Here is a 72,089-nt window from a genome sequence, read left to right as displayed (position 1 = left end):
TTTAAATTTTTTTTAGTTTGTTGAGTTGTGTTAAACAAAGATCTGTTCTCTGCCTGGAGAACTTTAAACTGATTTTTGAGAAGATTGTTGTCATTCTCAATTGTTTTTAAGCGTTTAACCTTGTCTCGTAAAGACTTTATCATATTTTTATTATCAAACCATACAGTACCAAGGAAAACTACGAATCCCAGAAAGATCCATATCTGTTGGCTGACAGACACTTTTTGTAAAATCTTCCACATGGTATAACTGAAAAGGCTGTTAAAGTCTTGAATGGTAATGTTTTTAGACATTTTTTTTATTTATAAAAGAAAATTATGTACCTGTAATGAAGTTTTTCTGCCAGTGGTGGCTAAAGAAATGCACCTGAGTCCACGTGGTCTAAGCCAGAGCCGGTCTGAAACAATTAACTCAAAACAAAAATTATTGTACTGCCTGTTAAGGGAAGGGGTTGGCGGCTTTTGCTTCAAAACCGCAGGTGCTTCCCTTAAATCAGGCAGTGAGGGTTTGGAAGAAGCAGGGAGCTATTAACTGCTCTGTGGGGTGTCTCTGCGACTGTAGTGGCCTGGAGTGGGGGAAGGGAAAGCGAGCAGGGAGCGCGCTGTAAATCGCCTTCCTGAGCTCAGGCAACTAGCGGGGAAAGGTGGAGCTTGCGCCCCCCCCTGTGCCGGGTCGGGGGCAAAATAGCCCCACGTTGGGCGCCAAAATGTGGCTGGCGCAAATGAATGTAGACAGATTATATAGATATATATAGCTTTAATAAGGAAATAGACTTACAGGACCACAGGTTCCCGCGGAGCACTGGAAAAGTGGAGCAAAAGAAAAGGGGCTGCTGGGCTCACGCCCGGCAGATTTATCCGTAAACATTAGCCCGAGGCGAACACGCCCCCAATGGGTGGGGCTATGTCCCTACAGATATCCAAGCACAAAGAATGAATTTGGATTCCTACACAAAAATCAATTTCAGTTGAGACCATAGACCAAGATCAACAAAAACAACAAAACCTTAGTAGACAGTACAGCAGATGCTTCATAACCGCATACTGGGCAGTAATGAGTGCCTCAGACACAGTACCAATGACAGGCTACAATACAGAACATTGGTAGATTGGACTTGGTCAAATTGTCAGATTGTGCTGGTCATTGTAACACATTCCTGTATTCCCAGCAGCTGGCAGACCGAGCCTCATTGCCAGGCTCTCTCTCTCTCTCTCTCTCTCTCTCTCTCTCTCTCTCTTTTTTTTTTTTTCGTTTTTCAAGACAGGGTTTCTCTGTAGCTTTTGGTGCCTGTCCTGGAACTAGCTCTTGTAGACCAGGCTGGCCTCGAACTCACAGAGATCCGCCTGCCTCTGCCTCCTGAATGCTGGGATTAAAGGCATGCGCCGCCACCGCCCGGCCAGGCTCTATCTCAAAACACCAACCCAAATGAAAATATCCAAACGTGTGCACTTCAGAAGACATCTCACATTAAAGACCTCTTTCAATTCAGGAATAAAATAAAGCAAAAGGTTTGAACAGATATTTCTCTAAAAGCATGCAGAATGGTCAGGAAGCTTTTGATAAGATCCTCAGTAGTCACTATTGAGTGACTGTTAAAACAGTTTTAACAGTGAATGTTAAAACCAGGATGATCACTCCTGGAATTTCTCTGAAAGAGAAGACAGTAACTCTTGGAGAGACTGTCTGCACAATTGACACCCTCATAATTGGTGAAAGAAAAAATACTGTTTCTGGAAAACAGTGTAACAACTTTTCAAAATGTTAAGTAGCGCTGTTAATTGGTCCAACAATTTTAGGTATCAGGACAGAATTGTCCATGAATGTTCATAACAGCATTGTTAATAGCCTCAGAGTGAGAACAACCCAGATTTATGCCAACTGTGAATGAATAACTACCTGTATACTGCAAAACATTTTTTGGTCATAAAAAGAAGCAAAATATTGGTATGTAATGCAACACAAATTCAAGAACTTGCTGTGTGGAAGAAGCCAGGCACAAAAGACCACATGTTCTAGATTTTGCTTACATTAAATATCAGGAGTAGGCAAATTGAGAAGAGTTGCTTTGGTGTGGGTGGGAATGGGCAATGACTGAAGATGTAAACACGTACTTTTTGGGCGATAGGCATGCCTTACAATTAATTTACAGGGGTTATTGTACAGCACTACATGTAAAAACACATCAGCTGCCCAGCATTGAAGTGTATGTTTAAATGTGTAAATTCTGTCTCAATATAAAAAAATGCCTGAAGCAAATGTGAAAGGTGAAGTTATCAATTCTTACAAACTGGATTGTAGGATTTTGTAATAGATAATCTGATTCTATTTGTTTGTTCCAGAGAAGGCTCCACAGAGTAGACCTGCCTGTCCTGGAACTCACCACTTAGCCTGAGTTACCCTCAATATCATGGTCCTCTTGCCTCTTTTGGAATGTTGAGATTATAACCTCAACTACTACACGTGTGTGTGTATGTGTGTGTGTGTATCTCCATTAAAAAAAAATCTGTGCATGATGGTGCACGCCTCTAAACCCAGCACTCGGGAGACAGAGGAAGGTGGATCTCTGGGTTTGAAGCCAGCCTTGTGTACAGAGAAAATTCCAGGACAGCCAGAGCTACACAGAGAAATCCTGTCTCTAAAACAAAACAAGACAAACAAAAAGCCCCTCAGACACCACAAACTCCTGTGCTCCAGTTATGTGTAGCTGGGCATGGTGGCACATGCTTTTATTCCCAACACTTGGGAGGCAGAAGCAGGTGGATCTCTGGAGTTTGAGACCAACCTCATCTACAGAGCAAGTTCCAGGACATCCAGAGAAACCCTGTCTTGAAAGAAAACAAAGAAAACAAAACAAAAACTCCAAACAAAAAACTCTTGGATAGCACAAATTCCTGGCCCCAGTTACTAATTTAAGAATGTTTAGCTGGGCATGGTGGCACACCTTTAATCCCAGTACTTGGGAGGCAGAGGTGTGTGGATCTCTGAGTTCTAGATCAGCCAGGGCTGTGTAAACATACCCTGCCCTGTCTCAAAAAAAGTATAAATTTCAAGTCTTTTAATTAGACTCACCTTTAGATATCTCCAGTGTCCCCGTCTCTAAAGGAAATGACTAGGTTTTACTAGAGCACTCATAGCAAACACAGCAGTTACTTAGTTGGTGCCTGCTTCTTAAACTTGATACAGGGAAACTAGAGAAAAAATGCAGTGAAGAGAGCAAATGAAACCCAAAAGCAAACCAATCCTCTCAAAGAGAAGAGAAAGCCTGCAGCAATTATCTACAGTGAGCATTCACACAACAACAGTGGTTTCCGGAACTGGAAGATGATAGGAGATTGGCTAATAACAAAAGAACAAGATGTTGAAAAGAGACAGGTAATAAAGTTAGGGGCTCAGTCATGAGGTGTGGGGTCCAAATGATGGCTCAGGTGAAGATGGAAAGGAGAAACGGAGTGGGAGAGAGCACATGAAAAAAAATGACAAGGTTTTTGTTTCACGGCAAAGCAGAACATAATAATTACATAATTTGTGTAAGTCATGCCTAGAGCAATGACTGATCAGACTCATCATACACATCTTAATGAAACTGCAGAAAATGACCAGAGGAATATTCTAAAAGTGAGCACAGGATTGGAACAGAATTTATTAAAAGGATTAGCAAACCGGTTGGTTTTGTATTTTGAGAAGTCAATAAAATGCCTTCAGAATTCTGAAAGGAAAGCAAGAACATAGAGCAAAGATATTTTTACATATCCAAACTCTAGCAAACAGTTGTGTTATTTATATATATATCCAATAACTTTAAAGTTCTTGTTTATAGTTAAGAAACTTTTGACATGATCCCTGCCTTACTAGAGCTGAATCTGGAATTCCTTACACAGCATCTATTGCAGCAAAGATGGTAGACATTGACTTAGCAAGACCTTCTAGATGCATTTTGCCACGTACTTTGTGATAGATGGGGTAAGTTTGCAGAGGCAATGACGACATGAATTCTAGTGGGAAATGACTTTTGCTCAGCATTTTTGGTGCCTTTGGTAAGAGAAGAATTTATGAATACCCAGTACAGATTGTTGGGTATTCTTCCCGGATGCAGGTTTCAAACCCCTTCTGGAGATCCTTCATCTCTAATGAGTCTCTCAGGATGTGACTTCATGGAAGACCCCTGCTGAAGCAAGTGTGCACACAAGGAAGGAGCCTGAGGGAGCTGTCATAGTGGAATGGTAATCCCTGGATGCAGAGGATGGAAGTGTCAGCTCCAAGCAAACGTGGCCTCCAGGAAGAGAGAAATTGCTTCAGTAACCAGTTTTCTTTGTGCATTTTGATTTAAATTTCTAAAAATGAATCAGAATGAGTGTGTATAAAACAAACAAAGGAGAAAATATTAAATTTTTATAAACAAGCAGCAATGACGTCATTGTTCAATGCACAAATCAGCTGTGGCTAATTTTATTTGCTGAAGATTCAGTACTTTAACCTGAAAATTTGATAGAGCTAAGGGGGGCAGAAATAATCTATGTGAGTTGGGAAGAGACATCACAAAATAGATCTTACAGCTTTTATTGTATGTGTTCATGATAACTAAAATTGAAAAGTTGAAAAGCACATGAAAAGCAGAAGAAATAGCTAAACTACACAAGAAACTGGCTTCTGGGAACAGGAATGAAGGAGAGGATATGGATGGATGAGGGTTATCTCAGTTGGAGGCTGTAAAATTCACTGTAGTTTAAGGTAAAGAGAGATTGTGTTACAGTGTTGTTGCAGACTCATTCGGGGAGTGTATCTAAAATTTATTATTCAAAGTAATTTCTTCATTGAATGGTGTATCTTTGTAAGGAGGGATCTTTGTAGTTGGTACAACTGTTACCACCCCAGTTCTCATGCCCCAGAAAGGAACTAAGATGAAGTTGGTAATACCATGCCCAGGTTATCTTAGGCCACACTGAAGTCATAATGTGACACTTACATCGCTGAATTTAAAGGCCAGTTCCTTGTCTTCAGGATTTATGTCACGATATAACCTCTACTGATTCTTCCTGCTATGCATATGTCTTTATACCCATACTTCCTGTACACTCTTGACTTGAATGGCTGCAGAGAATAGTGGCGTTTAGGGGCACAAGCATACAGGAAGAGCCAGCCACCTTTCTGCTTTCCCTTTCCCTGGCAGCTTATGAGGAATGGATCACCAAGGTTTATGAACAGAAACAGGCCCTGTGCCTTCAACAAAGAAACACATCTCTAGAATTGATATATTCCTTGCCTTCTGTGACCACTGGAGGTGAACGCTGCCTGCCAAGCAGACTGCCTTCTGGGAGCTCCCATTTCAGTGCTTAGTAAGCAACTGCTAAATAGTAACCATGGATTATGGAGGACAGAACTTCACCCAGACCTTGGACTAGTAGAGAAATATTTCATGCAGCAAAGTCTTAGTTTGGCTTGGAATGCAGGACTTGAGACTTTGGGGAAGGGAGAAGGAAGTGAAGTGAGAGAGAGGAAGAGACCATGGAGTCAGGGATGATGGCCAGGAGTATTTGACATGAGCCAGTGACTCAGACAGAGACACATACACCAATGCATCTGAGTGGGGAAGCCATGAAGACAGGAATTTAAGTGCCATCATTTTTTTTTATTTTACCAAACTGACTTGAAGTGACAATAACAGGATTTGTATTCTGACAAACTTTCAAAGGAACTAAAACATAAAACAGATAAGATAGCCGACAGTGACAGCATGTGGACATTTGAAATGAGATGGAGAAAGACATGCTGATTTGTAAAATCCTACAGAAGAGTCCTCACCTCGATTATCAGGAAAGTCAAGCAACACAGCTCTCTCTACAGGACCTGAGGGCGTTACTATGCCATTGTAGAAGGCACCTCTAGAAATGAGACTTTTTCTCTGAGATCTAGGACATTGTCAGTCAGAGCAGAAGGCTACAGCTTGTGTTCTACAGCAGGAGAAAAGCTAGTTTCTGAGCTGGAGTATGCAAAGTTAGGGGAATTTCTACAAGTCAGATAATGGAAGTTTGAACTGCTCTTTTCCCTCTGCTAGACCTGTTGCCTCCAGGAGAGAAGTTGGGAGACCCTTCATTGCTGAATATGGCCAGCCTAGAGGAAACAAGCAGGCAAGTACTGTTGGAAATGAGCCCACATGCCCCCAAGTTTCCAGGCAGCTTTCCTGCTCTGGAACTAACCAAGGACTGCAAATTGTTTGAGGATGACTTTTTTTTTCCATAATACTTTTTTTTTTAAGAAAAAAAATCTTATTTTACATACCAATCCCAGTCCCCTCTCCCTCCAGTCCTCCTGCTTCACCCACATTCTTCCCACCCCACCCCCATCCACTCCTCAGAGAGAATGAGGCCTCCCATGGGGAGTCAACAAAGTCTGTCACATCACTTGAGGCAGGACCAAGGCCCTCCTCCCTATATCTAGATTGAGCAAGAGCCGGGCGGTGGTGGCGCACGCCTTTAATCCCAGCACTTGGGAGGCAGAGGCAAGCGGATCTCTGTGAGTTCGAGACCAGCCTGGTCTACAAGAGCTAGTTCCAGGACAGGCTCCAAAACCACAGAGAAACCCTGTCTCGAAAAACAAAAAACAACAAAAAAAAAAAATTGATTGAGCAAGGTAGCCTTCCATAGGAAATAGGCACCAAAGAGCCAGATCATGCACAAGGGATAAATACTGGTTCCATTGCTAGTGGCCCCACAAACTACCCATGCCACACAACTGTCACCCACATTCAGAGGAGTCAGCTGTTTCTATGGGTATCCCCATCATGGTTTTGGCCCCTTTGCTCATATCGCTCCTCTCTCTATAACTGGACTCCAGGAGTTTGGCCAGTGCTTAGCTATGAATCTCTTCATCTGCTTCCATCTGCATGCATCTGCTTGTTGAATGTTCTATGATGATAAGGTAGTCATCAATCTGATTGCAGGGGAAGGGCAGTTAAGGTGCCTTCTCCACTACTGCTTAGATTCTTAGCTGGGTCATCCTTGTGGTTTCCTGGGAGTTTTCCTAGTGCCTGGTTTCTCGCTAACCTCACCAAGGTTCTCTTTCAAGGTATCGCTTCCTTTGCTCTCCCTCTCTGTCCTTTTCCCAACTTGATCTTCTAAAACCTAAATGTTCACCTCTCCCCACCTTCTATCCCCTTCCTCTCCCCCATACCGTCAATTTACTAAGGAGATCTTATTTACTTTCCTTTGCCGGTGGGGGGGCATGTATGTCTCCCTTAGAGTTCTCTTTGTTACCTAACTTCTCTGGGGTTGTGAACTGTAGGCTGGTTATCATTTGTTTTATGTCTAATATCCACTTACGAGTGAGTACATACCATGTTTGTCATTCTGTGTCTGGGTTACCTCATTCAGGATGCTTTTTTCTAGTTCCATCCATTTGCCTGCAAGTTTCAAGATGTCATTGGTTTTTGTTTTTTTGGTTTTTTTTTTTTATTGCTGAGTAGTACTCCATTGTACCCATGTACCATATTTTCTTTATCCATTCTTTGGTTGAGGGGCATCTAGGTTGTTTCTACATTCAGGCTATTACAAATAATGCTGCTATGAACATAGTTGAGCAAATATCCTTGTGGTATGGATATGCATCCTTTGTGTGTATGCTCAAGAATGGTATTGCTGGGTCTTGAGGTAGATTAACCCCAGTTTTTTGAGAAACTGCCATACTGATTTCCAAAGTGCCTGTAAAAGTTTGCACTCCCACCAGCAATGGAGGAGTGTTCCCCTTATTCTGCATCCTCTCCAGCATATGATATCATTAGTGTTTTTGATCTTAGCCATTCAGACTGGTGTAAGAGGGTATCTCAAAGTCATTTTGACTTGCATTTCCCTGATGGCTAAGGATGTTGAGCTGTTTCTTAAGTGCCTTTTGGCCATTGGAGATTCCTCTGTTGAAGAATTCTCTTTTTAGATCTATACCCCATTTTAAAAATTGGATTATTTGCTATTTGGATATCTAGTTTCTGGAGTTCTTTGTATACATTTTTTAAATATTTATTTATTTATTTATTATGTATACAATATTCTGTCTGTGTGCATGTCTGCAGTCCAGAAGAGGGCACCAGACCTCTTTACAGATGGTTGTGAGCCACCATGTGGTTGCTGGGAATTGAACTCAGGACCTTTGGAAGAGCAGGTAATGCTCTCAACCACTGAGCCATCTCTCCAGCCCTTCTTTGTATATTTTGGAGAACAGGCTTGAGAATGATTTAGATATGCATGTAAGAGACCAAAACCAAGATACAAGCACCCTCTTCAAAGAGACTATATCAAGGAACAAAACTCTAAAAACCATTGATATTTTAACATTTTTAAGAGATAAATGTGTCTGCAAAGCAAGATCAATATGAAAAGGGGAATCCACAGAAGCAATAAAAACTAAGACAACAGGAATGATCTATCGCAAATCAAAAGTTCAACAAAAGAAAACTATAAGAAGATAAGAAAAAAATCTCAGAAGATGCAGTACAGCAATTAAGGAAAACTAGAGAACTGGGAGAAATAAAAAGATATCCCAGGGCTCAACCCACAGGCATTCCAGCGTCAGTTAACAGACGATGCCCAGAAGAGGAAAGCAGGAGAAGTCATCAGAGAAGAAACTTGAAAACTTCATTAAGATAACCTGGGTTGTCAGACTAGTCAAGTTTAAGGACATTGGGAGAGAATCTCCTCTGGGGCAAAGGAGAGAGCCAGACTAAATGAAACCACTACAGCAGCACAGATAGCTCATCCATAAAGAACATGGAGTCAGCTATACCAGGACCCACAAAACAGTCTTAAAGATTAAGCCCCAGGATAGAAAGAATTATTATCACATAAAAAGAAAAAAGCTTAAGGCAATGCTTCCATGTGTTTACATGGGGCAGAATATATAATATAAGATATTAAATATACACTAATTATTTTAACTTCATTGGAATTAAAGAAATATAAGAAATATGCCAAATAGGCAGAACTGTTAATACATCTAACAAAGGCCGTAAAGTGAACATGTTTAAGTTATATGTAAAATGTTCATATAAATAGGTCTGCTAACACTACTGTTAGCAAAAAATGGACAAAAGAATGAGGTAATAAGATGAGAACCAAAGGTTAACATTAGTGAAAAGTTTTTATCTCCAGGGTGATCCAAGAAATGTAAATTATAACTTCTTACATTTCACCAAGTAGTGAAAGACTTAAAAAATAAATTTGCAACATTGGGGAATGATCATTTCTTACAGAAAAGCTTTGGCACTATGTGCTAAAATTCTTAAAAATAATGCTACAAGGATGTCATTTCATCAACAAGTATGTGCTCTGAGGAACTTCAATATTTTACTGGATGTGCTGTTTCAGGTACTTGGAACTGAGGTTAATATTTGCATGTGATTGGTAATAATTGTGGACTTGTGAACAAATAACTGTCCAATGAGAGAAGAGATGAGTCATTCATTTCTATAGAATGTTTTCAGCTATGGAATAAGTAAACGGTCAAGAAAGATGATGCTGTCTAAGGAAATGGTGACTAATATCTGAGGCATAGTACCAGCAATCCAGTCATCCCATTTAAGAAAGATGACGCTGTCTAAGGAAATGGTGACTAATATCTGAGGCATAGTACCAGCAATCCAGTCATCCCATTTAAGCAATAGATGTGGAACTAGTAAAGAACATGAAAGACAAAGGTTTTCTTCCTATAATCCGTGCTATGACTGTAGCAGAACAGGTTATTAATACTTCATTTCTATCTTCTCTCCTTTAAAACACACACACACCACAGTGTAGGCATCATTGTTTTTTACTTAAGTTTATTCTGTGTGGAGGGTTCCAGGGAAGATGTGCCATAGTGCAGAATGTGTGGAGACTAGGGGGCAATTTGGGCTCTCCCCTTCACCAGGTGGCTCCTGGAGATGGAGCACAGGTCTGTGCAGCAGGTGCCTTGCCCTCTGAGCAATCTGGCTGACTGACGGCATTGTTTTAAAGGATGTGGAGCAATGACTTTTTAATTTCCAGAAATCCTAAAGTTAAGATGTCAATTATGTTTTTAACACGGATGAGATCAAATACTTTCCTTCAGGTGTCAGAACCATCCAGTCTCTTTGGTGAAGACTGTGTAATCAGGACTGCATGGACCAGATAGTCTGCTGTGACAGGTGTTCTCTACTGGTCCTGTGGGCTCTACTTCAGAGAAGCCAGAGGCCAGGCTCACTGTAAAGGGGACCATTTTAGATTTGGTACTGAAGGATTGCTGTAACTATCATTGGCAGATTCTAGGCAATTCTTTCGTGAGCATAGACTAAACTTGCAAAAACAGATTATTGCCTTGGGATATACAGAATTTTAAGACTATATACAGAGACACATTTCCTTACTCTTTCTAGAACCCTTACAAATGTAGTTTAGAAAACTCTACAAGCCTAGCTTAAAGCATATTCAAGTCAAAATTCAGTTAGAAATTGGTACTCGTGTTACTAGCAAGCATTTTTATCATATCTTAGAGAAAAGATCCTCAGTGTGGTATTTAAGTCTCCTTTCAAATTACCTCACCTTTTTCAGACCATGTTTTCAGACTAATGAAATATTTGCCTATAAATTTAAAACTGATTGTGTGTGTGTGTGTGTATATCAAAGAAATTTATAAAATCTTTGAATTGTGTGTGTGTGTGCGTGCATGTGTGTCTTTTGAATGCCTGGGTGTGACACATGTGAGTGCACGCATATGAGTGTGCGCTTGTTTTTATGTGCCTATGTGGAAGGTCAGAAGTTCATCTCAGGTGTCTCTCCATCTTGTTTTTTGAGAGAGAGTCTCTCACTGACCCAGAGTTGGTTGTTTAGATTAGACTAGCGCTCCCCCACCTGCGTGTCTCTGCCCCTCCTCAGCTCTAGGGTTGCAGACAAAGCACCATGGCTGACTTGTGCATGGGTACAGAGGATCAAGACTCTGTTTGCACAGCAAGGACTTTACCCATGAAAGAATCTCTAGTCACATAGATGACTTTTCAGATAAAAACTTTGGAGTAAGATGGGAGATTGTCACATGATGCATGCATGGAGTATGGGTAGTAGATGGGAGATTATCATATGACGCTTGGAGTATGGGTAATAGGTGGGAGATTGTCACATGATGCCTGGAGTATGGGTAGTAGATGAAGATTGTCACATGATGCATGCATGGAGTGTTGGTAGTAGTTAACCGTCAAGGCTGGTTGAACTGACTTGGGGAGTGCTGTCAGCAGGAAAACAAAGTAGGCAGCATCCTGAGCTTCCTTGTGGGGAGGGTAAGAGCACAAGAAGACTTCTTGAGGGTGAAGCTGGCCTCGGTCTCACAGTAGACTCTGGAAAATGAGGTGAAATAGTCAGTGGTGACAGCACAGCCGTGTTACCTTTGTTGTAAATGAAGACGTCCACCAGAATGAGTCTCAGGGGAAGTGACTCACCTGTCCTGTACAGTTGACTCTCAGGGCCTCAGTGGAAGGAGGAGAAGCAAGGTGAGAGTGTGACTAGTAAGGGGCCTGTGGCGATGAGTTACACAAAAGGGACAGACAAACCAGCACCAACCAATGCCAACAGCACGACAGGAAGAAAGTTGAGAAGAATGAGAGTTGAGCTTTGAGATAAGATTGCCCTTTTGTGGTGCGTGGTGGTCGAGTGTGTGTGTGGAGAGGGGTCAGAGGAGAGAAAGAAAATCCGAGGAGCAAAAGGAAATCCAGAGAAGAGGGATAGTGCCCGAGAGGTCAAGGACTAGGAGAAAGGAGAGGTAGTCCACAAAATGCCCACATGAATAAGGTGTAGCCCCTAGAGCGCCATCTGGTGGGGGAGGCCAGACTCTTGAATGCAAACTTCGAAGTTTTGACACATTGTAGTATGGAGAAAGGTGAAAGGGAAATGGCATTACCCATGAAAGAGGCTGATGACCCGTACCTTAATAAAGAAAATGGTGATAGTGTTTGCTAACTTATTGAAGTCCTGAGATGAACGGGAGTTACTGAGGTAAGGAGTTGAGGTGCAGAGACCAGCTCAGGAAAGGAGTAGCCGCTTCTGGGAGGATAGCAGGAGAGACAGGCTGCAACCAAGAGGAAGGAGCAGGATGCTGTGGGCCAAGGGGCCTCGTTTAATTCTATCTCTAATAAAAGTGTTCCAAGGACCTACAATAAATTCCTAAGATCCGCGGGAAATATCATGACACACGGTGAAGCTCCTAGTATACTGTGTGGAAGACAACAGGACGGAAAGGAACTTGAGCCTGAGGACACGAGCTAATGGGTTTCCTAGCATCTCCACATCACAGTCTTCAAAAAGCGGGAATGCTGACAGGGCCAGCTCCACGGAGCAGCTATGAGCTGGAAGGATATGAAACTTTTACAACAGCGGTCACAGCCGATTTAGGTCAAGGTGATAATTCCTAAAGAGAGCTGCAGGAGAGGAGAAGAGTATTCTGTTGAGAAATGAGGAAGATGGGGTTAAGAAGGGGTGGAAGAGAAGAGTGAAGAAGGGTTTGGGGGTGAGAGTTGGAGAGGAAAGAAACAGTAACAATGCAAAGTAAAAACTAGGGGAGACCTCAAGACAGATACAAAACAATGTGGTTAGTTTAGAAACCATTTTCAGAATCTCATGCTCTGCATCTCTCCTTTCCCAGGACTGTGGCAGAAATGCTTGACCTGATGGGGCAATAGCCTGAGAATGAGATAGCGTCTTCTTCTGGACTGCCTCCATGTTCTCCCTTTCTTCTTATATAGAAGAGATGAAGTGATCTATCATGTGCTTCGTCTTCCATCTGGACACCAACACTCTCTGACCCTCTCTCTGCTATACAACCATGGAGAAACTCTGGCCTGACTGAGCGCCAGCACTTGCTTTTCTCAGACATTTGGACAGCTCTTACCCATAGCTCTGCATCCTGCATTGGTCCGTGGAATACCAGGTGTACAAAACATCTTCGTGACCATCAAATCAAACAATGTTAGTTAAGGAAATTCATAACCCGTATTTAGTTTTTTCTTTTCCTTTTTCTTTTCTTTCTTTTCTTCTTCTTTTCTTTTAAAGGCAGGGTTTTTCTGTAGCTTTGGAGCCTGTCCTGGCACTAGTTCTTTTAGACCAAGCTGGTTTTGAACTCACAGAGCTCCACCTGCCTCTGCCTCCCAAGTGCTGGGATTAAAGGCTTGCACCACCACTGTCCAGTTTACCTTTTTCTTAACAAGCTCTTCAAATTCTAATTCCCTAGATTTTCGATTCAATGTTTGATTCATTTTAATCACTCTTTTCCTTCTAATCCAATTATCCCCATTTCCTTGGCTTTAGTGCTTATTTCCTGAACTATTTTAGTGAGTGGAGAGACATTTGTAAGATATCCAAGCTGGAGAGCTGGTCACAATGAGCTAGCTATTCTGGTAGGCGGTAGGCAGCATGTGGGGTCAGAGCAGATTGGCAGCTGCAGATCCCATCTTAGGCTCTCACCCACAACCATCTCTGTTTCTCTGTGGACTATGCACACTGACTCTGAACAAAAATTTATTTGTTTCATCCCAATCTTACATAAATGGAGCATGCAATAGGCATCCTCTTCACTTAGAAAACCCTGAAATCAGCTTTAGAACATTGGTTCCATATAAAGCACTCATCTTCCCGCTTGGTGACTTCTGTTGTACAGACTTCTAACAGGGTCCTCTCCACTGTCAGTGGGAGTTTGCTGTTTGCAGAATGTGCTCATCAGAAACAGTATTACCAGCACTCACTGTCTAGGCATGAGCATTTTCTGCAACTCTATGATGGATCATAGTACACGCCCATGTTCAGTTCTAGAAACACTGTCACAGAGATGTCTAGACTGACTGCATCACTTTCCCTGGGTGGGGACGAGAATCGCCCAGGATCTGCTTCCCAGCCACACCTTCATCAGCACTGTACTGGCAGAGTGCAAAGGGCCAGCTTCTGAATTGAGTGCTTCCTTTCAGTTTCCCGGGGCCTTTACTCAACATCTCAAACTTTATTCTTGCAGAGTTTGTTTTAGTCACTTCTCCGAGGACAACATTCTGCTGCACCAGCAATCCCGTAGACGACAAGAGGAACACGGCAGAGGTTGCGACCCCTCAGAGGCTGGAGTGAGCTGACGCCTGCCCGGAGCGCTGGCTCTTAGTGTGTCAGGACACCTAAGGCAGGCTGCTCCTGGCACAGTCTCAGAAGCTGGCTGGAGTTTTGCTGCAGCACACCCACAGTAATTCATTGTTTCAAAGAATCTTGCCCCCTCAATCCTGTGTGTATATTAGAGTTTGGTGTTTAAATTGAAGCTATGAAGTCTAAGTCCAACTGCGCTCAGAATCCGAGCTGCAGCATAATGATATTTCGTCCCAGCAAAGAAGAGTTTAATGATTTTGACAAATACATCGCTTACATGGAGTCCCAAGGGGCACACCGAGCTGGACTGGCCAAAGTCATTCCGCCCAAAGAATGGAGAGCCCGGCAGTCCTATGAGGACGTCAGTGACATGGTAATAGGCACTCCCCTGCAGCAAGTGGTGTCTGGCCGTGCAGGTGTGTTCACTCAATTCCATAAGAAGAAGAAAGCCATGACAGTGGGGCAGTACCGTGACCTGGCCAACAGCAAAAAATACCGGACCCCGCCACACCTGAACTTTGAAGATTTGGAGAGAAAATACTGGAAGAATCGCCTCTATGAGTCACCAATTTACGGTGCAGATGTCAGCGGCTCCCTGTTTGATGGGAAAACTCAAAACTGGAACGTGGGACACCTGGGAACAATTCAGGACCTGTTAGAACAAGAATGCGGCATTGTGATTGAGGGCGTCAACACGCCCTACCTCTACTTTGGCATGTGGAAAACCACCTTCGCGTGGCATACGGAGGACATGGACCTGTACAGCATCAATTACCTGCACTTTGGGCAGCCCAAGACGTGGTACGCGGTGCCCCCTGAGCATGGCGGACGCCTGGAGCACCTGGCCAGACAGCTGTTCCCGGGCAGCTCCCAGGGCTGCCAGGCCTTCATGAGGCACAAGGTGGCACTCATCTCCCCCACTGTGCTCAAGGAGAATGGCATCCCCTTTGGACGCATGACGCAGGAGGCTGGGGAATTCATGGTTACCTTTCCCTATGGCTATCACGCTGGCTTCAATCACGGCTTCAACTGCGCAGAGGCCATCAATTTCGCCACCCCAAGGTGGATCGACTATGGGAAGGTAGCGACTCAGTGCAGCTGTGGGGAGGCCAGGGTGAGCTTCTCCATGGATGTCTTTGTGCGGATTCTGCAGCCTGAGCGATATGAACTGTGGAAACGTGGCCAAGATCAGGCAGTTGTGGACCATACAGAGACTGGTTCTGCCAGTCAGGAGCTTACCACCAGGCGCGTGACCAAAGCACCAAGAAAACCTCAGGGACAGAGGCGCCTCCGGCTTCGCCAGGTCTCACACACTCTTCCGCCTAGAGCCACTGGCAGTAAGATTGCTTGCAGCTACAGGCAACCGTCAGATGCCGCAGTTGGTGAGGTCCAGAAGCCTGATCGAGCCCCTGTCCCACCATCTACCCTGGGTCCATCTTCTTCTCCTCACTACAAGTCAACTGGAAGACGTGGCCTTGGTCGACGCCATTGTGAACTAGGAGTGCAGGAGTCCACCAATGAGGCTCCAGTCAAGAGGCGCCAGCCAGCAGGCAGAGCAGACACAGAGCTTCTGACACAGTCAGAACTGAGCTTTGATAGCCTGACCTGTACCTGTGAGGTCAGCCACACTGCATCCTGTGACAGCTTCTGAAGGTGCTTTGATCTCTGACCCCTAAACGGATGTCCCGCCTTACAGCTTACTGCCCCGCACTCAGGAAGCTGGCCAACACCAACACCTCAGAGTTCTGATAGAGTTGGTAGGACAGTGGCCGCGCTGGAGAGAGCTGCTTGTGCACCTTCCTCTTTCCAGAGCGTGGCAAGCCTCTAGATACTGGTAACTCCCGGGCTTCCAGTGAGGTTTCATTGGCCAGTCACTTCCGGTTTCTGAGAGCTAAGTGCAGCTCAGGCTGCTCAGCACTGACCTCCTGTCCTCTGGGCCAAGTGTAGAGGAAGCTGAAAATTCAACTTTCTCTCCCTCTCTTCCATTTCTTGAAAATGTCATTTTACCACTAGATTAGTAGTCTCTCTCTCTCTCTCTCTCTCTCTCTCTCTCTCTCTCTCTCTCTCTCTCTCACACACACACACACACACACACACACACACACGCCCGCCATTTGAGAGTCACAGAAAACTTCTCAAAGTTGGTGTATGAAGAATGTATCTTACCCATTGTTCACAAATAAAGGCAAAGCAGCCAAATTGTTGAAATTAGACTTGATTTCTAACATTGTAGTTCAGGCAGTGGGATCTTTGGGACGAGGACACTTTCTCTGTTTCCAGACAGCCATGGTCATGTCTAGTCTGGACGAATAAGTCATTCTGCAGCTCACATGATCTGTGTGTTTCTCACATAGCACACTTCCCATGTGCATCCAAGCCTATCCACATATTCATGTCCTCGTGTGTTCAGTGTGTGTTGTGTTTCTGGGAGTGTGTGAGCCAGGGTGAAAGCGTGGATGTCAGAAGATAGTTGTTGTGTTGGTTCTCCCCATGTCCCATGTGGATCTTAGGGATTCCACTCAGTCGAAAAAATCTTGGTGGCAAGCATCCTTGCCCACTTAACCATCTCATTGGTCCAGTGCCATCTCATTTCATTGTGAGGCAAATTCACGTGGATGTCATGAGACACCACCATGTGCTCTGCTTCTTTCTCCTAAGCCTGAGCTTCGTTCTATTCCCAGAAGAACAATCTCCAAGCCAGTGTTTCTCAACTTTGGGGGTCAGGTGACCCTTTCAGAGGGGTCACATATCAGATATTTACAGTCTGGATCATAACAGTAGCATTCGTTACAGTTATGAAGTAGCAAAGAAAATGGTTTTATGGCTGGGGTCCCCACAACCTGGGGAAGTATATTAAAGTGTCACAGCATGAGGAAGGTTGAAACCACTGGTCAAGGTCCATGTCGGGCTCTGGCCCTCGCTGGTTCTGCAGATAGAATAAGGTGCTCTCACCCTGTCCTTCTCTACAGTTGGGCATCAGAAGGCCCACGGTGCTGTTCAGCCTTCCAGGGTGATGTGGTCCAGGTTTGTCCTCATTCACATGTCTGATATGAACATCAGTGGAAGTCAACAAGATGGACCAGCAGGTAAGAGCAGCTGCTCACAAGTCTGAAGAACTATCAGTCCTCAGAAACACTGGTGGAGGGAGAAGTGACTCCCCAAACTGGGACCCACAGAAAACACACATACACACCTACACAGACACACATACACAGACACACCTACACACACACAGATACCTACACACAGACACCTACACACACACCTACACAAACAGACACACCTACACACACCTACACACAGACACCTACACACACCTACATGTAGACACACCTACACACACCTATACACACACACCTACACACAGAGACACACCTACACACAGACACACCTACACACACCTACACACAGACACACCTACACACAGATACACCTACACACACAACTATACACACACCTACAAACAGACACATACACACAGATCTACACACACAGACACACCTACACACACCTGCACACAGACACTTACACACACCTACATGTAGACACACCTACACACTCCTATACACACACACCTACACACAGACACACCTACACACAGACACACCTACACACATACCTACACACAGACACACCTACACACAGACACACCTACACACAGACACACCTATACACAACTATACACACAAACCTACAAACAGACACATACACACCTACACACACCCATACACACAGACAATACATACACACCTACACATACAGACACACCTACACACACACCTACACACAGACGCATACACACACCTACACAAGAGACACATACACACACACACCTACACCTACAGACACGCACAAAGACACCTACACACACAGACAGACACACATACACAAATGATGAATGCAACAAAAATCACAGGATCCAGGTTTTGTTTATTTCTTTGTTTACTTATTTGAGTGTTGTTTGGTATGATTTTGCTTATATTTACATATACCAGAAGAAAACATTTCAGAAGAGCATATAAATATACCTTACAATTATCATGTATTTATTTTTAACTGTGTATATGATGTGGGTATATGCCTGTGAGTATGCCCCAGAAGATGGAGCTACAGTCTCTTGTGATTTTGTTTGTTTATTTCTAAAGACAGGGTTTCTCTGTGTAAGTTCTTAGACTGTCCTGAATTTTCCCTCTGTAGACCAGGCTTCATGCTGGACTTGAAACCTGAGACCTATGCAACACCACACCTAACAGTGTGTGTGTGGGTTTATGTACGTGTGTTCATTGTGGAGCTTCTATCATGGGTGCTGGGGTTGCAGGATTCCAGGTTGTATTCTCTGAAGAATGAGTTAGTAAGCAGCCAGACAACAGGGAAGACTCCTGCAGGTAGGCCTCTCCACCACCATCACCTCCCACTGTGCTCTGTAACCCACAAGACCCCTGAACCCATCATCCTCCATCCTTGGCCAACCTTCCCGGCAACGTAACAGCCCCTAGAGGCACAGCACCTATGCCAGTTGGAAGAAAAGCAGCTCCTATAGGCACAAGTACCATCTATGCCAGTTGGAAGAACAGTTCCACTCTGCTGCCCACTCCCACCTACCCCATCCTCCTCCCTGTGAACATCCCTCTCCAGCAGCATCTGAAGACGCTATAAGCATAAGCATAACCCACACCAGTCAGAAGAGCAGGAACAGGCAAAACCTATACCAGTCGGAAGAACAGACTCCATAGACAAAGGTAAAGCCCATACCAGCCAGAAGAACTGGATGATACATGGGATCTAGGAACCCAAACAAACATCAACTGAGACACCACACTTGACCAAAGAACCATCCAATCACCAGAACCCTTGACCATTCAGGTCAAAAGACAGTAAAGGAAATAATAAAGGAACCAAGACCGATCCAGTGAAGACATCACAAGAATAAAACTTGTACCTATAATTATTCCAAATTCAGAAGGGTAAATGGCAGTGTAAAAATATATTCAACAACATAAAGAGCAATATGGCACCACCAGAACCTAGTGGTTCTACAGCAGCAAGACCAGACAGCTCAACACAGATGACACAGAAAAAAACAACCTTAAAAATAGCTTTATGAAGATGTTAGAGGCCCTTAAAGAGAAAGTGAAAAGTTTCTTAAAGAAATTGAGAAAAAGACAAACCAAACTTGGAAGAAATCAAAACATCCCTTAAAGAAATCCAAGAACAAACAAGTGAAAGAAAAAATTCAAGACTTGCAAACTAAAATAGAGGCAATGAAGAAAACACGAGGGAATTCTGGAAATGGACACTCTGGGTAAATGAACAGAAACTACAGATGCAAGCATAAACAACAGAATACAAGAGATAAATGAGAGAACCTCTGTAGGGTAAAAGGGTCAGCCAAAGAAAAACACACTGACTCTGAAACCAGAACCATAATCCACAGTTTTACTCTAGAACCAGAGTCAGTGGAAAAACTATGCCACAGCCCTGAAAAATAGAGAAAAAAAAAACAATAACAAACAAACAAACAAAAAAACCCACTAAATAAAAGGGGCTAGTGAAAGAAACACAGTTTGGCCCTGAAAACCAGAGGCAACTCTGCCCCTGACCAACTGAGACAGAAACCAAGCAATCCCTGAGCAGGCAGTTCAACCAATCCCTGAGCAGGAAACTAATCAATCTCTGAGCACTCTGACCTGGAACCCAGAGCCAGTAAAAGAAACACACTGTGGATCTGAGACCTGAGCCAGGGAAAGAAACTGAAATCCCTGAACACGGAACCAAAGAGAAACACCCTGACTCTGAAACAAGAGTCAAAGAAACACACCTTGGCCCCAGAACCAAAACCAGTGAAAGAACTACATCTTACCCCCAAAAATAAAGAAAAAAAAAAAACCTAAAAAAGTGAAAGAAACACAGTTTAGCCCTGCAGCCAGAGCCAACTCTACTCCTGACAAACTAAACTAAGCAGTCCCTGAGCAGGAAAACTAGCCAATAGAATCCCCTCTTCCTGTTCAGTCTGTGACGGTCCTTTCCCACCCTGGCAGAGGCAGCCATTCTCCTGCATTCCTTCCCAAATAAATCTCTTTCTCAAAAGAGTCTTGGGTGAAGCTCTTCATTTGCCAGAGCAGAACAGAAGGACCTTGATAGGATGTTCCCTTATGGGAACAGAGCAGAGCTCAGTTGTAACTGCTCTCTCTGGGAGAAGGACAGGATCACTATATTCTGTGTTTAGACCTCTCCCACTGCACCCCAGCTTCAGGTATCACCTGAATTCCTGACAAATCAGGAAACCTTTTCCTCCAGCCTCCAGAGCTATCCAACTGCAGCTCTGCCCCTCCATAGCCGTCCCATTGTGACTCTAGGTGTAGCCTGGCTTCCCCAAAAGTCAGGATATCTTTCCATCCAGAACTGAGCTGTCCTATTGAGGCTCCAGCTTCCACAACTGTCCTGTAGCAGCTCTACCCTCCAGAGATGACCTATAGTTACTCTACCCTCCAGAGATGACCTACAGTGGCTCTACCCTCCAGAGATGACCTACAGTGGCTCTACCCTCCAGAGATGACCTACAGTGGCTCCACCCTCCAGAGATGACCTACAGTGGCTCTACCCTCCAGAGATGACCTACAGTGGCTCTACCCTCCAGAGATGACCTACAGTGGCTCTACCCTACTGAGATGACCTATAGTTGCTCTATTCTCCAGAGATGACCTATAGTTACTCTACCCTCCAGAGATGACCTACAGTGGCTCTACCCTACTGAGATGACCTATAGTTGCTCTATTCTCCAGAGATGACCTACGTTGGCTCTATCCTACAGAGCTATCCTAGTGTGGCTCTAGGTGTAGCCTGTCTTCCTGAGAAGTCAGGACACCTTTGCAGCCTCCAGAGCCACAACACTAACAATATCAGGTATTGAAGATACAATATAGGAAATAGATTCTTCAGTCAAAGAAAACATTAAATTCTACAAAATATAAGACAAAACAATCAGGAAATCTGGGACACCATGAAAAGACCAAACATAAGAATAATAGGGATAGAAAAGTAGAATTTCAGCTCAAAGGCACAGAAAAGATATTCAAAAAAATCATAGAAGAAAATATTCCCAGCCTAAAGTAGGGCATGCCTATGAAGGTACAAGAAATTTACAGAATACCAAGTACACTGGACCAAAAACAAAATCTCCTTGCCATATAATAATAAAAAACTGTAATACAGAATAAATAATATTAAGAGATGGAAAGGATAAAGGCCAAGTAACATGTAAAGGTAGACCTATTACAATTATACCTGACTTTTCAATGGAGACTCTGAAAGACGGAAGATGCAGGAAAGATGTTTTGCAGACATTAAGAGACCACAGATGCCAGCCCAGATGACTATATCCAGCAAAACTTACAATCACCATAGATGACAAAACAAGATATTCCATGACAAAATGAGATTTAAACAATACTTATCCACAAATCCAGCCTTACAGAAAGTACTAGAAGAAAAACTCCCACCCAAGGAAGTGAGCTGCACCCACAAAAATACAGGCAATACTTAAATGCCATACCTACAAATCCCAAAGAAGGGAAACACACACTATTACTACCACCAAAATAAAAAAAAATTACAGGAATTAACAATCATTAGTCATTAATATCTCTTAATATCAGTGGACTCAAGTTGTCTATAAAAAGACACAGTCTAACAGAATGGATACAAAAAACATTCTTCTGCTGCATCCAAGAAACATACCTCAACTTCAAAATCAGACATTACCTCAGAGTAAGGGATTGGGAAAAATTTTTCCAATCAAATGGATCTAAGAGGCAAGCTCATGTAGCTATCTTAATATCTAACAAAATAGACTTCAAACTAAAATAAATCAAAATAAATGGAGAAGGACAATTTATATTCATCAAATGGAAAATTCATCAAAATGAAGACTGATTTCTAAACATTTATATCACAAATATATGGACATCCACATGTATAAAGCTTAAATTACACATCAAAACCCACACACTAATAGTAGGAGACTTCATCACCCCACTCATGCCAATAGACAGGTCTGCCAGACAGAGATTAACAGATAAGGGAACAAACAGATGTCATGACTCAAATAGACTTAACAGACATCTGGTATGAGACAGTTCTATATTCTGTCAATTATATTTTAAATAAATGCTGATTGGCCTGTAGCCAGACAGGAAGTAGAGGTGGGGCAATGAGAACAGGAGTATTCTGGGAAGAAAGAAGCTATTTCGCAGTCTTGCTCAGACAATGGAAGAAACAAGATGTGACCTACCCTGCTGAAAAAGGTACTGAGCCATGTGGCTAACATATACTAAAATAATGGGTTGGTATATGTTATAAGAGCTAATACATAGCCTAAGCTAATGGGCCAATCAGTTTATAATCTTATGGAGACCTCTGTGTGATTTTCTTTGGGACTTGCTGGCAGTGGGAACTGGGCAGGACAGAAACCCCAACAAAACAGGCCCTCATGTTACAGACATATACAGAAATTCCATCCAAACATAAAAGAATATACCTTATTCTCAGTACCACATGGAATCTTCTCTAAAATTGACCACACACTCTTTCACAAAGCAAATCTCAACATATACAAGAAATTTAGAATAACCTCCTGTGTCTCATTGGATCACAATGGCCTAAAGTTAGAGCACAAAACCAACACAAATGACAGAAAGCCTACAAACTCATAGAAACTAAACAATACTCAGCTGAATCACAATTGGGTCAAGGAAGAAATAAAGAGAGAAATTAAATGCTTTCTAGAATTCAATGAAAATGAATACACAACATACCCAAATTTATGACACACTATGAAAGCAGTGCTAAGAAGAAAGTTCAAAGCACTAAGTGCCTACATAAAGAATTTGGAGAAATCTCACAAACGACTCAACAACACACCTGAAATCTCTAAAACAAAAAGAATCAAGCTCACCCAAGAGGAGGATGTGGCAGGAAATAATCAAACTCCCAGCTGAAATCAATAAAATAGAAACAAAGAGACTACAAGTAACTAAAGTAACAAAGAGTTGGTTCTTTGGGAAAATCAACAAGATAAATAAACCCTTATCCAAACTAACCAAAAGCTAGAGAGAGAACATCCAAATTAACAAAATCAGAAATGGAAAGGGAACCATAACAACAGACACTGAGAAAACCAGGGAATCATTAGGTCATACTACAAAAACCTGTACTCCACAAAATTGGAAAATTTAAAAGAAATGGACAATTTTCTGGATAGGTACCACATACTAAAATTAAATCAAGACCAGATAAACAAGTTAAATAAACCTATAACTGAAAGACCCTCAGAGAGTGTCTTCCCACTGAGGAGACCCTTCCCCAAGGAACAGCGAGACCACCGGTGTGGATGCAATCAGCAAGAGGTTTATTCAGATACACGGGTACCTGGGGCGACAAAGTCTCTCGGGAAGACTTGCACGCCACATGGTTGGGGCAGGGGGTTTTTATAGGGTTGGGGAGCAAAAAGCGCGGCTACAGAAGCGAGATGCCTGGTTACGGGGTTCTGATTGGGTCATTCAAATTTGGCAAGGCTTAGGCTGAGTTTGAGCTGAGGACAAGTTCCCCATTTCATGGAAATCAGATAAGTCGCTGAGTTGGCACAGTCTAGGGACCCGGGTGCTTTCTGTTCCTCCTGGGACCAGATTGCCTGCTTTAGAATTGACCTTTTTCAGCCCTTCTGCTACTATGAGGTACTGGCCTTGCAAGTGGCGTTACAAATGCTAGCAGTTTGGGTGATGAACCCCGGGTGAGGGTCTTTCATTCCCCCATTTTCTTAAAGGGAATCGAATGGAATCTTCCATTCGACTTCAGACGGCTTCCTCCTGGTCAAACTGTCCCATCTTATGATATCACTGATATTGCTGGGTTAGTATGAATGCCTGAATGACCGATAGTCGGTCCTTCATAAATTGTATCAGCCGGTTAAGAATGCAAGGGCCAAAGAGTAAAATGAGAAGGATGATTATTAGGGGCCCCATGAGGGAGGAAATCAAGGTACAAACCAAGGGGACTTGTTGAACCATCCCTCAAACCAGCCCTGATCAGACTCAAACAATTTCTGCCTTTGCCTGAGCCTTTCCCTAAGTTTGGCCATGTTATCTCTGACAAGTCCCGTGTGATCAGCATAAAAGCAGCATTCCTCCTTTAATGCAGCACATAACCCCCCCTCCTGTAAGAACAGGATGTCCAGACCCCTCCGGTTCTGGAGCACTACTTCTGACAGGGAGGAGAGTGATTGTTCTAGGGCACTGATGGATTCCTCTAATGCCTGGAGGTCAGTATGCATTGCTTGCTGTAGCTGCCTAAACTGGGAAGTTTCTATTAGTGCCGTGGTCCCAGTTCTGACCCCTGCAGCTATCCCTCCTATGGTCATTCCCCCCATAAGCAGGGCCAATGTCAGTGAGATTGGTTCCCGTCTAGGTCTGGACAGCCCCTCGAAGTGACTATAAATGTATTCAGGCTCATGGTATGTAACCTTGGGCCAGAGTTCGATTAATACACAATAGTCGGAGCTGCTATTTAGGACCAAGGCAGACATGCAGGGTGTTAGTCCTGTATTACAGGCCCAATATGTTCCGTTGGGAGGAACTAGATAATAAGAGCCAGGGAAAATTTCATCCGTGTGGTTACAGAGCATGGCATGAGTTGAGGGGACCTTTCCAATGCACCTTCCTCGGCCCGAGACCTCGGACAGGGTCAGTTTGTGTTGAGTGCCCAAGGTGTTACAGCTATTTGGGGCACTCGTGTGGTTAGTATAGTTTCCTTGGATAGCCATTCCTTCATAATAGGGGGGTCTTGAAACCAGACATAACCAACAGTCCTGAGTCTTATCGGGGTTGGTAAAATTGAGTGTTAGGTAGGCGCCCTGTATCAGGTTAAGCAGTCTATCCCCTGTTCCTGGGTATTTGGTATGCGGCGCTGGCATAGGACTCGTAGGACTGGGAGCAGGTGAGGGGTCCTGGGTTGTGCTGAGGCCGGTTTGGGGTATCAGAGGGGGCCTAGGGGCTGCTGCCGGTTGAGAGGGGGGCCTATGGTCTGAGATAACTGGGTTTGGGCCTACGGCGCGGCTCAGCCGCTCGGCCCTAAGTTTAATCTTGAAAGTGACCCCTCTATCTGTAGAGGCCAGATACCATCGGAAGCCCCAGGTGTACCCTCTCTGCCATCCAGAGGCCTTTTTACCTTGTTCTGTGAATGAAATGTTGAGGGGTAAACAGTATCCAGTGGAGCAATTGAAGTTTCCAGGCTTTCCCATACAAGTCCGCCCATTGTTTGGGGGTCTCCTCCACCCTCGTTTTACCCGGATTTTGTCCCAAGAGGACGATGGATTCCAATATGCATCACCCGTGGTTTCGCAGCCCCAGGCAGCACAGAAATAATTATCATAGCCCCCGCAGTGATAAGCAGTGGTAGGGTTTCTCCCATCTTTGGGACAGACATAAAAATCATTGGTGGCTAGTTCACATCTCTTCTCGGAGGTAGCACAGCCTATGGGAATGGGAGTATAAGCATAAACCTTTCCGCTTACAGTAGGCATTTCTTTTGTTAGGTTGCTGGCCTCCTGGGTCACTATGTCCCAATTATTTAATCCAGTGGCCAGTTGGCAAAAATCAGGGGTAAGGGTAGGCCACCAAGTATTAAGGGCATGGTTGCCCTGAGTTTCCCATATTATTTCTCTGCTCTGGGACTGGATCTGCCAGGTTAGGGAATATATCTGGTGTGGGCTTCCCTCTCCGGCCGTCATTTCTAACCCCAGCAGGATATATAGAAGTAGGACTAAGCCTAAGCCTCCCCCCGCGTAAGTCTTAGCTTTAGTGGGTTTTGGGTACGCTGGACTCTCCATGGCTGCTCTTTCTCAACCGGGTGTGCTGCCTTGACGTGGGAAGCGTGGACCCAGGAGGCAATTCCGTCCACCTTGATCGATGTCGGAGTGGTCAGCAGAACAGTGTAAGGCCCCTTCCACCGAGGTTCCAAGTTCTTAGTCTGATGCCTGCGGACCCAAACGACGTCTCCTACTTGAAAGGGATGGGGAACTACCGGTTTGTTCAGTTGTTCTCGATAGGCTGCGGCCAGGGGCTTCCAGACTTCTCTCTGGACCAGCTGGAGTGCCTGTAAGTGAGCTTCCAGAGAGGGGCTATTAGCATAATCAGAAATATTCGAGTCAAAGAAGTTTATGAAAGGAGGTGGGGCTCCATACATGATCTCAAAGGGTGTGAGTCCATGGGGGCCCGGGGTGTTCAGGGCCCGATATAGGGCTAGGGGGAGTAGGAGCACCCAGTCTCTTGAGCCAGTTGCAAGCGTTAATTTAGATAAAGTCTCCTTAATGGTTCTGTTCATGCGTTCTACCTGTCCTGAGCTTTGGGGTCGGTAAGCACAATGTAATTTCCAATCAATCCCTAATAGCCTGGCCACCAACTGACTTACCTGAGAGACGAAGGCTGGCCCGTTGTCAGTGCCCAATACCTGGGGCATCCCATATCTAGGGAAGATCTCTTCCAAAAGTTTCTTAGTCACTACTTTAGCTGTTTCATGTTTGGTGGGGAAAGCCTCAACCCAACCCGAAAAAGTGTCTATGAACACCAACAGATATTTATATCCATATAGTCCAGGTTTCACCTCAGTAAAGTCAATTTCCCAGTGGGTGCCAGGTCGGTGCCCTCTTACCCGGACCCCTGGTCCTATTTTCGTCCTCCCTGCATTCACCTGGGCGCAGGCCTTACATTGTTCAGCCACAGTCTGTAAAATGACATCTCTTCCCAACAGATAGTGGATGCCTTCTTCCCGGTCCAGGAGAGTTTTCATCTTTTTGGGGCTAAGATGGGTCAGCTTATGCAGGTAGTTAATCAGCTCATAAGTCTGTTTCATAGGCAGGACAGGCTTGCCTTGATATGTCCAATCTCCCTGGTCGGCCCGGTATGTAGCCCCCATTTTCTTAAGGAGGTCAATGTCCTCTTCACTGTATGGGCGTCCTTTGGGGAGTTGTTTCCCAGTGGTGAGGGGAAGCGCCTGACAAGGCCACCTCGCGTGCTGTCATATCAGCCAGTCGGTTGCCCCGTGCCTGTGGGCTATTCCCTTTTTGATGCCCCGGGCAATGGATGATGCTCAGTTTTTGGGGCAGGAACAGAGCTTTTAGTAGCTCTAGGATTTCAGGTTTGTTCTTAATGTCTTTGCCTTCTGAAGTCAGCAGCCCTCTCCTCCGGTAAATTTCCCCATGGATATGGGCTGTGGCAAAAGCATACCGGCTGTCGGTATAGACATTAAGCTTTTTATCTTTTGCCAGCTTGAGAGCCTGTGTCAGGGCAATAAGCTCAGCCCGTTGGGCCGAGGTGCCACCCGGCAATGCACTTGCCCAGATTACCTGAGTTTCTGAGGTAACCGCAGCTCCCGCGTTGCGCTCACCGTTCAGCAGGTAACTACTTCCATCGGTGTACCAGGTGTGGTCTGCATCTGGAAGGGGCTGATCAGTCAAGTCTCTCCGAGTCCCATGCATTTCCGCTAGGATCTGTTGGCAGTCGTGCTGATCGGGCTCCTCCGGCAGGGGTAGCAGGGTGGCCGGATTAATGGCAACCACCGGCCCAAATTGGACTCGGTCCGTGTCCAACAGCAAGGATTGATAATGCGTCATGCGGACATTAGAGAGCCATCTGTCCGGGGGCTGTCTGACTAGTGCCTCAACAGCATGGGGCGCTAGAATAGTCAGAGGCTGTCCCAAAGTCAGCTTGCCAGCGTCCTTTATGAGAACGGCTATAGCTGCCACCATCCTCAAGCAAGGGGGCCAGCCGGTGGCCACTGGGTCTAACTTCTTAGACAGGTAGGCTACCGGGCGTTTCCATGGCCCCAGTCTCTGTGTCAGGACCCCTTTGGCATATCCTTGTTTTTCATCAATGAACAGTTCGAAAGGCTTTGTGATGTCAGGCAAGCTTAGAGCCGGGGAGGATAGGAGGGCCCTCTTAATATTTTCAAAAGCCTGTTGATGTTCATCTGTCCATGTGAAGGGGACCCCCTGTTTGGTGAGGGGGTATAGGGGGGCTGCCATCTCTGCGAATCCTGGTATCCATAAGCGGCAAAACCCAGCTGTCCCCAGGAATTCCCGCAACTGACGATGGCTTCGGGGTGGGGGTATATTGGCCACAGTCTTTTTCCGCGCCTCGGTGAGCCAGTGCTGCCCCCCTTTTAATATATATCCCCAATAAGTCACCTCAGTCTGGCATAGTTGGGCCTTTTTTGCAGATGCTCGATAGCCCAGCCGCCCCAGAGTCTGTAACAGGGCCCCCGTACCTTGTCGGCAGTCATGTTCGGTGGGGGCTGCCAGTAGGAGGTCATCCACATATTGGAGCAAGATTAGTGACGGATGCTGAACTCTGAAGTCCGCGAGGTCTCGGTGCAAGGCCTCATCAAAGAGGGTGGGACTGTTCTTGAAGCCCTGTGGGAGTCTGGTCCAAGTTAATTGGCCTGAAATCCCCAGTTCAGGGTTCTTCCATTCAAAGGCAAAAAGAGGTTGACTCTTGGAGTGCAACCTGAGACAGAAGAAGGCGTCCTTCAAATCTAGCACTGTATACCAAGTATGAGACGGTGACACAGTGCTCAGTAAATTATATGGATTGGGGACCATTGGATGTATGTCCTCAACCCTTTTATTGACTTCCCTGAGGTCTTGTACTGGCCTATAGTCCCCGGTTCCAGGTTTCTTCACCGGGAGAAGGGGGGTATTCCAAGGAGACCGGCAGGGGATTAAAACACCTTGGTCTAACAATCTCTTTATATGGGGCCTTATCCCTTGGTAGGCTTCATTTGACATGGGGTATTGTTTAATTGAAACTGGGGTCGCTGTGGCCTTTAGATCTATGACCAAGGGGGGCTGCTGTAAAGCGAGCCCCATACCTCCTGTCTCTGCCCATGCCAAGGGGTACTTCTCAAGCCAAGTGTCCAAGTCTGTGGGCCCCTGAGTCTCATGGTCATGTTCATACAGTCGATTTTCTTCTTCCAATTGTAAGGTTAATACCTGTAGGGGGCCCCCGTTTGGCCCTGCCACATGAATTTTCTTCCCTTCAAAATGAATTTGGGCCTTTAATTTGGTGAGTAAATCTCGCCCCAGCAATGGATATGGGCAGTCTGGAACGTGCAGGAAGGAGTGGGTTACTTTACCAGTCGCCAGCTGCACCTTGCGTTCGGTGGTCCAATGATATCGCTTCCCACCCGTGGCACCTTGTACCCAGGCAGTTCGCTCACTGAGTGGTCCTGCAGACTGGGTGAGGACTGAATGCTGGGCTCCCGTATCGACTAGGAAGGTGACTGGTTGCCCCCCAACATTGAGTGTTACCCGGGGCTCGGGGGGGGGGGCTCCTGGCCCTGACTTCCCTAGTCGTCATCTAGGGAAAGGAGCGAGACCTGTGGCTTGGGGCCCCTAGATCTGTGAGGATTCTTGGGACATTCTCTCGCCCAATGTCCCCTCTCTTTGCAGTAAGCACACTGATCTCTATCGACCCGGGGTCCCTTTCTTTCGTCTCTCTCCTGTCTGTCCTGTCTCTGTCCTGATACTACGGTGGCCAGCAACCGACTGAATTCCTGGTTTCTTTTTCGTTCCCTCTTGTTATCCCTTTCTTCCGCCTCCTTTCTAAGCCTTTCATCCCTCTTCTCTGTTTCCTTCTTGAGTCTCTCGTCCCTCTCTTCCTGAGTCTCCCTCTTATTGAAAATCCGTTCCGCTTCCTTAAGCAAGTCCTGAATTGTCTGCTCCTTGAGATTATCTAACCTTTCAAGTTTCTTTCTAATATCTGGTGCTGACTGCCAGATGAAGGACATGGCCAGGTTACATCCTGGATCCTCGGGGTCATAAGGAGTATATATGCGGTAGGCTTCCTTAAGATGCTCTAGGAAAGCTGAGGGAGTCTCTTCTGGTCCCTGTATTACCTGTTTCACCTGTGCCAGATTGGTGGGGCGTCTGGCAGCCCCATGGAGACCCGCTATGAGCAACTGGCGGTAGAGAGGTAGGTGGGTCCTACCTTCAGGGGTGTGGAAGTCCCAGTTGGGTCGTTCCAAGGGGAACGCAGCCTCAATCTCATTGGGTAACTGCGTAGGGCGACTGTTTTCGCCCGGCACATTTTTCCGAGCCTCCAAGAACACCCTCTGCTTTTCTTCAGAGGTCAGCAGCGCTTGCAGCAGCTGCTGACAGTCGTCCCAGGTGGGTTGATGAGTGACTAGGATGGATTCAATCAAAGAGGTTAGCATAGAGGGATCCTTAGAAAAGGGAGGATTGTTATGCTTCCAGTTATATAGATCGGAGGCTGAAAATGGCCAGTATTGCTGCTGACCGCCCGGTCCAGTTCGCAGGGGCAAAGCATATGAGGTGGAGTCGGGCGGGGGCTCCCGGCAATCCCGGAGGCACGCAGCCATGGGTGATGGGGCTGGTTCCTCTGGAGCGGGGCCTCCGGGGCTGCTTCAGCAGCCTCAGGGGGGGTCCCGCATCCTGGTATGGCGGGGGTCCTCGGTGAGGAGGTCCATCAAAAGATCCTCTCCTGGCGGGAGGACTTTGGGCTTCTGCTTGAGTCCTTTTCCTGCGGAGACTTGGTGGAAGGCTTGGTGAGAGCTGGGTATAGGGAGGATCGGGCTGGGGTTGGGAGAAGGGGGGATGAGAGAGCAGGGGCTGACGGAGTCAAAGGAGGGGGAGCCTTTGGGGTGACAAAAGGCTTGACCCATGGCGGGGGGTTGTATGCTAGGGCCTCCCAGGTAACGATGTAAGCCCCCTGGTCAGGATGCCCGTGAGGGCCTGGGTCCATCACCTTTCTCTTGACCTGTTAAATAATAGAAAGATTAAAAGTTCCGTCCCGGGGCCACCCTACATTGAAGGTTGGCCATTCAGACGAACAAAAAATGACCCATTTTTTTTTGGACCTCCAGCGATTGATTGGCCGCGGTGTCCTGTACGTCCCACCAATGCTGCAAGGTGAGGCTTAGGGGAGTTGTAACAGATTGACCCATTATCTCATAAATTGCAGTTGTTGACAATAAACAAAAAAACAACACAGACAAAACAATTACAAATAGCTTCGCAGCGCGGCTCCGGCGTAAAACCGAAAGCAAAAACTCAGACAGAGACTGAGTCGAGGGTCCGGATCCCTCGTCTCCAACCAGGACAACGTACCCCTCGGACATGGGTGGGGCCCCGAATAGTCCGACTCTGGACGTTGTTTCAGACAGATGAGCACCGAAAAATCGGGCTCCAGACACCCTTGGAACGTCTTCCAGGGCTGCGAGGGGGAAGTGCGAGCTCGTCAGCTCCTTCCGGGCTCGCCAAATACAAATGCACTCAGCTGAATGCTACAAATTCAAAAATCGCAGTGCAGACACACAGACAACATTAAGACAAACGCTGGCCAGCTTACCTCCCAATAGTGGATCGGTGGTCCCTGGGCAGGGGTCTCCAACTTCCCGGCCAATGCACCACTGAAAGACCCTCAGAGAGTGTCTTCCCGCTGAGGAGACCCTTCCCCAAGGAACAGCGAGACCACCGGTGTGGATGCAATCAGCAAGAGGTTTATTCAGATACACGGGTACCCGGGGCGACAAAGTCTCTCGGGAAGACTTGCGCGCCACATGGTTGGGGCAGGGGGTTTTTATAGGGTTGGGGAGCAAAAAGCGCGGCTACAGAAGCGAGATGCCTGGTTATGGGGTTCTGATTGGGTCATTCAAATGTGGCAAGGCTTAGGCTGAGTTTGAGCTGAGGACAAGTTCCCCATTTCATGGAAATCAGATAAGTCGCTGAGTTGGCACAGTCTAGGGACCCGGGGTGCTTTCTGTTCCTCCTGGGACCAGATGTTCGACCACAGATATCCTGTTTTGGCGGGCTTGCCTGCTTTAGAATTGACCTTTTTCAGCCCTTCTGCTACTATGAGGTACTGGCTTTGCAAGTGGCGTTACAAATGCTAGCAGTTTGGGTGATGAACCCGGGGTGAGGGTCTTTCAATAACCACTAATGAAATATAGTAAGTCATCAAAAGTCTCCCAACTAAAATGTCCAGGACAAGATGGTTTGAAATTGAAAGAACAGATAATACTAATAATCCTCAAAGTTTTCCACATGATAGAAACAGAAGGAACAGTGCCAAACTCATTTTATGAAGCTACAGTTACCCTAATACCAAAACCACACAAAGATACAACAAAGAAAGGGAATTATGTACCAATCTTAATCATGGACATTGATGCAATAATACTCAATAAAATACTGTCAAAATGAATCCAAAAGCACTAAAAAAATCCACTGCAGGGGCTGAGAGATGGCTCAGAGGTTAAGAGCACTGGCTACTCTTCCAGACATCCTGAGTTCAATTCCCAGCAACCACATGGTGGCTCACAACCATCTGTAATGAGATCCGGTGCCCTCTTCCTGACTGTAGGCATAAGCAGACAGAATACTGTATAAATAAATAAATAAAATGGTAAAAAAAAAAATCCACTGTGGTCAGATATGTTTCATCCCAGAAATGCAGGATTGATTCAACACATGAAATTCTGTCAATTTAATCCACCATATAATCAAACTGAAAGAAAAAAACATCACATAATCATCTCATTAGATGCTGGAAAAAGCCTTTGACAAAATCCAATGCCCATTCATAATAAAAGTCTTGGGAGGTCAGGGATATAAAAATATACTTAAACATAATAAAAGCAGTATACAGCAAGGTGCCAGCCAACATCAAATTAAATGAAGAGAAGCTCAAAGTGATTCCACTAAAATCAGGAACAAGGCAAGTGTGTCTACTCTCATCATATCAGTTCAATATAGTACTAGAAGTTCCAGCTAGAGAAATAAAACAAGAAAAAGAGAGCAAGGCAATACAGATTAGAAAGAAAAAGTCAACTTTCACTATTGGCAGATGTTATGACAGTATTTCTAAGTGACTTTATGTATACAAAAATTCTACCGGGGAATTTCAACAGCTGATAAAATCCTTTGATAATGTGGTTGGATACAAGATTAACTAAAGAAAATCAGTAACCCTCCTATAAGAAATAATAAACAGGCTGAGAAAGAAATAAGAGAAACAACATCCTTTACAGTAGCCATAAATAATATGAAATGTCTTGGGGTAACTTTATTCAATCAAGCGAAAGACCTGTATGACAAGAACTTTAAGACTTTGAAGAAAAAAGTTGAAGAAAATGTCAGAAAATGGAATGATCTCCCATGCTTTTGGATATGTAGGATTTGCATAGTAAAAATGGCAATCTTACCAAAAGCAATCTACAGATTCCATGCAATTCCCATTGAAATACCAACACAATTACTCACAGACTTCGGAAGAACAATACTAAACTTGAATATGAAAAAACAAAAAACCCATGATAGCTAAAACAATCATGTGCAATAAAGGAATTTCTGAGGCATCACCGTCCCCGATTTCTACTTTAAGCTTTACTACATAACTGAGTAATAAAGAAAATTGGCATTGGCATAAAAACAGACATGTGATCAATGGAATCCAATCAAAGACGCTGACATATTCACACATGTACAAACACCTGATTTTTGATAAAGAAGCCAAAAATGTACAATGGAAAAAAGAAAGCATCTTCAACAAATGGTGCTGACATTACTGGTGTCAACATGTAGAAGAATGCAAATAGATCAATATCTACCACATTGAACAAAACTCAAGTCCAAATAGAGAAAAGACCTCAATATAGATCAGGTTACACAGACCTGATACAAGAGAAAGTAGGAAATAGCTTTAACACATTGCACTTCCTGAATATAACACCAGCAGTATAGACACTGATAATGACAATCAATGGGAACTCTTGAAACTGAAAAACTTCTGTAAGGCGAAGGACACTGTCAATAAACAAAACGGCACCGTATAGTTTGGGAAATGAGCTTTACCAACCCCACATCTGACAGAGGACTGATCTCCAAAGTATATAAAGAAATCAAGAAGCTAGACATCAAAATACCAAATAATCCAATTAAAAATGGGGTACAGTTTTAAAAAGAGAATTCTCAACAGAAGAATCTTGAATGACCAAGATACACTAAAAGAACTGTTCAAGATTATAGCTCTGAGGAAATGAAAATCAAAGTGACTCTGAGATACCATCTTACACCTGTCAGATGGCCAAGAAAAAAGGTTATTGACAGTCTATATTGGAGAGGATGTGGAGTAAGGGGAACACTCCACTGCTGGTGGGAGTGCAAACTTGTACAGCCATGTTGGTAATCAGTATGGCATTTTTTTTAGAAAATGGGGAATCAATCTACCTCAAGACCCAGTGATACTGCTCTTGGGTATATATCCAAAGAATGCTCAATCATACCACAAGGACACTTGCTCAACTATGTTCATAACAGTATTATCTATAATACCCAGAACCTGGAATCAACCTAGATGTGCTTCAACTGAAGAATGGATAAAGAAAATGTGGGACATTTACACAATGGAGAGCTACTCATCAGAAAAAAAAAATGACATCATGAAATTTGCAGAGAAATGGATGGAACTAGAAAAAAAGAGTCCAGAGTGCAGTAACTCAGACTGAGAAAGACCAAAATGGTATGTACTCATAAGTGCATATGAGATATAAAGCAGAGGATAACCAAGTAACAATCCACAGGCCAAGGGTAGTTAGGAAAGAAGGAGAACCCTAAGAGGGATGCATTGGTCACCCTGGGAAGGGGAAATAGATGAGATATCAATGGAAACTGGGGGTACATGCGGGGGGTAGAAGAGAAGGGATTGAGGATAAAAGTTTGAAGAATCAGGATGGCTGAGTTAGGGGAGGGACGGAGAGGGAAAGCAATGAAAGAGGTATATTGATAGAGGGGGCCATTATGGGGTTAGGCAGAAAACTGGTACCAGGGAAACTTCTAGGAATCCACAAGGATGACTCCAGTTAAGACTCCTAGCAATAGTGGAGAGGGGGTCTGAACTGCCCTTCCCTTGTAATGATATTGGTGACTATGCTAATTATCATCATAGAACATTCATCCAGTAACTGATGAAAGCAGATGCAGAGATCCACAGCTAAGTACTGGGTTGGGCTCCAGGAGTCCAGTTGAAGAGAGGGAGGCCGGGTTATATGAAGAAGAGGGGTCAAGATAATGATGGAGAAACCCACAGATACTGCTGACCCAAGCTCTTGGGAGCTCACAAACTTTAGACCAAGAGCTAGTGAGCCTGCATGGGACCAACCTAGACTTTGTGCATGTGGGTGACAGTTGTGTAGCTTGGTTTCTTTGTACAGCCCCTAGGAGGTGGACCAGGACTTGTCCCTGGTACATGAGCTGGCTTTTGGAACCATTCCCTCTGATGGGATGCCATGCTCAGCCTTGATGCAGGGGAGTGGATCCTGGTCCTGCCTCAACTTCATATGCCATGCCATGGGGGCTTTACCCTTTCTAAATGGAGATGGAAGAGGAGTGGATGGGGGTCAGACAGAGAGGAGATTGTGGGGGAGAGGAGAGCAGGAAGGGGAAACTGTGCTTGGTAGGTGAAATAAATTTAAAAACTTAATTTAAAAAGTGAGTCAGCAACCACTACAAAAGTTTTAGTTAGTAAATGTTCTTAAATACTGTGCAGATATCCAGCCCCAAACTTCAAGTTTCAAAACATGCTCCAATATTTCAGTTCATTGCTTTACATACATGTATTAAGGTAAAAGTTGATTAAAGAACTGTCATTACAAATTATCCCTGAGCTACAACTGGCTCAAAAATTAAAAAGTTCAGATGGACAGTGATGTTCAGGGTCTGTGAGGTGGGCCAGGATCGAGGATAGCCCTGGGAGTAACTCCTGGGCTCACTCAGGGAATGTGGCACGATCTCAAGGAAGATGTGGTGACTGACTCAAGGCCCCCATGGAAAATGGAAATGAATCCAACGTAGACCTCAAAATCAACCAACAGTGGTCCAAATCACTACAGCATGAATAATAAAAACCCAGAGAGGGGAACTGAAAACACGATTAAGAAACCAACCAAACCACTAGAGAAGTCTTATACCAAGGCTGGGTGACTGCAAACTAAACAGACTGAAACTCTCTCCTCCCATTTTACATTTCCTCCAGTGCAGGGATTAAAGGTTTATGTCTCATTAGTGCTAGGATTAAAGGTTTATGACTCATTTGTGCTGGGACTAAAGGTTTATGTCTCATTAGTGCTGGGATTAAAGGTTTATGACTCATTAGTGCAGGGAATAAAGATTTGAGGCACCACCACCTGGATTTGTTTCTGCATAGTCCTTGTGGAGCCCAGGATGGCCTTGAACTCAAAGAGCTCCACCTGTCTCTGTCTCCCAAATCCAGAGATTAAAGGTGTGTGCCACCAAGCCCTAATCTCTAGTGGTTTAGCTTTGCCCTTCTGATCTTTAAGCAAGCTTTATTCATTAAAACATAAAAATATCACTACATTTTCTTTTTTTGTCTAAAATAAAAAAGAAGGCTATAACTAATATATGAAAACTATATACAATAAGTTCAATAACTATTTACAATATATACAGGCAATGAGTATGTCAACAATGTCTAGCCCATTTGCATTTAACAAATTCAAAGAAATTACTCCATATCTAGAGTATCTTGGTGGTAATAGTTCTTGTAGTTAATTTACTTTCTATCATAACTTTCTTTCTGCATCTGTTAAATAAGGGAAACTATAAATATCAACTCCAGTGTTCAACTCCCTCAGAGAACCAAAAAGGACGTAACATTAAGCAGGAAGTGCAAACAAGTGACTTCCATAAAATGTGAGGAATGACAGAAATAGCTGGCTGGCTGGACAGTCACCCAAAGTTCCTCTGCAACATTGGGACATCTCCATCTTCAGTCTACAGGCCTAACATATCCAATAGATCTTTCTTTGATGCAGGACATTCTGAAGCACTGTCCCTCTTTGTCTTGGAAATGATTGGCAGTCACTTTCTTTTGTGTACTCTTTGTTCAATTAGGACGGTATACTATCAACAGCCAAGACAAGGAGGTTTTCTTGTGCAGTGGCTTACTTTAGCTACAAAAAAACAAACAAACAAACAAACAAAAAACCCAAAAAACCCTCTATGTTGTGTTTCTTTGAAACCCATTATCTTCTTGAATAGACCAGTACTACATCCCAGGAGTAGGCATGTCTCATTTTGAAAAAATAGAAGGACCTAGGGCATTAAAACATCTTAAATGCCATATTCTGTAGATCTCTGAAATGTTTGACGATGACATGCTGATCTAAAATGTATCTTTTTTTTTTAACCTTGAAAACACACCTAAAGTGACTACAAGTTCAATTATACTAGGTTATTTACTACTAACCTGTATTTCCTTATTATTCTAAAAAGTTGGTAATAATAATCTTCAAGGACTAGAAATTTGCATTACAGTATTAAATGAGTTATATAGGTACAATACCTTGAATGAGAGTATTAATAGATGTATAGTATGTTTTTAAAAATTAATCTCAATATACAAAATTTGTATATAATATTACAAAAATCCAATCCAGTGTCAAACATTTAAAACTAGTAGTTGCTTTTTAAAAGTAGATTCAATAATCTACCTTTTCATATTATCATATCTATATTATCCCTTTTTTCTTTCAGAGTAGATTCAAAAATCTACTCTTTTATCCTATCATATCTATATCCTCCATTTTCTTTATAAAATAAGAACCTTGAATATATTCTTTGTGTTACAAGGGGAACTGCTTTTTTGTCCTGGCCACCTGGCTAGCTTATACCCAAAATAACCACACAGAAACTGTATTAATTAAAATTCTGCTTGGTCCATTAGCTCTACCTTCTTCTTGCTAACTCTTACATCTCAGTTTAATGAATTTCTATTAATCTATGGCAGTGGCTTACCAGGAACGATTCAGCATGTCTGTTTCTGGGGGCTCCATGGTGTCTCTCCCCTTCCTTCTCTCAGCTTTCAGTTTTGTCTTCCCCACTTACCTAAGTTCTGCCCTATTAACAGGACAAGGCAGTTTCTTTATTTATTAATGCTACTCACAGCACACAGAGGGGAATCCCACGTCACTTTTGTTTAGCCTTTTTTTGGCAATTATCCATTACAACTTGCAACCAAGATCCTAAACAATTACACACATCCATAATCAATTTAACAAACAAAAATCACCCATCTCGCACTTGGAAATGTGGGTGTTGTAATCTTGAATTTACTTCCTGCTCTCTGTGGATAACTGTATCTTTAGGAAATCCTTAAAAAGAAAACTTTGAGTTAATTGTCAAGTCCTGGTTGAGGTAGCTGTTGCACTTTTTTCTAGTCTCTGTGTAATGGCAGTGTGCTGGACTCATTTCAAGTCTGGGCTAGGGTAGTCTGTTAGGCTGGATCATCTCAGCTAGCCACCTTGAAATTTTTCTGTGCAGTTTGTAGTCCAAAGTCAATCACTAGGTGGTGTTTTCAGGTTAGTGGTCTTATCATAGCTCTGGAGGAGTCGTTGTTGTGAGCCCCATCGTCCTTATGGAGACTTCAAAGATTGGTATTACAGGTGCTCATGGTTCACTGTAGAGAACTCAAAGAGATTCAAATCTGAAATGATGTATAAAAAGGTAGATTAAACCTTTTCCTAGAATTAGTTAGTACTCTATATGGCCATTAATATCACAATAAAAGGTTTGATATATGAATATTATATATACAGATTATCCCTCTGCATTAAAATTCCTGTAGGGGAATGTTGGAGGGTTATATGACCAGAATGCAGTTAAGATTCACATCCACACAATCTACTGTGTCTTCTGTAATTTCTCTTCCATTAAAGTCAAATTCTTTCTTGCTTCAGCTGGTCATTCCCTGAGACTATCTAAATCCTTGTCACCATCTAAGGTTTTGTTTAAATTAATCAGTTGGCTAGGTTTTATGCCAACAATTGGTTATACCATAGCTAAGAAACATCTCCTAGCAATCTTTGGAAGTCAATAAGAGTCTGCAATCGATCTCTCCTAATTTTGGATTCTCATTTTCTGTAATCCAATTTTATAACCTACATAATTAATAAAATCTCTTCCTTGTATTTTTAAAGAGCAATTTGAAATCACTAGCAAGGCAAAATTTTCTTTACTTCTTCAAACAGTCTTTCTAAAGTATCAACATTCGATTCAGATAGCAAAATGTCAACCATGTAATGGTAAACTATAGATTCAGGAAATTGCTTATGCATTATTTCCAATACCTGACTTATAAAAATATTGACACAGGGTGGGGCTATTTAACATTCCTTATTAAATAATCTTCCATTGATATCATTTAGCTGGCTGAGAATTATCTGTAAGCACCGTGAAGGCAATTTTTTCTGTCTTTTTCTTGTAAAGGTATAGTGAAGAAACAATCATTTAAATTGATAAGAGGCCATCCTTCAGCATAGAGAAGGCAAAGGAATGCCAGACTGTAGGGAGCCCAGTGATTGAATCCCCATATTAACAGCTCTTAAATCTGTTGCCATATCAATTTTCCAGATTTATCTTTTAACAAAAAATACAGAGGCATTTCCAAGGTTGCTTGATTCTTTAATACATTGAGCAACTAGTTGCTCCTGTGCCAGCTGTTCTAAAGCCTGCAGTTTCTTTATTGTTAAAGGCCATTGCTTAACCCACCCAGGTTAGTCTGTCACCCATTTTAAAGGTAGGGATATTGGTGCCTTTGAAATATCAGCAGCTGATGTGCCCTGTTATTGTACAACCTGAATGGTTCATGACTCTTTTTAATAAAACCTTCTACCATTTCCTCAATAGCATATGTTAATCTATGGTTTATTTCTGAGATTGGGGGAATGTTAATCTGTGTATTTCATTGCTGTAACAAATCATGTCCCCACAAACTCATTGTTAATGCTAGCCACATATAGTTTTATATCCCTTTCTGTCCTACTGGTCCTATATGTTTGACCCATCTCACAATCTGCTTTACCTGAGAAAAAGTTCCAGTCCGTAAGAACTGAACACTCACATCCTAGATTGGCCAGTTTGGATGCCAAGTTTCTGAAATTAGTGTTACATCCGAACCTGTGTCTACCACTCCTTCAATGACAAAGTCATTTATTCATATTTTTAATTTTGGTCTTTGTTTATTTCTAGAAGTTTACCAAAATACTCACATTATGGTTTCTCCTGAATTTTTTGTTCTCTTTTCTGTAGCTGTTCTATTACCCACAGCAGTATGGTTTCTTACAATAGCCATCAGGTCCTTTAATTGCTCTGGGAAGGAGTTACCTCTACAATGGCAGGAAATGACTGAACTGTATTTGGCATAAGGGCCTGAAAGAGGGCCCCTCAAAAAGTTTCCCAATGGCAAATGATTACCATGAATGTTCCCTGTTGACCTACATTCATTAGTCCAATGCCTGCCTTTGCCACACCTTCCATATAATCCAGAAGTGAGGGGTGTTTCCGAATAGATTAGTCTTAGAAAAAAAAAACATTCTGCCAGGCGGTGGTGGCGCACGCCTTTAATCCCAGCACTCGGGAGGCAGAGGCAGGCGGATCTCTGGGAGTTCGAGGCCAGCCTGGTCTACAAGAGCTAGTTCCAGGACAGGAACCAAAAAGCTACGGAGAAACCCTGTCTTGAAAATCAATCAATCAATAAATAAATAAATAAAATAAAAAAATATAAAAAAACATTCTTTCTAGGAACACCCTGCCTATAATCCCTTTTAGAGTGACCTTGTTTACAACAAATATAACATTTGACATTTCGACATTTCCTCAAACCTCTGAAATCACCCCTCCTATCCATGGATCAACAACATGTTCATGCGTTTATATAGTAGTTGTATCTCAGATCTGTTTTTCCAAGGTGCTGATCTTACCTTTAATGGCCTAATTATGTTTTTGCCCAGAGAATTGGCATTTACAAAAGTCAGAGATTCCATTATTTGTCTAACTTCTGAATTTGGTATCATTTTATTTACTGCTGAAGTCAGTCTTTTTAAGAAATTCATAAAGGCTTCCTTTAGCCCCTGCATAACTTTAGTAAATGACTCAACTTTCTTTCCTGTTTCTCCAATTCTCTCACAAGAATCCAAACAAGTGTACAGCACTAACCATTGTGTGATCATCATTTAGAGCCTACCTTTTGACAATATGTAGTATCCTTCTCCTATGGTGAGATGTTAGGAATTTCCCTCCCTCTAGCTTTAGTCCATTTTTCAATAATCTTAGTCTGTTCTCTGAACCAGGCACTCTATTGTTTTTATGTACTAGTCTCTAAAAATCCATTAACCATATCTTTCTAGGAATTAGGAATAACTCTAATAGAAACTGACCGCCAGTTTAACATTTGGTTCATAAAAAGTGAAGGCATGACATGTGAGACTATTGCTTCCTTGAAATAGGGTAATAAAAAACACAATCTGAGGGAATTCTAGATTTGGAAAACAAGCAGGAACTACAGAGACAAGTATAACCAACAAAATAGAAGAGATAGAAAAAAGAATCTCAGTTGCTGAAGATACTATATAGAAAATAGACTCATTGTTCAAAGAAAACATTAAATCTAAAAAATTCTTAACACAAAACAAACAGGAAATCTGGGACACCGTGAAAAGACAAAACCTAAGAATAATAGGGGTAGAAGAAGGAGAAGAACTCCTGCTCAAAGGCACAGAAGGTATATTCAACAAAATCATAGTAGAAACCTTTCCCAACCTAAAGAAGTATATCCCCATGAAGGTATAAGAAGCTTACAGAACACCAAAAAGACTAGATCAAAAAGAAAATCACCTGGTTATATAATAATCAAAGCACAAATCATACAGAATAAGAAAAAATAATAAGAGCTTCAAAGGAAAAAGTCACATAACATATCAAGTTAAACCTATCAGAATAGCACGACTTCTCGATGGAAACCATGAAAGCCAGATGGTCTTGGATAGATGTGCTGCAGACACCAAGAGACCACGGATGCAAGCCCAGACTATTATACCCAGCAAAGCTTTCAATAACCATCAATGGAGAAAACAAGATATTCCATTTCAAAAACAGATTTAAACAATTTTTATCCAAAAACCCAGGCCTGCAGAAAGTGCTAGAAGGAAACCCCAACCCAAGGAATCTAACTGCACCTAAAAAACACAGGCAACTGATTACCCCACAAGAGCATAACCCAAATAAGGGAAACACACAAACATTACTACTGAAAAATAATTGAAGTTAACAAAAACTGGTCATTAATATCAATGGAATCAAGTTACCTATAAAAAGACAAAGATTAAGAGAATGGCTATGAAAACAGGATCCAGCCTTCTGCTGTATACACAAAACACACCTCAACCTCAATATCAGATACTACCTCATAGTAAAGGGTTGGGAAAAGGTTTTCCAATCATATTGACCTTAGAAACAAGTGGGTGTGGCTATCCTAATAAACAACAAAATTGATTTCAAACTAAAATCATTCAGAAGAGATAGAGAAGAGCATTTTATACTCATAACAGAAACTGTTTGTTCATCAAGATGTAGTTTCAATCCTGAATATCTAATGCCCCTACTACAAGAGCCCACATATGTAAAAGAAACATTATTAAAACTTAAATTGCATATCAAACCCCACACGCTAATAGGAGAAGACTTCAACACTCTACTCTTGCCAATGGACAAGTCAACTAGATAGAAACTTAACAGAGAAATAAGAGACATAACAGATGTCACAAATCAAATGGACTTAGCAGACATCTATAGAACATTTCACCCAAACACAAAAGAATATACCTTCTTCTCAACACTTCATGGAACCTTCTCTAAAATTGATCACATACTTGGTAACAAAGCAAAATTTCACAGGTAGAAAAAAATTGGAGGCCGGGTGGTGGTGGCGCATGCCTTTAATCCCAGCACTTGGGAGGCAGAGGCAGGTGGATCTCTGTGAGTTCGAGACCAGCCTGGTCTACAAAAGCTAGTTCCAGGACAGGCTCCAAAACCACAGAGAAACCCTGTCTCAAAAAAAAACCAAAAAAAAAAAAAAGAAAAAGAAAAAAGAAAAAAGTTGGAGTAACCTCCTGTGTCTTATCAGATCACCATAGGTTTAAGTTAGAATTTAACAACAATACTACTCTCAGAAAGCCTACAAACTCATGGAAATTGAACAGTGAACTACTGAACCATCCCTGTGTCAAGGAAGAAAGAAAGAAAGAAATTAAAGACTTTCCTGAATTCAACGAAAATGAGGGCACAACGTATCCAAGCTATGGGACACTATGAAAGTAGTGCTAAGAGGAAAGTTCTTAGCACTAACTACCCACATAAAGAAAACAGAGAAAGTTCCCATTAGTGAGTTAATAGCACGCCTGAAAGCTCTAGAACAAAAAGAAGCAGATTCACCCAGGAGGAGTAGAAGACAGGAAATAACCAAATAGAGGGTTCCTATCAACAAAAAAGAAAGAAAACAATACAAAGAATCAATGTAACAAAGAGTTGTTCTTTGAGACAATCAACAAGATAGACAAACCCTTATCCAAACAAATCCAAAGTCAGAGAGAGAACATCCAAATTAACAAAATCAGAATGAAAAGAGGGGCAAAAGAACAAACAATGAGGAAGTTCAGAGAATCATGAAGTCACATTACAAAAACCTGTATTCCACAAAAATGGAAAAATGGAAAAAAATGGACAATTTTTTAAGATAGATACCATATACCAAAATTAAGTCAAGACCAGGTGAGCAATTTAAATAGACCTATAAATGCAAGGAATTAGAAGCTGTCATCAACTCCCCCCCCCCAAAAAAAAAAAACAACCCAGGGCTGGATGGCTTTAGTGCAGAATTCTACCAGAACTTTCAAGAAGAGCTAGTATCCCTCAGAATAGAAACAGAAAAAGCATTGCCAAACACTTTGCATGAGACTATAGTTACCCTGATACCAAAACCACACAAATAACCAAGAAAGAGAATTACAGACCAATCTCATTCATGAACAAGGATACAAAAATACTCAATAAAATATTATCAAACTGAATCCAAGAACACACCAAAAAAATCATTCACCATAATCAGGTTGGTTAAATCCCGGAGATGCAGGGCTGGTTAAGCATACGAAATCTATCAATGTAATCCATCAAATACATAAACTGAGAGGTCATATCAACATTGTAAAAATAGCAATCCTACCAAAAGCAATCTATAGATTCAATGCAATCCTCATCAAAATCCCAACACAATTATTCACAGACCTTGAAAGAACAATAATCAACTTGATATGGAAAACCAAAAAACTCAGCATTGCCAAAACAGTCCTGTACAATAAAGGAACTTCCAAAGACATCACCATCCCTGACATCAAGCTCTATTACAGAGCTATAATAATGAAAACAGCTTGGTATTGGCATAAAATCTGAGAGGTTGACCAGGGAAATCGAATTGAAGACACAGATATTAATCCATATGCCTATGAACACCTGATTTTTTTTTTTTTTTGGATTTTCGAGACAGGGTTTCTCCGTAGCTTTTTGGTTCCTGTCCTGGAACTAGCTCTTGTAGACCAGGCTGGCCTCGAACTCACAGAGATCCGCCTGCCTCTGCCTCCCGAGTGCTGGGATTAAAGGTGTGCGCCACCACCGCCCGGCTCTGAACACCTGATTTTTGACAAAGAAGCTAAAATTATACAATGGAAAAAAAATCTTCAACAAATGGTGCTGGCATAACTGGATGCAGAAAAATGAAAATAGATCCATATCTATCCCCATGCACAAAACTGACGTCCAAATGGATTAAAGACCTCAATATAAATCCAACCACACTGAATCTGAAAGGAGAGAAAATGGAACGTAGTTTCAGTGCATGGGCACAGGAGACCACTCCCCAATTATAACATCAGTAGCACAGACACTGAGAGCAACAATAAATAAATGGGACCCCTGAAACTGAGAAGCCTCTGTAAATCAAAAGACACAGTCAATAAGACAAAAAGGTAGCCTACTGAATGGGAAAAGATCTGCACCAACCCCACATCAGACAAAGGACTAATCTCCAAAACATATAAAGAACTCAAGAAATTAGACATTAAAATTCAAAATAAACCAATTTTAAAAAGGGGTACAGAACTAAAGAGAGTAGTCTCAACAGAAAAATCACAAATGGCCAAAAAATACTTAAGGAAATGTTCAACATCCTTAGCCATCAGGAAAATGAAAATCAAAAGAACTCTGAGATATCATCTTAAAACATTTGGAATGGCTAAGATCAAAAACAATAATGATAGCTTATGCTGGAGAGAATGTGGAGTAAGGGAAATATTCATCCATTGCTCGTGGGAATGCACCACTTTTGAACAACCACTTTGGAAATCAGGATGGTAGTTTCTCAGAAAATTGGGAATCAACCTACCTCATGATCCAGCATTACCACTGTTGGGCTTATACCTAAAAGATTCTCAATCATATTACAAAAGCATTTGTTTAACTATTTTCATAGCAGCATAATTTGCAATAGCTAGAACCTGGAAACAGCTTAAATGCCCCTCAACCAAAGAATGGATAAAGAAAATTTGGCACATTTACACATTAGAGTACCACTCAGCGCTAAAAAACAATGACATCTTGAATTTTGCATACAAATGGATGGAATTAGAAAACATTATCCTGAGTGAGATAATCCAGACCCAAAAAATGAATACAATATGTATTCACTCATAAATGGATACTAGCTATAAACAAAGGATATTGAGCTTATAGCTCATGATCCTAGAGATCATGTAATCTAAGTAATAAGGTGAACCCCCAAAATGTATATACAATCATATTTTATAATCTAGTTCTCCTTTGGTATTAGAAACATAATTTATCACAATCCTATATATGTTCTTTATGGAATAATGGTATAAATGTATAATTTATAGATATTTGTCGATAAAATAAAAATAAGTTTTATGAAAAAAGAAAAATGTACATTGATCCACCTGGAAATTGGAAACAAACAAGATTTCCTGACAAAATTGGGAGCATGATGTTCAGGTGAGAATTGAGGGTAGAAGGAGAGCAGGAGGAAAGAAGAAGAGGATTGAGGAAAACCTGAGGGAATGGGATAGTCGAGATGTAGGAAAGACAGAGATGAGAGCAAGGAAAGAGATATCTTGATTGAGAGAGCCATTATAGGATTAGCAGAAACCTGGCTTTAGAGAAATTCCCAGGAATCCCCAAGGATGACCCCGAACTAAGACCCTAAACAAAAGAGGAGATGGGGGCTGATCTTGACTTGCTCTGTAGTCAGGCTGATAAATATCTTAAATACCACCATAGAACCTTCATCCAGCAACTGATGGAAAGTGAGGCAGAGACCCACATCGGAGCACTGAGCTGAGCTCCCAATGTCCAGTTGAAGAGTGGGAGGATGAGAATATGAGCAAAGAGGTCAAGACCATGATGGGGACACCCCCTGAAACAGTCCACCTGAGCTAATGGAGCTCACCAACTCCAGCCGGCCCATGAAGGAATAAGCATAGGTCCAAACTAGTGCTTCTGAATGTGGCTGACAGTTGCATGGCTGGGGCAGATTGAGAGGCCACTGACAGTGGCACCAGAATTTATCCATATTGAATGTACTGGGTTTTTGGGAACCTATTCTTTTTGGATGGATACCTTGCTCAACCTAGATATAGTAGGGATGGCCTTGGACCTTCCACAAAGCAATGTGTCTTGCCCTCTGTGAGGATTGGATAGGGGTAGAGTGGAAGGGACTCTGGAGAGAACGGGAGGAGGAGAGGGAGAGGGAACTTGGATTGGTATTTTTTATCAATCTAATAAATAAAAATAAATAATAGAAAATTAAAATATTCTTCCTTTCTTAAAAATTAGAAAAAATATATATTATTATAAGTGAAAGTGGGAGCTGTTAACAAACCAATACCTCGGGAGAAGTGTCCCGGTCCCATATGAGAAAGAGGTCAACATGACAGCAAGTCTTGCTTGTGGGTCACAGACGAACAAGAAGAGGTACACGTCCTGTGACATCCAGTGGGTCTGGAGGGCTGCACCAGTGTCAGCAGGGAGGTCAGTTGTCACAATGGGAGGAATTATCAGATCTTTTGAGATCTGAGCCTTTCTGTATGGAGCCCAAGTTGTCTCCAAGTTCAGGAGAGGTGTGGTCTCCTGGTGTTCCTCCTACTGTTGGGGCAGAGTGAACAGATGGGGGCACAGGTCCCACTCCCTGGCCTGGGAAGCTAAAATCTTCCCTTTCCCTCCTGCATGGAGATTGTTTTGGGGCCACTATCAAGATTCTGGTCATAGAAAATGACCTGATACTCCCCATTACAACTATACACCCAGTTTCTAGCTTCTGGAAATCTAGAGAGCCCTTTTGATGGTTGACTTCTCTTTTCCACTCTGACAGCGTTTCCCAGGCAGGTATCCCAAGCTGGGCTCAAATGTGTTACATGAGCCAGGGCACAACCTTGAACTCCCGCTTCTACCTCATCAGAGTTTGAATGGCAGAAAAGGAACACCACACCTGGTTTATGTCGTTCTAACGTTCAAAACTAAGCTCTGTGCAACCGATGGGCATCCTCAGACCACGCTGCAGTTTATTTTACCTCTGCATGCACAAACATCTTCTTTTCCCTGTGATACCAATCCATCCCTCTCCCTATGCAAAGCTGGGCATCTTTATATTCAGTTCAACAGGACACTCTTCTTTCCTGTCTTTTCCCTTTACCTCATACTATTTTACACTCTCTGATAATTTCACCATATTGGGATCTATTAAAAATATTCTGCCTCCTGCAGTCTTGTGTTTGATTGTTTCCAAACAAAGTGCTTACACTGTTGGGTTTTAGTTGTTGTGGGGTAGGTAGCCACCAGGGAAGACCACAGCGACATGGGGTTAAGGCCATAATAAGTTTTTCTTTGCCGCTTGGCTACTACATTGACTATTCAGAATCCCAGGAGAGCCACGAGCCTTTTCTTAGGGTGAGCTTTCAATCGGAAAAAGCATGTTCTGAGTTGACATACTTCAGTTAACAAGATCTTTTAGTGAAGCACAACTACAGAATTCAAAAAGCAAGATTAGTTAGTTTATTTAGAGCCCGTCTAGAACTTATGGACTGTGAGGACTTAGGTCTTTGTTTTCATTTCGGTAGGTGGTAATGTCTACTTGCTGGGTTTACATCCTGACTGGTGCTTCCATCCTAGAGTCAGCTGTGCTAAGATCTGGAAGTTGTTTTATTCTCCACTGACCTTAGTGAATCAAGAGGCCCAAGTCTGAGGATCACTGTGTCTTGACGAGCTGCAGTTGGCCCTAAGCCCCATAACTGTGCAAAACTGAGGCATAATTTGCCATACGGATTAGGATGAGATCCCCAATGTTAATCCAATCAAGTGAGAATTAGAAGCCCAGTGGGCACCACTATCAGAGCAGTCAAGGGACCAAGAGAACAGAGACCGCTATCAATCACCTGATTTATGTCTTTGTTTTGTTTTCTTTTTGAAGTTTTTTTTTCCAGTCATAGCAAGGTGTTTTCTCATTATTCATGCTAAATTAGCATAGAAACCACAGGTGTCTCCCAAAGAGGCCCATAGACCCTTTTCTCATGAGCAGTAGGTCTAATTACTCTCCAATTCTGCAGGACCAGTTCAGCAAGGGAATCTACTGCTGCTTTAATTCAGAAGCAGAGACTTCTAGTACCTCTCAAGCCTGATCAACCTGTCTACTGAGTTTGGAAAGCATCAGAAGAGGCACGCTGAGTCAAACCTTGTACCTGCCCACTAAGTGGTCTCAGAGGTCTGGGAATATCGCTATTGATCAGATGAGTTAATGCGCCAAGTAGATTCGCAGATTCGCAGATTACCTGCTAATCAGGGAAGTGCCTAAATTAAAGGCATTGGCTATTAGACAAGTTTCAGCCCCTCGAAGCTCTCTAACATGAATTTAGACTGTCCCCACTTACCAGGTGGTTTGTCAATCAATGTGGTGACCGTGTGGTCAGTTCTCATCACTACGGAGTGGGAGCCTGTGAGTCTCAACATGACCAGCCATCCTGGCCAGTGGATTCTTGAGAGTGTGAGATACTTCAGACTTTGCTGAGATGCTACTGTGTCTTCAGAAATGTGTCTGCTTAAGCCTAACAAGATATAGAATAGTTGACTCGTTTTTACAATGAGTCACTCTGTTGGGCCCTAAAGCCCCACCAAGGAGGAGGTCACCCCAAGAGACACTCTCAGCACAGCTGATGCAATAGAAAGAGGAATTTTTATTTTGCTGCCACGGCAGAGGCCCCTCAGCCTTGAGAGGAAAAGGACCCCTGCTTTGTCTATTACAGGCTCTTTTAAAGGAAAAAACCCAGAAAATCAGGGAGGGGGTAGTAGAGAATCAAAAGGGAGAGTCCAGAAATCATTTGTCAACTATTTTGACTAGTTCATTTAATGGTCAGCTAACTCTAATTGATCAATGCTATGGCGGTTGCTGGTATGGTTGAACAAGGAGGAACACTTGCAGGTTATCTACAGGTGGTCTCACCCCAGTTCCAGAGTCTGGGTCTATTGAAGAAAGACTACAAAGAGGATGGAAAGTACTCAAAGCTCCAGTGCACGTGTGGTTGGTTACCAGGGTCCTGGTTCCCAGGAAGGGGGGTGCAGTAATGCTGAGGTGCCCCAAAGACTCTCAATTGCAAAGGGAATACTGAAATAAAATTAAGCTAAACAAGTTTCAACTGACAATGTCTATGTCAGAATTTAAAGCCAAATCAAAACATAGGTCAAAAGAAACAGACAGACAATGATCCCCATGTGGGAAAAGCACTCCTTAGATTAACGGAATCTGAGCTGGGCATGGTATCACACGCCTTTAATCCCAGCACTCCAGAGGAGAGGCAGGCAGAGCTCTGTGAGCTCTAGGCCAAATGGCTTTTTCCCTGTTGGTTGTTACTCACGCCTTTAATCCCAGCATTTGGGAGGAAGAAGTGGGCAGATCTCTGGGATCAAAGCCAGCCTTGTCTATAGGGTGAGATCCAGGACAGCCATGGTTACACATAGCTACACGGGCTAAAATTACTGAACAATGGACTAAAGTTAGAGATAGGGAAATATCCCAACATTTAATTATTGGAAAAGAAGACTAAGCTACTACAGAAAGGTAAGCTCAATAGTGTGCTCAAAACTGATCCTCTGACATTTAAAATTTTGTACCTCAATTTTAATAAAAGTTTGATAATTTTTACATATACGAAAGGACATTTTTTTTTCATGATTTTTAGAGACAGGTTTATCCGCCTAACTATGGCTGTCCCAGAACTCACCCTGCAGACCAGGCTGGCCTTGATCTCAGAGATCTGCTCACTTCCACCTCCTAAATCCTGGGATTAAAGGCTTGAGCCACAACCACATGGCAAAAAGACATTTGCTTTATTGGTTTTGTGGTGGTTTCAGGTTAACGACTTATCATTGTCTGGTTAGTCACTCGTTGGGGCATTGCTCAGTTTCTTGTCTGGATCCAGTTCTGGGGTTGCAGTTTAACCACACAACAAAGCATTGTCCAGCAAGACCACAGACCTGTGTGCTTCTCTCTGTGTCTCACTCTTGCGAAGCTCTGTCATGTGTTTTTATTAGCTTTGAGAAATTTAAAATATTCTTAGAGATTCTGCAAAGAGTTGCCCTTAGCATGTTGCTCTTATCGCTTTCTTTCTTTAGCACACTGTAGTTTGCCATGTCTCATATTGGCATGATCTACTTTCAAAATGCATTGGGCGGGGCTAAGTGAGGGGTGTGGCCAGCGATAGGTGGGACCCTTAGTGGGTGGGCAAGCACTGAGTACCTCCCATCTTTCAAGCTATAAAAGAAAAGAGCTCAGGCGCCAACTTCAAAGCCAGTGGAGTCTCACAGGAGAAAGCAGCTATCTGGTCAGCTCTGTCTTCAGCCAAGCCTCCATTAGGTGCCGTGGGGTAAGTCATCTGTCTCTGTTCAACAACTTTCGGGTGTTCGTCCTTCTATGAAAATCACGAGTACCAAGGTTCATATGGTAGCGTGTCAGCTTTATCTGTGATTCATTGGTTTCCCCTTCTCATGTCGATGGCATTTAGGTCTCATTATTATGGGGCAACATTAATTTGGATTGTCCAGTGTCACAACGAGTTTTGTCAGTCAAGGGGTTGACTTGACAGCCCAGTTAGGTTTTTTTTTTTTTTTTTTTTTTTTTTTTTTTTTTTTTTTTGGTGGGGGGGATTCGAGACAGGGTTTCTCTGTAGCTTTGGTGCCGGTCCCGGAACTAGCTCTTGTAGACCAGGCTGGCCTCCAACTCCCAGAGATCCTCATGCCTCTGCCTCCCGAATGCTGGGATTAAAGGCGCGCGCCACCACTGCCAGGCTCCAGGTTAGTTCTTATCCCACATATAATGCCAACAGAAGGAAGGAGGCGGGTCTAAGCTTAACTAGCCATCCTGGATCACTTCTCTCTGGGATTGTTTAAGGCCAGAATCTGTCTAATGAAATTTTCATATTTTTAATTTTTAAACTGTATGGCCATTGGGATTAAATTTTCCTATTGTGTATCTTTTGGGGAGGAGGTCAATATGTTTCCTTTGGGGGTGGCGGTGTCACAGTCCTCCAAAGTGTTAGGCAGTGATTGGTCAGAGGGAACCCAGGGGTCTGGGACATCTCAAGCTACACATCCCAGGATCTTTTTGACCACCACATTCTTCCCTACTAAAAGGGATCTGAGACCCCTGGTGCTTCGAGGTCTGGTCTCTGAGGATCTTTCTGAGGCCTCCAGAAATATTTGGAAGTAACCAACTGAGAAGACTGCTGGGACATGGGTTTAAGCGAACCGCAGAAAGTCTTTATTAGACTGCCAGTGGCTACACTGGTGCCGGGGATCCAAGCGTAGATAGGTGCGAGCCTTTCTTAGGGTGACCTTGGAAAGACAAAAAACATGCTCTGGGTTGACATACATTTAGGAAGAACAGTTAGCCAGAAGTAGAACTCCAGAACTTAAAAAAAAAAAAGAAAAGAAAAATATGCAAGTTTAGTACATTCAAAGACGTTCCCAAAATGATGGCCATTTTTGTGGTTTGGGTAGGTGGTGCTGTGTGGGTACTGAATTCTCACAGCCTGCGTGGTACTTCCAGCATGGAGTCAGTCATGCTAAGGTCTGAGGCCTGTATCCTCCTCATCTTTTCAGAGAAGTCAGGTTTCCTCTCTGCTCACCTCTAGTGAGGTTAGGATTTTCTGTTCTGATGGTTGATTTGAAATCATAGTTTGTCATTTGCATTGTTTTCTTAGATTTTTAATTCATAAAGTTCCTTGAGTCAATGAGTACACAACCTATTTCCCATGTACTCAGGATGACTTTGAGTTCAGTTGGATCTGAGAACAACCTCGAACTCCAGAGTTTCTGCCGCCATCCCGCAAGTACCAGGGTTACAGTGATGTCACCATGGCACGCTCACTGTGAAACCTGGTTTCCACCTGAGTTCAAATAATGTGTCTCTTTACCAGTCTTTTGATTTGATCTTGAATTGTCTTTAGCTTGGTATTTTTTTTCTTTTAATTTTTTAATATTATTGAGCTCTACATTTTTCTCTGCTCTTCTCCCTTCCTCTCCCCTCTCCTTCAAGCCTCTCCCAAGGTCCCCATGCTCCCAATTTACTTAGGAGGTTTTTGTCTTTTTCTACTACCCATGTAGATTAGATTCATTTATTTCTCTTTTAGGGTCCTCATTGATGTCTAGGTTCTCTGGGACTGTAATTTTTTTGGCTGGGTTTCTTTACTTTATGTTTAAAAATCACTTATGAATGAGTACATGTGATAATTGTCTTCTGGGTCTGGGTTACCTCACTCAAAATGATGTTTTCTAGCTCCATCCAATTGTCTGCAAATTTCAAGATGTCCTTATTTTTTTTCCTGCTGTGTGGTAGTCCATAGTGTAAATGAATCACATTTTCCTATCCAGTTATGCCAGCACTATTTGTTAAATATGCTTTCTTTTTTCCATTTGATATATTTTTACCAAAGGACAGACTTGAGAGTGCAGAAAACACTCAAGGAAGACAGGGAGACAAGAGAAGACGGACAGACAGAGAGACATACAGACAGTCTGACTGATCCTTCCAGAAAAGCCCAAGATCTTGGCTACAGTAGCCATGTCTTCTGAGCACCGAGACCCCCAGAGCACAGGCAGCACCATCATGACCTTCTGCCCAACCATGAGCGAATTTTCAGATTTCAGCAAGTATATAGCCTACATGGAATCCCAGGGGGCACACCGAGCTGGACTGGCCAAGGTCATCCCCCCCAAGGAGTGGAGAGCCCGGCAGTCCTATGAGGACGTCAGTGACATGGTAATAGGCACTCCCCTGCAGCAAGTGGTGTCTGGCCAGGCAGGTGTGTTCACTCAATTCCATAAGAAGAAGAAAGCCATGACAGTGGGGCAGTACCGTGACCTGGCCAACAGCAAAAAATACCGGACCCCGCCACATGTGAATTTTGAAGATCTGGAGAGAAAATACTGGAAGAATAGGTACTTTGGGTCGCCAATTTACGGTGCAGATGTCAGCGGCTCCCTGTTTGACGAGAACACTCAACATTGGAACGTGGGACACCTGGGAAGCCTTTTGGACCTCTTGAAGCAGGAATGCGGCATTGTGATTGAGGGCGTCAACACGCCCTACCTGTACTTTGGCATGTGGAAGACCACCTTCGCGTGGCATACGGAGGACATGGACCTGTACAGCATCAATTATCTGCACTTTGGGCAGCCCAAGACGTGGTACGCGGTGCCCCCAGAGCATGGCCGACGCCTGGAGCACCTGGCCAGACAGCTGTTCCCGGGCAGCTCCCAGGGCTGCCAGGCCTTCATGAGGCACAAGGTGGCACTCATCTCCCCCACTGTGCTCAAGGAGAATGGCATTCCGTTTGCACGCATGACCCAGGAGGCTGGGGAATTTATGGTCACCTTTCCCTATGGCTATCACGCAGGCTTTAACCACAGCTTCAACTGCGCAGAGGCCATCAATTTCGCCACCCCGAGGTGGATCAACTATGGGAAGGTAGCGACTCAGTGCAGCTGTGGGGAGGCCAGGGTGAGCTTCCCAGTGGATATATTTGTGCGGATCCTGCATCCTGAGAGCTTTGAGCTGATTAGTTCTGAGCGTCAGGAAACTGTGGACTCCCTGGAGGTCACCTCACGCCCCGGGCAGGAACTGACCCTTGGGGCCTACACACAGGTTCAGGGGACATCTACTCTGGCCTATAGGCGTTCCCATCTGGGACCGCTCAAGAGGCTGGGAGGCAGAGCCCGCAACAGCTGTCCTTACAGTAAGGTTCGCTCTAGGTACCCACGTCTTTCAGCGCCTCAAATCCATTGTGACGGTGAGAAGATGCCTCGAGCAAGCTACTGCCGCCTCTGTGATCCCTGTGAATGCTGCTGATGCGAAAGCCATGGACCATTCCCAACATTCACAGGCCTGTGGGATCTTGGCTCAGAGCCCCAAATGTCCCTGCCACTCACGAAGATGGATTTGAAATAAGCAGACACAGGTTCACAGGTCTCCTGAGGCCACCAGCAGAAATTTTTAGTTATCTGACAATTGAGCCTTCACATGACCATTGATTTGAACCTCCCACAAGTTGGATTCCACAGGAAGAGAAAACAGTTTCGGGGCACCCAACATGGTTCGAACATGTTTGCCTTTGCCTGAGACGGGCTCACATGACAATATCTTCAGAACACCGTGGTCATATCTGCATCAGAACATCTGGAAGGACCTTCAAGTGACCTCCAGATGAGCGTGCTGACTGTTGACTAGATCCTGGCCTAGAAGGGGGGCGGGAGGACAGACAGATGGAGGATGCTCCCTCCTGTATTTTCCCGGCATTTACTTGTAATTCTGCTGTTCTGGGCTAATTGTCTCATGGTCTCAGGGGCTGCTAGAGAGACTGCAGCGTGGGAGGTTAGCACAAGGGGAGGGGCTCCATCCCCGGGGTTTTAAGTGATGTGTTGTCCAGACCAGGTTGACTCTGCTCCTTCTTGTTAGTCACTCCCTACCTGTGCTCTGTAAGCAGGCCCAATAAAGATGTTAGTTGTCCCGACTGAAGTGTGCTGGATCCTTTGGTTTGTGTTTGGGATGCTACAATGGAGGGTGGAGGTTATGTCTCCCCAGGGCAGGATTTCTTCTTCCCTGCCCCCTCAAGCTCCAGGGTGCTGTGAACCAGATCTGCCTTCACTTGGACCAGCACTGGGTGGAGCTGAGACTCTGAGACTCATTCCCAGTACCACCTGTGTGGGGGTTTTGTTCCTTCTCCCTGTTGGCTCAGTTGGAGAGGGGTGAGGGAGACAGAGTCAGATGAGTTTCCCAGTGAACAGAGTCCAGAGACTAGTTTAGAGGTGCAGAGTTGATGTATTGTGTATCTTCACTAGTTTACATGCGTGCGTTACCCAATCAGTGAAGGTCATATCAGGTTGTGGTCCCCTCAACCTGAATGACACACAGTTTGTCTATGTGTACAGAAGACAGTATTCCAGGCATGGCACATGCAACACCCTGGAGTTTGGCACCAAATTAGAAGGCCTCCAGTTAGCTATGACTCCATTATTAGTTCAGGATCAGAGTCACACCAAGATCAGTGGTCTTCATGGACAATGCTTTGTTTTATGGTTACACTATCACTCCAGAACCGGATACAGACAAGAAACTGAGCAATGTCCCCAAAGAGTGAATAACCATACAATGATAATTCTTTAAACTGCAACCAACACGAAACGAATAATTTAAATAACTTTTTGCCAGGTGGTTTGGCTTACACCTTTAATACCAGCACTTGGCAGGCAGAAATGGACCAATCTCTGAGATCTAGGCCAGCCTGGTCTACAGAGTGTGTTCTAGGACAGCCGTAGTTACACGTACAAACCTTGTCTCAAAGTCATCAGGAAAAAACTCTTTTCATATGCATAAAATATTCTCAAATTTATAGGATAGTGAGGCACAAAAATTTTATATGTCAGAGGATTAGTATTTAGCACAGTTTGGTCACTAGTTTTGGCCACAATAAATTAAACTTAAAGGTAACATTAAGAACAGTAAAGCAATCAGGTCTTGGTCTCACATACCTTTAATCCCAACACTTGGAAGGCAGAGATTGAGTCAGGAGGAACTCTGTGAGTTTGAGGCCACCCAGGGCTATTAGACAGAAATTCCCTGTCTCAAAAAACCAAAAACAAACAATCAACCAACCAACCAAACAAACAAACAGAAAAGGGAAAGTAATCCTATATGGTATGTCACTTGGTTTCTCTTCCTGGTCAATTTTGGAAAATTCCTTCTGGAAAATGACTGGTGGTTTCTAAGATTCATTGCCAGCCTGAAACTATAGAGATCTTTATACATTGTAGCTGTCTGGACATTCATCTAATACATGTTCTTGCCCTAACTATGATTTGTTCCCATCATCTTGGTAAGGAAGGGTTTTCTCTCTGTGCTGGTCCCTACTGTTGTTAGGCTTCTGGTGAGATTGTTTCATTTTACTCCTCTGTGTTTTGTTTCTCTAATTTTACATTGGTATTAATTCACCAGGTTCCTCGAGTTAAATGACTAACTATTTCTTTTGTGTCAGAGAGGACCTGGAACACATTCAGAGGATAGATGGACCTTGAACACCTGATGCTCCAGCCTCCTCCTCCCAAGTCATTAGGTTTCACGAGAATTCAATCTTCTTCTTTGTTTTTTGTTTCCTTCCAGAACATAGATGTTCGAAGAATGATGGGGATAGAAAAGAAGAATTTCAGATCAAAGGCACAGAAATGATATTCAAAAAATCATAGAAGAAAATATTCCCAGCATAAAGTAGGACATGCCTACGAAGATACAAGAAATGTACAGGATACCAAGTACACTGGAGCAAAAAAAAAAATGCTGAAAGACACTGTCGTGTGAGAATTAAAATCCTTATGCTTTTACATCAACTGTGTTGTTAGAGTGGTCTCTCGGGTGACTCTTGCTCCGTGATTGAACTTCAGGGTGCGTCAGAACCTATTTCCTCTGATGGGATGCCATGCTCAGCCTTGATGAAGGGGAGAGGACCTTGGTCCTGCCTCAACTTCATACACCATGTGGGCTTTACCCTTTCTAAATGGAGATGGAGGAGGAGTGGATTGGGGTCAGACAGAGAGGAGATTGTGGGGGAGAGGAGAGCAGGAAGGGGAAACTGTGCTTGGTAGGTAAAATAAATTTTAAAACTTAATTTAAAAAATGAGTCAGCAACAACTACAAAAGGTTTAGTTAGTAAATGTTCTTAAATATTGGGCAGATATCCAGCCCCAAACTTCAAATTTCAAAACATGCTCCAATCTTTCAGTCTATGGCTTTACATACAAACATTAAGGCAGTAGTTGATTAAAGAACAGTCATTAAAAATTCTCTCTGAGTCACAACTGTCTCAACAAATGAAAAGTTCAGATGGGCAGTGATGTTCAGGGTCCGTTGGTGCCAGGGATGAGGATAGCCCTGGGAGCAATTCCTGGGCTCACTCAGGGAATGTGGCATGGTCTCAAGACGTAGTGACTGAATCAAGGCCCTCTGAAAATTGGGAGTGAAACCAGCACAGACCTCAACATCAACCAACAGTTGTCCAAATCACTGCAGCATGAATAATAAAAACCCAGAGAGAGAAATTGAAAACCCAATAAGAAACCAACAAAACCACTAGAGAAACCTTACATCTACCAAGGCTGCGTGACTGCAAACTAAACAGATTAAAACACTCTCTCCTCCCATTTTACATTTCCTCCAGTGCAGGGATTAAAGGTTTATGTCTCATTAGTGCTGGCATTAAAGGTTTATGTCTCATTAGTGCTGGGATTAAAGGTTTATGTCTCATTAGTGCTGAGATTAAAGGTGTGAGGAACCACCACCTGGATTTGTTTCTGCGTAGACTTTGTGGAGCCCAGGATGGCCTTGAACTCAAAGAGCTCCACCTGTCTTTTTCTCCCAAATCCAGATATTAAAGGCATGTGTCACCAAGACCTAACCTCTAGTGGCTTAGCCCTGCCCTTTTGATCTTTAAGCAAGCTTTATTTATTAACACATAAATAAAATATCACTACATTTTCACTTTTTTGTCTAAAATAAAAAGAAGGCTTTAACTAATATATGAAAAACTATGTAAGTAACTGCAATAACTATTTACAATATATACAGGCTATGAGTATGTCAATAATGTCTAGCCCATTTGCATTTAACAAATTCATAGAAATTACCCCATATCTAGACTCTCTTGGTGGTAGTAGTCTTGTAGTTAATTTACTTACTATCTAAACTCTCTTTCTGTATCTGGTAAACAAGGGAAACTATAAATATCAACTCCAGTGTTCAACTCCCTCAGAGCACCAAAAAGGAAGCAACATTAAGCAGGAAGTGCCAGCAAGCAATTTCTGTAAAATGTGAGAAATGACAGAAACAGCTGGCTGGCTAGAAGTCACCCAAAGTTCCTCTGCAACATTGGGACATCTCCATTTCATCCCACACGCCTAACATATCTGATAGACCATTCAGTGAAGCAGGACATTCTAAAGCACTGTCCCTCTTTGTCTTGGGAATGATTGGCAGTCACACCTTTTGTGTCTTGTTTGTTCAATTAGGACAGCATACTATCACCAGCCAAGACAAGGATGTTTTCTTGTGCAGTGGCTTACTTTTGCTTTGATTCCCCTGTCTTCTGTGAATAAATTGTTGCTGCCAGGAATAGGCATATCACATTTTCAAAAAATAGAGGAACTTAGGTTATTAAAACATCTTAAATGCCATATTCTGTAGATCTCTGAAATGTTTGAAGATGACCTGTCTATCTTCAATGTATCTTTGTTTGACCTTGAAAACATACCTAATGTGACTAAAAGTTCAATTATACTAGGTTATTGAATATTAACCTGTATTTCCTTGTTATTCTAATAAGTTTTAAGGACTGTAAGTTTGTATTACATTGTTAAATGAGTTATATACATATAATACATTGAACAAGAGTAGAAATATATGTACAGTATGTTTTTAAAGATTAATTTCTATAATAAAAAAATCATATATAATAAAACAAAACTCCAATCCAATGTGAAACATTAAAACTCGTAGTTGCTTTTTAAAAGCAGATTCAATAATCTACCATTTCTTATTATCATGTCTATATCCTCTCTTTTTTCTTTTCAGAGTGGATTCAAGAATCTACCCTTTTATCCTATCATATCTATATCCTCTTATTTCTTTTCAAAATAATAACCTTGACTATATTCTCCTTTGTTTAGCTTTTTCCTGACCATTATCCATAACAACTTGCAGCCAACACTCTAAACAATGACACACATTCATAATCCATTTAACAAACAAAGTTCACCCATCCCACTCTTGAGAATGTGGGCTTGTAATCTTAAATTAAATTAAATTACCTGCTCTCTGTGGGTGACTGTATCTCTAGGGGATCCTTAAAAGAAAAAAAAAAAAAAGAAGAAGAGGAAGACGAAGGGGGATTAACTGGTTTTATGGGATGATTGGTATTTGTGAATTACTGTTTATAGAAAATTGTATTGGTGCTGTTTCTTGTATATTGATATATTGAATATTGAATGTGAGTGTTCCTACCTCTATTTTTGTATGAGTATGCTTATAACTTTGTCTATATTTTATTGATACATCTACCATATTACAATGTACATTTCTACCTCTGATACTATGACATTGTTTACAGTTGAAGATCATTGTCTTCGTATATTGCAGAGTTATTTATTCTTTTAGTTTTCAAGTTAGATAGGTGTTGAGAATTATATGTTTGTCATATTTATTTTTAAGTAAATCAGGTCTTTTAGTTACATAGAGATTATATTTAGTATAGATAGTATGATCTTCAGCCTCTTCGAAGAGCTGTAGAAAATGGCCTTTAATCTAACCTAAAACTTCTGTGCCAACAAGACACAATTACTCCTGGCAACACCACTCTACTCTCGAGAGAACGTTGAGCACCAAAGACACTCCACTGGGAGCTTGTCTTCTTGGCAGAACTGGCCTTTGGGTTAAGAAAAGCCCATACCTCAACTTCTGACAAAGATACAGAATATCCCTAAGTGAATGAAACAGGATTGTCTTATCCTGCCAAGTCAGGGTAGGATAGTTCTAAGAATGGTATGTCAGTTATATTAGGCCTTAGCCAAAGTTGGTTGACTCAACATTGCAAACGAGACTTTGGGTGATTGCCCAGGTAGTCAGTTGTCTCTGTCAATTGTTGCACATTTTGGATATCTCTCGTTTGTTAAGTAATATTTATTCCCTTCTCAGATCTTTGACGGAGTTAAAGATTATATAATTGTAGTTACTCTCCATGTCTTTTTCTTGTTTTCTCTTTGAAGGTTGTTTTTTTTTTTTTTTTTTTTTTTTTTGCACCATGGCAAGGTGTTTTCTCATTATTCATGATGGATTAGCATAGACACCACAGGTGTCTCCCAAAGAGGCCCATATACCCTTTTCTCATGAGCAGTAGGTCTAATTACTCTCTAATTCTGCCAGACCCATTCAGCAAGGGAATCTACTGCTGTTTTAATTCAGAAGCAGAGACTTCTAATACCTCTCAAGCCTGATCAACCTGTCTACTGACTTTGGAATGCATCAGAAGAGGCACGCTAAGTCAAACCTTGAACCTGCCAACCAAGTGGTCTTATAGGTCTGGGAATATCGCTATTGTCCAGATTTGTTAATGCACAAAGCAGATTCATAGATTACCTGCTAATCAGGAGAGTGCCTAGATTAAAGGTGTTGGATATTAGACAACTTTCAGCCCCTTGAAGCTCTCTAACATTAACTTGGACTTTCCCCAGTCACCAGGAGGATTGTTAATGGGGTGACCGTCTGGTTAGTTCTCATCCCTATGGAGTATGGGAGCCTGTGAGTCTCAGCATGACCAGCCATCCTGGCCAGTGGTTTCTTGAGAGCATGAGATGCTTCATAATTTGCTGAAATGCTACTGTATGTTCAGAAATGTTTCTTCTTAAAGTCTACCAAGATATAGAATAGTTGAGTCATTTTTTCAATGAGTCACTCTGTTGGACCATAGAGTCCAGTTATCGAGGAGGTGTTGCCCCAAAAGACCATCTCTCACACCACAGCTGATGTAAAAACATGAGGATTTTATCAATTTTGTCCTGACAGGGTATTTTGGCATTAGAGACCAGAAAGATGCCCCAAATATCTGGTACAGGCTACTTTGAAAGGAAAAAACCCACAGAAGAAAGGGGTGTCTGGGGGTAGTTCTTTGATTGGCTTATTCAAAAGGACTGCTACCAAAATTGGCTGGAGAGTAGCTGCCAGATCAGATGAGGTAAGGGGGAAATATCTGAGGGTCACTTTGCCCCTTTCCCAGGGCCTGAGTCAAAACAGCAGTAACTGAGTCAACACCTAAGGGTTATCTTGCCCTATTCAGGGTGATAGAAAGTTCCCAACATCTGGGTACATGCATGTGTAGCTGTTAGGTCCTTGGTTGTCAAGGGGGAGGGGGCACTACTGCTGAGACTGAGAGGGCTCAGACGTGTCCTCAGAATTGTCTTAAAGTTTTACAACTCCAAAGGGAATACTGAAATAAAATTAAGCTAAACAAGTTTGGGCTGGCAATGGTAATGTCAGAATTCAAGGCCAAATCAAAACATACTTCAAAAGAAAGAGACATTTGAACCTTAGTGCAAAGCACACTTTAGAATAATGGAATCTTGGGCGGTGGAGGTGCACGCCTTTAATCCCAACACTCGAGAGGCAGAGGCAGGCAGATCTCTGTGAGTTCAAAGCCAGCCTGGTCTACAAGAGCTAGTTGTTCCAGGACAGGCTCCAAAGCCACAGAGAAACCCTGTCTTGAAAAACCAAAAAAAAAAAAAAAAAAAAGGAATCTTTTTTTTTCATTTTTTTATTCTTTTTTAATTAAAATTTCCAACTGCTCCCCGTTTCCCATTTCCCTCCCCCTCCTCCCACATATTGCCCCCTCCCCCCGTTCCCCTCCCCCTATACCCACTCCTCTTCTCCTCCCCCCAGTCCATTCCCCCTCCCTCTTGATACTGAAGAGCAGTCCAAATTCCCTGCCCTACAGGAAGACCAAGGTCCTCCCACTTCTATCTAGGTCCAGGAAGGTGAGCATCCAAACAGGCTAAGCTCCCACAAAGCCAGTTCATGTATTAGGATCGAAACCTAGTGCCATTGTCCTTGGCTTCTCATCAGCCTTCATTGTCCGCCATGTTCAGAGAGTCCAGTTTCAACCAATGCTTATTCAGTCCCAGTCCAGCTGGCCTTGTAGAGCTCCCAATAGATCAGTTCCACTGTCACAGTGGGTGGGTGCACGCCTCGTGGTCCTGATTTCCTTGCTCATGTTCTCCCTCCTTCTGCTCCTCATTTGGACCTTAAGAGCTCAGACCGTTGCTCCAAATTGGGTCTCTGTCTCTCTCTCGATCCATCGCCAGATGAAAGTTCCCGTGCCATTCTCCTTGGCCTCTCGTCAGCTCTCATTGTCCGCCACATTCAGAGAGTCCGGTTTTATCCCATGTTTTTTCAGTAGCAGTCCAGCTGGCCTTGGTGAGCTCCCAATAGATCGGCCCCACTGTCTCAGTGGTTGGGTGCACCCCTCATGGTCCTGACTTCTTTGTTCATGTTCTCTCTCCTTCTGTTCCTCATTATAACCTTGGGAGCTCAGTCCGGTGCTCCAGTGTGGGTCTCTGTCTCTATCTCCATCCATCGCTAGATGAAGGTTCTATGGCGATATGCAAGATATTCATCAGTATGATTATAGGATAGGTTCATTTCAGGTTCCCTATCCTCAGGTGCCCCAATGAACTAACTGGGGACATTGCCTGGGCATCTGGTAGCCATTCCAAGTTCAAGTCTCTTGCCAACCCTTAGGTGGCTCCCTTAACTAAGGTATGAGTTTCCCTGCTCCCCTATCCCACTTTCCTTTCCCCAATCACCCCGATTCCCCCAGTTCCCCTCATCCTCTCCTTCACACTTTTCTCTCCCCATCACCCCTCATCCCCATCCCACCCCACCCCCAAGATTCCAATTTTTTGCCCATCAATCTTGTCTATTTCCCATAGCTGGGAGGATATCTATATGTTTTTCCTTGGGTTTACCCTCTTGTTTAGCTTCTTTAGGATCACAAATTATAGACTCAGTGGCCCCTATCCATGGCTAGAAACCAATTATGAGTGAGTACATCCCATGATCTTCTTTTTGGGTCTGGGTTACCTCACTCAGGATCGTATTTTCTATTTCCATCCATTTGCATGCAAATTTGAGAAGTCATTGTTTTTTACCGCAGAGTAGTACTCTAATGTGTATATATTCCACACTTTCTTCATCCATTCTTCCATTGAAGGGCATCTAGGTTGCTTCCAGGTTCTGGCTATTACAAATAATGCTGCTATGAACATAGTTGGACAAATGCTTTTGTCATATGATAGGGCATCTCTTGGGTATATTCCCAAGAGTGCTATTGCTGGGTCCAGGGGTAGGTTGATCCCAATTTTTCTGAGAAACCGCCACACTGATTTCCAAAGTGGTTGCACAAGTTTGCAGTCCCACCAGCAATGGATGAGGGTACCCCTTTCTCCACAACCTCTCCAGCAAAGGCTATCCTTGGTGTTTTTGATTTTAGCCATTCTGACAGGTGTAAGATGATATCTCAAAGTTGTTTTGATTTGCATTTCTCTGATCGCTAAGGAGGTTGAGCATGACCTTAAGTATCTTTTGGCCATCTTAATTTCTTCTGTTGAGAATTCTCTGTTCAGTTCAGTGCCCCATTTTTTAATTGGGTTAATTATCCTTTTAAAGTCTAGTTTCTTGAGTTCTTTATATATTTTGGAGATCAGACCTTTGTCTGTTGCGGGGTTGGTGAAGATCTTCTCCCAGTCAGTAGGCTGCCTTTTTGTCTTAGTGACAGTGTCCTTTGCTTTACAGAAGCTTCTCAGTTTCAGGAGGTCCCATTTATTCAATGTTGCCCTTAATGTCTGTGCTGCTGGGGTTATACATAGGAAGCGATCTCCTGTGCCCATATGTTGTAGGGTACTTCCCATTTTCTCTTCTATCACGTTCAGTGTGTTCCGATTGATATAACATCCCTTTATGATAAAAGTCTTGGAGAGATTAGGGATACAAGGGTCATACCTAAATTTAATTAAAGCTATATACAGCAAGCCGACAGCTAATATCAAATTAAATGGAGAGAAACTTAAAGCCATCCCACTAAAATCAGGAACACGCCAAGGCTGTCCACTCTCTCCATACCTCTTCAATATAGTTCTTGAAGTTTTAGCAATAGCAATAAGACAACATAAGGGGATAAAGGGGATTCAAATTGGAAAGGAAGAAGTTAAACTTGCATTATTTGCAGATGATATGATAGTGTACATGAGCGACCCCAAAAACTCCACCAAAGAACTCCTACAGCTGATAAACGCCTTTAGTAATGTGGCAGGATACAAGATCAACTCCAAAAAATCAGTTGCCCTCTTATACACAAAGGATATGGAAGCAGAGAGGGAAATAAGAGAATCATCACCTTTCACGATAGCCACAAAAAGCATAAAATATCTTGGGGTAACTCTAACCAAGGAAGTGAAAGATCTATTTGACAAGAACTTTAAGGCATTGAAGAAAGAAATTGAAGAGGATACCAGAAAATGGAAGGATCTTCCTTGCTCTTGGATTGGAAGGATCAACATAGTAAAAATGGCAATTCTACCAAGGGCAATTTATAGATTCAATGCAATCCCCATTAAAATCCCATCAAAATTCTTCACAAATCTTGAAAGGACAATAATCAACTTTATATGGAGAAACAAAAAACCCAGGGTAGCCAAAACAATCTTATACAATAAAGGAACTTCTGGAGGCATTACCATCCCTGACTTCAAACTCTATTACAGAGCTACAGTAATGAAAACAGCGTGGTACTGGCATAAAAACAGAGAAGTTGACAAATGGAATTGTATAGAAGACCCGGATTTTAACCCACAAACCTATGAACAACTGATTTTCGATAAAGGAGCTAAAAGTATACAATGGAAGAAAGAAAGCATCTTCAACAAATGGTGCTGGCACAATTGGATGTCAACCTGTAGAAGAATGAAAATAGACCCATATCTATCACCATGCACAAAACTCAAGTCCAAATGGATCAAACAAATGGAATCTTAGCTGAGTGTGGTAGCACACACCTTTAGTCTTTAATTCAAGCACTCCAGAGGCAGAGGCTCTGTGAGTGGTAGGCCAACCTGCTTTACAAGAGAATTCCAGCACAAAGAAACCCTGTTTTGTATAATTCAAAAAAGAAAAAAAAAACAAAGAAGAATTTGAATTTTGGTGAAACTTAATGACTTGGGAGGAGGAGGCTGGAGCATGAGGAGTACAAATTCTTTCTAGAGTCCTCATGTGTTCAGAGTCACCCTAATACATAAGAAATGGTTAGACATTCAACTTGAGGAACTTGGTGAAAGTAAAATTAGGGAAACAAAGCACAAAAGATTAAAATGAAACAATCCAAGCAGAAGCCTAGTAGGGCACAGCATAGAGAGGAAAACCCTTTGTTAGGAAGATGATAGGAACAAGTCAGAGTTAGGGCAAGACGGCCTTAAATCAACCTCCAGAAAGCTACAATATATCTTCTTTTCCAGAAGTAATTTTCCAAAACTGACCCAACAGAGAAACCAAGTGACCTACCATATAGGATTCCTTTCCCTTTTTTGTTTCATTGGTTCTTCTTTGGTTTTTTGAGACAGGGGATTTCTGTGTAACAGTCCCGGGTGGCCTTGAATTCACACAGCTCCTCCCGACTTAATCTCTGCCTCCAAGTGTGGGGATTAAAGGTGTGTGACAAAAGCCCTGATTGCTTTACCATTCTTAATGTTACCTTTCAGCTTTTTTCATTGTGGTCAAAACTGTGCTAAATATTGATCATCTGACATTTAAAATTTTTGTGCCTCTGTATTGATCAAAATTTGGGAATATTTTTTACCTTTTACTTTTTTCTGATTTTTTTGAGACAAGGTTTATCCGTGTAACTAAGAATGTCCTGGAACACATCCTGTAACTAGGCTGGGCTTGGTGTCAGAGGACTACCCACTTTTGTCTCCCAAGTGCTGGGATTAAAGGCACGAGCCACACCACCTGAAAAAAAAGTCATTTTAATTATTCGTTTAGTGATGGTTTCAGTTTAAAGAGTTATCATTGTATGGTTATTCACTCTTTGGGGGCATTGCTCAGTTTCTTGTCTGTATCTGGGTCTGGGGTGATAGTGTAACCAAAAACAAAGCATTGTCCAGGAAGATCACTGATTTTGGTGTGACTCTGATCCTGAACTCATAATGAAGTCATAGCTAACTGGAGGCCTTCTAACTTGGTGCCAAAGCCTAAGGTGTTGCCTGCGCCCTACCGTCTGTTACAGGCACACTGCCTGGATAATGTCTTCTGTACACATAGATGGACTGTGTGTCATTCACACAGGGACCAAAACCTGCTAAGACCTTCACTGATTGGGTAACGCACGCATGTAAACTAGTGAAGATACACAGTACATCAGCTCTGTACCCCTAAGTTAGTCTCTGGACTCTGTTCACTGGGAAACTCATCTGACTCTGTCTCCCTCACCCCTCTCCAACTGAGCCAACAGGGAGAAGGAACAAAACCCCCACACAGGTGGTACTGGGAATGAGTCTCAGAGTCTCAGTTCCACCCAGTGCTGGTCCAAGTGAAGGCAGATCTGGTTCACAGCACCCTGGAGCTGGAGGGGGCAGGGAAGAAGAAATCCTGCCCTGGGGAGACATAACCTCCACCCTCCATTGTAGCATCCCAAACACAAACCAAAGGATCCAGCACACTTCAGTCGGGACAACTAACATCTTTATTGGGCCTGCTTACAGAGCACAGGTTGGGAGTGACTAACAAGAAGGAGCTATGTCAACCTGGTCTGGACAACACATCACTTAAAACCCCCGGGGATGGAGCCCCTTCCCTTGTGCTAACCTTCCATGCTGCAGTCTCTCTAGCAGCCCCTGAGACCATGAGACAATTAGCCCAGAACAGCAGAATTACAAGTAAAAGCCTGGAAAATCCAGGAGGGAGCAGCCTCCATCTGTCTCTCCTCACGCCCCCCTTCTAGGCCAGAATCTAGTCAACAGTCAGCGCGCTCATCTGGGGGGCACTTGCAGGTCCTTCCAGATGTTCTGATGCAGATATGACCACGGTACTTGAGGACAGTGTCATATGAGTCCGTCACAGGAACAGGCACACATGTTCGCAACCATGTTGGGTGCCCCTGAAACTGTTTTCTCTTCCTGTGGAATCCAACTTGTAGGAGGTACAAATCAATGGTCACATGAAGGCTCAATTGTCAAATAACTAAAAATTTCTGCAGGTGGCCATAGGAGACCTGTGAACCTGTGTCTGCTTACTTCAAATCCATCTTTGTGAGTGGTAGGGACATTTGGGGCTCTGAGCCAAGATCCCACAGGCCTGTGAATGTTGGGAATGGTCCACGGCTTTCGCATCAGCAGCATCCACAGGGATCACAGAGGCCGCAGTAGTTTGCTCGGCCCATCTTCTCACTGTCACAATGGACTTGAGGCGCTGAAAGGCATGGGTACCTAGAGCGCACCTTAGTGTAAGGACAGCTGTTTCTGGCTCTGCCTACCAGCCTCTTGAGCAGTCCCAGATGGGAATGCCTACAGATCAAAGTAGATGTCCCCTGAACCTGTGTGTAGGTCCCAAGGGTCAGTTCCTGCCCGGGGCGAGAGGTGAACTCCAGGGAGTCCAGAGTTTCCTGATGCTCAGAGCTCATCAGCTCAGAGCGCTCAGGCTGCAAGGTCCACACAAAGATATCCATTGGGAAGCTCACCCTGGCCTCCCCAAAGCTGTACTGAGTCGCCACCTTCCCATAGTCGATCCACCTGGGGGTGGCGAAATTGATGGCCTCTGCGCAGTTGAAGCTGTGGTTGAAGCCAGCATGATAGCCATAGGGAAAGGTGACCATGAACTCCCCAGCCTCCTGGGTCATGCGTGAAACGGGATGCCATTCTCCTTGAGCACAGTGGAGGAGATGAGTGCCACCTTGTGCCTCATGAAGGCCTGGCAGCCCTGGGAGCTGCCCGGGAACAGCTGTCTGGCCAGGTGCTCCAGGCGTCAGCCATGCTCGGGGGGCACCGCATACCACGTCTTGGGCTGCCCAAAGTGCAGGTAATTGATGCTGTACAGGTCCATGTCCTCCGTATGCCACGCGAAGGTGGTCTTCCACATGCCAAAGTACAGGTAGGGCATGTTGATGCCCTCAATCACAATGCCACATTCGTGCTTCAAGAGGTCCAAAAGGCTTCCCAGGTGTCCCACGTTCCAATGTTGAGTATTCTCGTCAAACAGGGAGCCGCTGACATCTGCACCGTAAATTGGCGACCCAAAGTACCGATTCTTCCAGTTATTTTCTCTCCAGATCTTCAAAATTCACATGTGGCGGGGTCCGGTATTTTTTGCTGTTGGCCAGGTCACGGTACTGCCCCACTGTCATGGCTTTCCTCTTCTTATGGAATTGAGTGAACACACCTGCCTGGCCAGACACCACTTGCTGCAGGGGAGTGCCTATTACCATGTCACTGACTTCTTCATAGGACTGCCGGGCTCTCCACTCCTTGGGTGGGATGACCTTGGCCAGTCCAGCTCGGTGTGCCCCCTGGGATTCCATGTAGGCTATATACTTGCTGAAATCTGAAAATTCGCTCATAGTTGGTCAGAAGGTCATGATGGTGCTGCCTGTGCTCTGGGGGCCTTGGTGCTCAGAAGACCTGGCTACTGTAGCCAAGATCTTGGGCTTTTCCTGAAGGATCAGTCAGACTGTCTGTCTGTCTGTCCGTCTGTCTTCTCTTGTCTCCCTGTCTTCCTTGAGCATTTTTCTCCACTCTCACGTCTGTCCTTTGGTAAAAGAAAATATCAAATAGAAAAAAGAAAGCATATTTAACAAATAGTGCTGGCATAAATGGATAAGGTAAATGTGAATCATTTACACTATGGACTACTACACATCAGAAAAAAAAAATAAGGACATCTTGAAATTTGCAGACAAATGGATGGAGCTAGAAACATCATTTTGACTGAGGTAACCCAGACCCAGAAAGACATTTATCACATGTACTCATTCATAAGTGGTTTTTAAACATAAAGTAAGGAAACACAGTCAAAAAAATTACAGTCCCAGAGGACTTAGACAACAATGAGGTCCCTAAGAGAGAAATAAATGAATCTAATCTACACCGGTAGTAGAAAAAGACAAAAGCTCCTAAGTAAATTGGGAGCATGGGGACCTTGGGAGAGGGTTGAAGGGGAGGGGAGAGGAAGGGAGAAGAGCAGAGAAAAATGTAGAGCTCAATAAAATCAAAAAAATTTAAAGAAAAAATACTGAGCTAAAGACAATTCAAGTTCAAATGAAAAGACTGGTAAAGAGACACATTATTTGAACTCAGGTGGAAACCAGGTTTCTCAGTGAGTGTGCCATGGTGACATCACCTTAACCCTGGTACTTGCAGGATGGCGGCAGAAACTCTGCAGTTCAAGGTTGTTCTTAGATCCCAACTGAACTCAACGTCATCCTGAGTACATGGGAAATAGGTTGTTTACTCATTGACTCAAGGAACTTTTTTTTTCAAGAGAATTAAATTCGTTTATTGATTGCACATGATAATGGATGATACACAAGCTTCATTCCCATCTGTTATTTCATCTGATACCATTATTCAATTTTGATATTGCATAGGGTGTGCCAACAACCATTTTATAAGCAAATTGTAACGATGCTCGGATGATGATCCTTTTAATGGTGAAAGTCAAGGTCACAATAACTGGCAGTATAAATACACCAAGGTTTCTGAAGACAAAGGTTTCCACACCCAATCAATCATAAAGAAATTCCAAATGGAACTTGGCAGGAACCCTGAAAGGAATTCTAACTTCACACTGTTGGGGAAGTTTACCAAGATGGCTTCAGAGTAGACTAACTTTACACAGCACATTTAAAAAAGAAAAATAAAAGAAAAAAAAGACATTTATTCAGTGTCATGACCAGACTATTACATTTAGCAATCAACAGCATGGGTGAGAAGAGGTCTACAGTAAAACCCTTTGTTGGAATGCTTTACACTTTCACAGAACAGAAACTAAAATAACCTGTGATACAATTAGTCACAAATACAGTCCTCGAGTTTGTTTGCCCATACACATGAGTATTGTCTAAAACATGTCTTCTTCATAGCAGCTAGGCCCTGCCACCACTGTGCTTGGCTGAGTTCACAAATCTGTTGTAACCTGTAGCTTCCCTGTCACTTCTCTGGCTCTCCTCTCCTGCTAAGCTTCATTTCCTGGCTATATTAGAACCTCCTGCCATTGCCATAGCTGCTGCTGGAACCACCATAGCCACCTTGATTTCGTGGTTTAGCAAAGTACTGGCCTCTGTCACCACAAGGGCCACAGCTTCCGCCTCCAAAGTTTCCTACTTTTATTGTTCCAAAATTTGAAGACTGATTGTTGTAATTGCCAAAATCATTGTAGCTTCCACCACCTCCGAAACTGCTTCCATCATTACCGAATCCATTATAGCCAGCCCCACTGCCACCATATCCACTACCACCACGGCTGCCACCGAAGCCACCACGACCACTGAAGTTTCCCCCACGACCAAAATTGTCATTGCCGCCAAAACCACCTCCACGACCACCACCAAAGTTTCCAGAACCACGTCGACCTCTTTGGCTGGACGAAGCACTAGCCATCTCTTGCTTGGATAGGGCTTTTCTTACTTCACAGTTGTGCCCGTTCACAGTATGGTATTTCTGAATAACAATCTTGTCCACACAGTCATGGTCATCAAAGGTGACAAAAGCAAAACCTCTCTTTTTCCCACTGCCTCTGTCAGTCATGACTTCAATCACTTCAATTTTCCCATACTGCTTGAAATAATCTCTCAGGTGATGCTCTTCCGTGTCTTCTTTAATTCCACCAACAAAGATCTTTTTCACGGTTAAGTGGGCACCTGGTCTCTGAGAATCCTCTCTTGACACAGCTCTCTTAGGTTCCACAACTCTTCCATCCACCTTATGGGGCCTTGCATTCATAGCGGCTTCCACTTCCTCCACAGTGGCGTACGTAACAAACCCAAAGCCCCTGGGTCGCTTGGTGTTTGGATCTCTCATGACCACGCAGTCCGTGAGTGTTCCCCATTGCTCAAAATGGCTCCTCAGACTCTCGTCGGTTGTTTCGAAGCTCAGCCCTCCAATGAAGAGCTTCCGCAGCTGTTCCGGGTCCTTAGAAGACTCTGACTTAGACATGACGGCAGGGAAATGGGAGCCCTCAGCAATGCTTCCTCGGCCGCGTCAATAGGCAGAAAGGAGTAAGCCAACGCACGTATCTGACTCAAGGAACTTTATGAATTAGAAATCTAAGAAAAACAATGCAAATGACAACCTAAGATTTCAAATCAACCATCAGAACAGAAAATCCTAACCTCACTAGTGGTGAGCAGAGAGGAAACCTGACTTCTCTGAAAAGATGAGGAGGATACAGGCCTCAGACCTTAGCATGACTGACTCCATGCTGGAAGTACCACTCAGGCTGTGAGAATTCAGCACCCACACAGCACCACCTACCCAAACCACAATGGCCATCATTTTGGAAACGTCTTTGAATTTACTAACCTTGCATTTTTTTTCTTTTTCTTTTTTTAAGTTCTGGAGTTCTACATCTGGCTAACTGTTCTTCCTAATTGTAGTATGTCAACTCAGAACATGGTTTTTGTCTTTCCAAGGTCACCCTAAGAAAGGCTCGCACCTATCTACACTTGGATCCCCATCACCAGTGTAGCCACTGGCAGTCTAATAAAGACTTTCTGCGGTTCGCGTAAACCCATGTCCCAGCAGTCTTCTCAGCTGGTTACTTCCAAATATTTCTGGAGGCCTCAGAAAGATCCTCAGAGACCAGACCTCGAGGTACAAGGGGT

General features: G+C 43.2%; 4 protein-coding genes and 1 pseudogene across 4 annotated transcripts; 2 read left to right on the top strand and 3 right to left on the bottom strand.

The window, feature by feature from the left end:
- The first annotated feature begins 14,277 nt into the window (after window positions 1-14,277).
- Window positions 14,278-15,756, top strand: Kdm4d (lysine demethylase 4D). The gene has a single exon (XM_057766817.1). It carries the CDS (start codon window positions 14,281-14,283, stop codon window positions 15,754-15,756), a length of 1,476 nt encoding a protein of 491 aa, XP_057622800.1. The 5' UTR covers window positions 14,278-14,280.
- Window positions 15,757-18,783: 3,027 nt separating this feature from the next.
- On the bottom strand, window positions 18,784-31,118 carry LOC130872647 (uncharacterized). Its single transcript, XM_057766815.1, is given in 7 exon segments — window positions 18,784-18,887; window positions 22,141-22,191; window positions 25,937-27,155; window positions 27,157-29,481; window positions 29,484-30,553; window positions 30,556-30,958; window positions 30,960-31,118. Coding segments are annotated over 7 exon segments (5,331 nt in total).
- Window positions 31,119-53,197: 22,079 nt separating this feature from the next.
- On the top strand, window positions 53,198-54,484 carry LOC130872646 (lysine-specific demethylase 4D-like). The gene has a single exon (XM_057766814.1). It carries the CDS (start codon window positions 53,198-53,200, stop codon window positions 54,482-54,484), a length of 1,287 nt encoding a protein of 428 aa, XP_057622797.1.
- A 13,120-nt stretch (window positions 54,485-67,604) lies between these two features.
- Window positions 67,605-69,831, bottom strand: LOC130872645 (lysine-specific demethylase 4D-like; annotated as a pseudogene).
- A 633-nt stretch (window positions 69,832-70,464) lies between these two features.
- Window positions 70,465-71,421, bottom strand: LOC130873690 (heterogeneous nuclear ribonucleoprotein A1-like). Its single transcript, XM_057768585.1, has one exon. It carries the CDS (start codon window positions 71,419-71,421, stop codon window positions 70,465-70,467), a length of 957 nt encoding a protein of 318 aa, XP_057624568.1.
- Window positions 71,422-72,089: the final 668 nt, after the last annotated feature.

This window comes from Chionomys nivalis, chromosome 4 (assembly GCF_950005125.1).
Source record: "Chionomys nivalis chromosome 4, mChiNiv1.1, whole genome shotgun sequence".
In the NCBI taxonomy this organism is placed as follows: Eukaryota; Metazoa; Chordata; class Mammalia; order Rodentia; family Cricetidae; genus Chionomys; species Chionomys nivalis.
Note: the sequence above shows the minus strand (reverse complement) of the source record. Positions and strands in the feature narration are given on the sequence as shown.

What these genes read in the sequence shown, in the direction of transcription:
- Kdm4d (XM_057766817.1), top strand. Translation starts at nt 14,281, where the DNA reads ATGAAGTCTAAGTCCAACTGCGCTCAGAATCCGAGCTGCAGCATAATG.
- LOC130873690 (XM_057768585.1), bottom strand. Translation starts at nt 71,421, where the DNA reads ATGTCTAAGTCAGAGTCTTCTAAGGACCCGGAACAGCTGCGGAAGCTC.
- LOC130872646 (XM_057766814.1), top strand. Translation starts at nt 53,198, where the DNA reads ATGTCTTCTGAGCACCGAGACCCCCAGAGCACAGGCAGCACCATCATG.